Source organism: Arachis ipaensis, chromosome B8, assembly GCF_059453495.1.
Source record: "Arachis ipaensis isolate K30076 ecotype BB chromosome B8, ASM5945349v1, whole genome shotgun sequence".
Taxonomy (NCBI): domain Eukaryota; kingdom Viridiplantae; phylum Streptophyta; class Magnoliopsida; order Fabales; family Fabaceae; genus Arachis; species Arachis ipaensis.
The window spans coordinates 41,106,857-41,178,945 of record NC_142443.1 but is presented as its reverse complement, the minus strand read 5'-3'; the positions used below and the strand labels follow the sequence as shown (position 1 = coordinate 41,178,945).

Below are 72,089 nucleotides of genomic sequence, written 5' to 3'. Positions count from 1 at the left end.
ATCTTGCATTTTTCGAAAAAATTCATGCATTCATAGTGTTCTTTATGATCTTCAAGTTGTTCTTGGTAAGTCTTCTTGTTTGATCTGTGCATTTGCATGTTTTGTGTCTTTTCTTGTTTTTCATATGCATTCTTGAATTCTTAGTGCCTAAGCATTAAAGATTTCTAAGTTTGGTGTCTTGCATGTTTTCCTTGCATTAAAAAATTTCTCAAAAATGTGTTCTTGATGTTCATCATGATCTTCATAGTGTTCTTGGTGTTCATCTTGACATTCATAGCATTCTTGCATGCATTCATTGTTTTGATCCATAACTTTCATGCATTGCATAATTTTTCTTGTTTTTCTCTCTCATCAAAAAAATTCAAAAATCAAAAAATATCTTTCCCTTTTTCTCTCTTAAAATTTCGAAAATTAGATTTGACTTTTTCAAAAATTTTTAAAATCTAGTTGTTTTTATGAGTCAAATCAAATTTTCAATTTAAAAATCTTATCTTTTTCAAAATCTTTTTCAAAAATCAAATCTTTTTCATTTTTTTTTTAGTTATTTTCGAAATTATAAAAATAATTTTCAAAAATCTTTTTCTTAATTTTATCTCATAATTTTCGAAAATAACATCATCAATTAATGTTTTGATTCAAAAATTTCAAGTTTGTTACTTGCTTGTTAAGAAAGATTCAAACTTTGAGTTCTAGAATCATATCTTGTGATTTCTTGTGAATCAAGTCATTAATTATGATTTTAAAAATCAAATCTTTTTCAAAACTAATTTCAATCATATCTTTTCAAAAATATCTTCTTATCTTATCTTTTTCAAAAATTTGATTTCAAAATATCTTTTCTAACTTCCTATCTTCTTATCCTTTCAAAATTGATTTTCAAAATTTGTTTCAACTACCTAACTAACTTTTTGTTTGTTTCCTATCTTTTTCAAAACTACCTAACTAACTCTCTCTCTCTAATTTTCGAAAATATCTCCCCTCTTTTTCAAAATTTCTTTTAATTAACTAATTATTTTAATTTTTTATTTTAATTTTTGAAAATTACTAACCTTTTTCAAAAACTATTTTCGAAAATCACTAACTCTTTTTAAAAATAATTTTCGAAAATTCTCTTCCTCTCTCATCTTAGTCTATTTATTTATTCATCTACTAACATCTCTTCCTCACATCACTCACCAAATTCGAACCCCCTCTTCTATCTGTGTTCGAATTTTTTTTCTTCTGTTCTTTTTCTACTAACAATAAGGAACCTCTTTACTGTGAAATAGAGGATTCCCCTTCTTTTCTTTTTCTCTTCTCTTTCTTATGAGCAGGGACAAAGAAAAAGGCATTCTTGTTGAAGCTGATCCAGAACCTGAAAGGACTCTGAAGAGAAAACTAAGAGAAGCTAAATTACAACAATCCAGAGACAACCTTATTGAAAATTTCGAACAAGTAAAGTAGATGGCAGCCGAACCCAACAACAATAATGCAAGGAGAATGCTTGGTGACTTTACTGCACCTAATTCCAATTTACATGGAAGAAGCATCTCCATTCCTACCATTGGAGCAAACAATTTTGAGCTGAAACCTCAGCTAGTTTCTCTGATGCAGCAGAACTACAAGTTTCATGGACTTCCATCTGAAGATCCTTTTCAGTTCTTAACTGAATTCTTGCAGATCTATGATACTGTTAAGACTAATGGAGTAGATCCTGAAGTCTACAGGCTCATGCTTTTCCCTTTTGCTGTAAGAGACAGAGCTAGAATATGGTTGGACTCTCAACCCAAAAACAGCCTGAACTCTTGGGATAAGCTGGTCACAGCTTTCTTAGCCAAGTTCTTTCCTCCTCAAAAGCTGAGCAAGCTTAGAGCTGATGTTCAAACCTTCAGACAGAAAGAAGGTGAATCCCTCTATGAAGCTTGGGAAAGATACAAGCAGCTGACCAAAAAGTGTCCTTCTGACATGCTTTCAGAATGGACCATCCTGGATATATTCTATGATGGTTTATCTGAGCTATCAAAGATGTCATTGGATACTTCTGCAGGTGGATCCATTCACCTAAAGAAAACGCCTGCAGAAGCTCAAGAACTCATTGACATGGTTACTAATAACCAGTTCATGTACGCTTCTGAGAGGAACCCTGTGAGTACTGGGACGCCTATGAAGAAGGGAGTTCTTGAAATTGATACTCTGAATGCCATATTGGCTCAGAACAAAATATTGACTCAGCAAGTCAATATGATTTCTCAGAGTCTGAATGGAATGCAAGCTGCATCCAACAGTACTCAAGAGGCATCTTCTGAAGAAGAAGCTTATGATCCTGAGAACCCTGCAATAGCAGAGTTAAATTACATGGGTGAACCATATGGAAACACCTACAATCTATCATGGAGAAATCACCCAAATCTCTCATGGAAGGATCAAAAGCCTCAACAAGGCTTTAATAATGGTGGAAGAAACAGGTTTAGCAATAGCAAGCCTTTTCCATCATCCACTCAGCAATAGACAGAGAATTCTGAGCAGAATCCATCTAGCTTAGCAAATTTAGTCTCTGATCTATCTAAGGCCACTGTGAGTTTCATGAATGAAACAAGGTCCTCCATTAGAAATTTGGAAGCACAAGTGGGCCAGCTGAGTAAAAGGATCACTGAAATTCCTCTTAGTACTCTCCCAAGCAATACAGAAGAGAATCCAAAAGGAGAGTGCAAGGCCATTGAATTGATCACCATGGCCGAACCTGTAAGGGAAGGAGAGGACGTGAATCCCAAGGAGGAAGACCCCCTGGGACGTCCAGTGATCAATAAGGAGCTTCCCTCTGAGGAACCAAAGGACTCTGAGGCTCATCTAGAGACCATAGAGATTCCATTGAACCTCCTTATGCCATTCATGAGCTCTGATGAGTATTCCTCTTCTGAAGAGAATGAGGATGTTACTGAAGAGCAAGCTGCCAAGTTCCTTGGTGCAATCATGAAGCTAAATGCCAAATTATTTGGTATTGAGACTTGGGAAGATAAACCTCCCTTGTTCACCAATGAACTAAGTGATCTGGATCAACTGACATTGCCTCAGAAGAGACAGGATCCTGGAAAGTTCATAATACCTTGTACCATAGGCACCATGATCTTTAAGGCTCTGTGTGACCTTGGTTCAGGAATAAACCTCATGCCCCTCTCTGTAATAGAGAAACTGGGAATCTATGGGGTGCAAGCTGCTAAAATCTCATTAGAGATGGCAGACAATTCAAGAAAACAGGCTTATGGACAAGTAGAGGACGTGTTAGTAAAGGTTGAAAGCCTTTACATCCCTGCTGATTTCATAGTCCTGGATACTGGAAAGGAAGAGGATGAATCCATCATCCTAGGAAGACCTTTCCTAGCCACAGCAAAAACTGTGATTGATGTGGACAGAGGAGAATTGATCCTTCAATTAAATAAGGACAACCTTGTGTTTACAACTCAAGGATCTCTCCCTGCATCCATGGAGAGGAAGTAGAAAAAGCTTCTCTCAAAGCAGAGTCAACCAAAGCCCCCACAGTCAAAATCTAAGTTTGGTGTTGGGAGGCCACAACCAAACTCTAAGTTTGGTGTCAAACCCCCATATCCAAACTCTAAGTTTGGTGTTGGGAGGTCTCAACAAAGCTCTACACATCTGTGAGGCTCCATGAGAGCCCACTGTCAAGCTATTGACATTAAAGAAGCGCTTGTTGGGAGGCAACCCAATGTTTATTTCTCTAATTTTATTTTTGTTTTTCATGTTTTCTTAGGTTCATGATCATGTGGAGTCACAAAATAAACGAAAAATTTAGAAACAGAATCAAAAACAGCGGAAGAAAAATCACACCCTGGAGGAAGCACCTGTCTGGCGTTCAACGCCAGAACAGAGCATGGTTCTGGCGCTGAACGCCCAAAATGGGCAGCATCTGGGCGCTGAACGCTAGAATTGCACCCTGGAGAAGAGCTGGCGCTGAACACCCAGAACAAGCATGGTTCTGGCGTTCAACGCCAGAAATGGGCAACAAATGGGCGTTGAACGCCCAAAATGGGCACCAACCTGGTGCTGAACGCCCAGAGTTGTGTGCAAGGGCATTTTTCATGCCTAAATTGGTGCAGGGATGTAAATGCCTTGACACCTCAAGATCTGTGGACCTCACAGGATCATCTCAGGATCTGTGGACCCCACAGGATCCCCACCTTCCTTCCTCATAATCCTAGTTTTTTTTTTCCACATCTTCTTCTTCATCTATTCCTTCTTCTTTTGCTCGAGGGCGAGCAACATTCTAAGTTTGGTGTGGTAAAATAATTATGTAAAGGATCTATAGCTCAGTGGTAGAACATGTGGCTGCAAATCAAGAGATCCCTGAGATACCTCAGGGGATGCACTTCCCTCCACATAGTTATTGGAAGCAACTGAGGATAGAAATACCAAAAATCACTAGGAATCAAGCCACAAAGGCAAGGAAGAGACATAGAAGAGCTCAAGAACATCATTGGTTCCTCAAGAAGGAAATGCCATCATCACTAAGGTGGACTCATTCCTTGTTCTTACTTTCTCTGTTTTTCGTTTTCTATGTTAAGTGTTTATCCATGTTTGTGTCTTCATTACATGATCATTATTTGTTAGTAACCATGTCTTAAAAGTTATGAATGTCCTATGAATCCATCACCTCTCTTAAATAAAAAAATGTTTTAATTCAAAAGAACAAGAAGTACATGAGTTTCGAATTTATCCTTGAACTTAGTTTAATTATATTGATGTGGTGACAATGCTTCTTGTTTTCTGAATGTATGCTTGAACAGTGCATATGTCTTTTGAAGTTGTTGTTTAAGAATGTTAAATATGTTGGCTCTTGAAAGAATGATGACAAGGAGACATGTTATTTGATAATCTGAAAAATCATAAAAATGATTCTTGAAGCAAGAAAAAGCAGCAAAGAACAAAGCTTGCAGAAGAAAAAAAATAGGCGAAAAAAATAGAAAGAAAAAGAAAAAGCAAGCAGAAAAAGCCAAAAGCTCTTAAAACCAAGAGGCAAGAGCAAAAAGCCAATAACCCTTAAAACCAAAAGGCAAGGGTAAATAAAAAGGATCCCAAGGCTTTGAGCATCAGTGGATAGGAGGGCCTAAAGGAATAAAATCCTGGCCTAAGCGGCTAAACCAAGCTGTCCCTAACCATGTGCTTGTGGCGTGAAGGTGTCAAGTGAAAACTTGAGACTGAGAGGTTAAAGTCAAGGTCCAAAGCAAAAAATGAGTGTGCTTAAGAACCCTGGACACCTCTAATTGGGGACTTTAGCAAAGCTGAGTCACAATCTGAAAAGGTTCACCCAATTATGTGTCTGTGGCATTTATGTATCCGGTGGTAATACTGGAAAACAAAGTGCTTAGGGCCACGGCCAAGACTCATAAAGAAGCTGTGTTCAAGAATCATCATACTGAACTAGGAGAATCAATAACACTATCTGAACTCTGAGTTCCTATAGATGCCAATCATTCTAAACCTCAATGGATAAAGTGAGATGCCAAAACTATTCAAGAGGCAAAAAGCTATAAGTCCCGCTCATTTGATTGGAGCTATGTTTCATTGATAGTTTGGAATTTATAGTATATTCTCTTCTTTTTATCCTATTTGATTTTCAGTTGCTTGGGGACAAGCAACAATTTAAGTTTGGTGTTGTGATGAGCGGATAATTTATACACTTTTTGGCATTATTTTTAGTATATTTTTAGTAGAATCTAGTTACTTTTAGGGATGTTTTCATTAGTTTTTATGTTAAATTCATATTTCCGGACTTTACTATGAGTTTGTGTGTTTTTCTGTGATTTCAGGTATTTTCTGGCTGAAATTGAGGGACTTGAGCAAAAATCAGATTCAGAGGTTGAAGAAGGACTGCTGATGCTGTTGGATTCTGACCTCCCTGCACTCAAAATATATTTTCTAGAGCTACAGAACTCAACATGGCGCGCTTCTAATTGCATTGGAAAGTAGACATCCAGGGCTTTTCAGCAATATATAATAGTCCATACTTTGCGCAAGTTTAGATGACGCAAACTGGCGTTCAACGCCAGCTCTCTGCCCAATTCTGGCGTCCAGCGCCAGAAACAAGTTGCAAAGTGGAGTTCAACGCCCAAACTGGCACAAAAGCTGGCGTTCAACTCCAAGAATGACCTCTCCACGTGTAGACTTCAAGCTCAGCCCAAGCACACACCAAGTGGGCCCCGGAAGTGGATTTATGCATCAATTACTTACTTCTGTAAACCCTAGTAGCTAGTTTATTATAAATAGGACCTTTTACTATTGTATTAGACATCCTGGATTGTATTCTAATCCTGTGATCACGTTTTAGGGGGCTGGCCATTCGGCCATGCCTGGACCTTTCACTTATGTATTTTTAACGGTAGAGTTTCTACACTCCATAGATTAAGGTGTGGAGCTCTGCTGTTCCTCAAAGATTAATGCAAAGTACTACTGTTTTCTATTCAATTCATCTTATTTTGCTTCTAAGATATTCATTCGCACTTCAACCTGAATGTGATGAACGTGACAGTCATCATCATTCCTTATGAACGCGTGCCTGACAACCACTTCCGTTCTACCTTAGATTGAATGAGTGTCTCTTAGATCTCTTAATCGGAATCTTCGTGGTGTAAGCTAGAATGATGGCGGCATTCAAGAGAATCCGGAAAGTCTAAACCTTGTCTGTGGTATTCCGAGTAGGATTCAATGATTAAATGACTGTGACGATCTTCAAACTCGCGAGTGCTGGGCGTAGTGACAGACGCAAAAGGAGGGTGAATCCTATTCCAGCATGATCGGGAACCTCAGATGATTAGTCGTGCCGTGACAGGGCATCTTGGACCATTTTCACAAGAGGAGGGGATGTAGCCACTAACAACGGTGATGCCCTTGCATAAAGCCAGCCATGGAAAGGAGTTAGACTGATTGGATGAAGACAGCAGAAAAGCAGAGATTCAGAGGAACGAAAGCATCTCTACACGCTTATCTGAAATTCTCACCAGTGATTTACATAAGTATTTCTATCCTTCTTTTATTACTACATTTCGAAAACTTCATAACTATTTTATATCCGCCTGACTGAGATTTACAAGGTGACCATAGCTTGCTTCATACCAACAATCTCCGTGGGATTCGACCCTTACTCACGTAAGGTATTACTTGGACGACCCAGTGCACTTGCTGGTTAGTTGTATCGAAGTTGTGACAAATTATGAATTGAGATTAGAGCACCAAGTTTTTGGAGCCATTACCAGAGATCACAATTTCGTGCACCAGGGGCCTCCTGCTGTGGTGTGGCGTGCTCTGTGCCTGCCTGCTGATGAGTCTCCGCCTGGGAATGAGGCTCCTCCTCGTGCTCATCCTCCTCCTCCTCTGATGGCTCTGATGGTGTGTCGGGCTCGGAGGGGATGTCGGCGCCCTGTCTGATCATCAGCTTCAGATGGGAATAGTGTCGCCTGCTGCGGCGCTCCAATCTCTCATACCGGCACCTGTTACGGCGCTCCATCTGATCAAGCTGGCGGAATAGACGGTGCACGAGGCGATAAACCGGCTCAGAGGTGGGTAGAGGTGCAGTGGTGGCAGCAGGGGCAGCTGTGGCAGCTGTAGATGAAGAGGGTCCAGCAGACGGAGGGGCTGTCTCATCAGTAGCAGTGACAGGTGGTGGTCTGTAGCCCAAAGCAAGGAAGTTCCTGCTGTGAGGAATGATCTTCCTGCAATCCGCCGCTGGTGGTCTCTCATCGGCATCCTCCCATGGCACGTCAGCTCGATGGCCTAGCTGTGTAATCAGATACGGAAAAGGGAGGGTGCCGCAGACGTGGACCCTGGCCATATAGTGCCGAATGAAACGTGGCAGATAAAGGTCCTTACCCTCCAGCACACACCAAAGGAGGGTGATCATGGTAGCTGGGATCTCCGTCTCGTGAGTACTCGGCATCACAAAATTACTCAAGATCTGATGCAATAGTCGAGCCTCATCATTCAAGTACACTCTCTTGATCCCTCTAGGCATAGTGGTATTCTGACCCATCTTTCAAGGAATAGCAGGGTCGAGAGCTATCCGTGCCTTCACGGTGTCCCAGTCAAACTGCATCTGGCCCATGTCCTCCTCAGCCTGTGCAAAACCATCTGGCTGATCGGACTTGGCTGGGAGCTGGAGAATGGTCTCTATGGCCTCCTCAGTGACCAGAATTTTGCTTTCCCCTCAGGTTCACTGCATCTAGGGTAGTAAGGTAGTAGTTGCAATAGAATTCCCGGACCCAAGATGCATTGACCTCAGTAGTGTATTGCTGGAGGGCTTCTGGAATCTTCAAGGTACGTTCCAGGTATAGATTTCTGGGATTTGCAAAAGTCGGGTACTTCAGCTCACAGTACCGGTTTGCAAATTTTATAGGATCAGTCGAAGGGAGCAGCTGGTCAGCTTTTTCCTGCTGTGTAAAGTTCTTCTCCCGCCATGAGGAATCGTGCATTAGAGCAATGATGGACTGGGAGGAATCTCCTCTCTTGCGCTTGCCAGTAGCCTTGCCTTTGCCTTTCCTCTGTGAGGCAGACATCCTGAAAAACAGAAAACCAGGAATGGATAAAAAAATAGGAAAGCAAATAGGCAATTAAACAAAGGAAACTCAAAGCGGTAAGGGAGAAATAGAATAAGGAAAATGAGCAATTGAAATGTGATTGAATTAATGTTAAATGGAAAGAAAAAATCAATATGCCATAGTGAGAAAGTTAGAGGAAGTAAAAGTAATCAGAAAAGAGATCAAGAGGGTTAGTATGGTAAAAAGAAATTAGTAAATTAAAATTAGTGAGTTAGGAAAGTAAGTGGCATAGAAAAAATTCCATATAACAAGGATTCACAGGTAAAAATAGAAGTACTCATAATCGAATAAAGAAAACAGGGTGATGCTGATTCGAATAGAAATAAAGAAATCAGAAATTGGAATCAGTGAATCACAAATGCAGGTTATGAACGAGGAAATCAAAGAGGATAAGAAAGTCTGCCATAGCATTCATGCAATGGTTTGGGTAAAGCAGAGTAAAACAGATTTCAGAAATGCCAAACCAAAACATGAATGAAAACAATTTAAAAAAAAAATTGGGCAGCATTCCGGCTAAAATTGGATTGTCCCGGAAAATAAACAGCAATCATATCAGTTCATATGAATTAAAAAAAATCAAGCTGCATGTACATAGATATAAAATAAACATAAAAACTCAATGTAAACAGCAGCAACATACAAGAAAGCAGCATATGAAACATGATTATAGCAGCAACATATTTGCACATAGGATAAAACAGAAGTAAGAACAGTGCAAGTAAACAGACCTAGATCCACTAACCACAGCCTAAGCTACCTAACAACCTAAAAATCCACTACAACATGCAAGTCTAGCTATCCTAATCATGAACATAAACGGAATAAAAAATACAGAAAAGTGACGAACGGATAAAAAGGATTGCGTGTTGTGGAACCTGGTAAGCGGAAGGGGTGGAACAGGGAAGAAGGTGGCTGCGGCGGCGTCCGGCGCGGTGGTGGTGCACGGCGTCGCGGTGGCGGCTGAGGGGGCAGTGGTGGAGGGAGGTATTAGGGTTAGTGAGAGAGGAAGAGGATAGGGGAAGGGAGGGCGGTGGTTGTTGCTGGCTGAAGGGGGTGGGTGGCGGAGAGGGGGTTACGGCTGGATGGCCGGCGGTGGTTGGGCGGTGCTCGCGGAGGTGGCTGTGGTGGAGAGGGGAGGAGAGAGGAAGAAGGAAGAAGAGAGAAGGGGAGGGGGTGGTACGGCGGTGACGTCTGGGCGGCGGCGGCGTCGGGGTGGTGGCGTGGTGGCTGGCCGGCGGTGGCTGGGGGAGGAAGAACAGAGAGAGAGAAGAGGGTTGGGGGTGAAGGGGGGCTGCGCGACTGATAGGGTTCGTGGGCTGGGGGTTATATTTTCGAATCCACGCAGCCGCGTGGGGCACGCGGTCGCGTGGTTGGAGTGAAAATGGGGGGAACGCGATCGCGTGGGTCGCGCGATCGCATGAGAGGGGGGAAAGAGGGGTGACGCGATCGCGTGGGTCGCACGATCGCGTCGCTGGAATTCGTGCTAAACGCACGACTCCAGCGCCGTTTCAGCGCAACTCTCTGTCTCCTTTTGGGGTGATATGCAATCCATGCGACGCGATCGCGTCGCTCACACGGTCGTGTGGGATTGGTATTGGGTAAGTGACGCGATCGCATGAGGCATGCGATCACGTGGGCTAATTTGTGCGAAACGCACAAGAGCCGCACGATTCCAGCCCAACTTTCTGTTCGTTGGATCCTTACGCCGGTATATATATCACGCGGCCGCGTGGGTGACGCGGTCGCATGGGTGGTGTTTTTTGCAATATGACGCGATCGCATGAGGTATGCGGTCGCGTCGTGCAACCTTTTTCTTTAAACTGAAAAATGCAGGATGCAGTGATTAACATGAATGCTATGCATGATTCCAGGTTTAATGTTAAAATAAAATAAAAAAAGGTAAATTGAAAATAATAAACAAGAAATAGATTGAGAAAGAAGCGACCATACCATGGTGGGTTGTCTCCCACCTAGCACTTTTAGTTAAAGTCCTTAAGTTGGACATTGGAAGAGTATCCTGTTATGGTGGCTTATGTTTAAATTCGTCCAAAAATTTCCACCAGTGCTTGGAATGCCAATAGCCTCCGGGGTCCCAAACTAGGCATGTAAAGCTTCTGAGCAACTTCAAACAGATATTCAGCCTCCCGGAATGACGAATGTCAGAATATAATCCATGATCCCAAGCTTTGTTTTTAGATCCGCCTCCGTTTTGATTTGTAAGTTTCCATTCGGGCAGGTTAAAAAGTAGAATCTCACCATGGTGACCAAACATTTTCCGTGATCCATGCAATTGAGCATGATACCAATCCGTGTACTTCGAGGTGAAGCGTGGAACCTTATTGAACCTGGTGCACCAGCTCTGAGTACGAGCCAATTCCCTCTTACTCGTAAAGCCGCAGAGAGCTCTAAGTTGGCCATCTGTTTCGAGCAAACCATATTCAAGTGAATAAGTAAAATTATAAGTTAAGGATTGTACCCACTTGAAGCTTGTATTAGGTGGTAATGGCCTTGGGATAGGTGTTTTTGGTGGTTCTGCAAGTTCCGTTTCCTTGTGCTCTTCTGTGAATTCTTCCACTTCTTTGCAAAGATCTTCAATTGTATCTGTGTCCTGGTCAAAGTCTTCGGTGTCTTCCTCATCACTTGAGTCGTAGATTGGAGGTTGAGAGAAATCTACCTCCGCATCATCTCCATATTCACTTGGGGAAGATTCTTCGATTTCAGAGAATTCACTTGCGGACACAAGTTCATCACTAGGAAAACTAGACTTGTGACTATCATCATCAAGGAAAATTGCTTCTTGGATTATTCTGTCTGATTCTTCGTAAACGATTTGCCTTGGAGATTGTACGGTATCCTCCTTAGCATTAACTGTAGCATCTTGGACGGAGTTTTCCTCAATTCTGGATTCCCAAGGAAGTTCAGCATCTCCTAGATCTTCAACCAACTCTTCTTCTTGAACAATGACAGCTTCTTCCACTTGTTCTAGTACGAATTCATTCTTTGTCTTGTCCACTGGAGTCTCTAGTATTTCTTTCATGCTACGCTCTTCATCGGGCTGTCCACATGGAGCTGTGGTTGATCCTTGTATATTTGAGCGCCTAGTGGCCCATTGAATTAGTGCTTGCTCCAGTTGTTGAATGGTTGTTTGAAATTTAATTACTGTTTCTTTTAGGCAATCCTTTGCTTCGCGGTTTGCCGGACTTGGACATGATACAAAGGAAAATGGTGATGATTGGGAACGATTGGATTGGTATTGGGGTAAGGAAGGATCATATGATGGCGAATGGTGAAGAGAACCTTGTGAGTGTGGTGGTTCGAGGTTATGTTGAAAGGATGGTTCATATGCACGGGGTGGGGCTTGTTGGTAGTTACAAGGTTGTCCACCATGTCTTTCAGCTGGGTATGCACGGTAGAATGGTCTTTGTCCAGGATATCTCGGAGGGTGTTGCTGCCAAAAGGGTTGATTAGATCTTCTTGGTTCCATCCATCCTTGATTGGTCTGACCTTGATGCACATTCCTGCTGTAACTTCTATTTCCTTTAACAATATTAGAACCAAACTCAAAGCGAAGGGATGAGAGTTCATAGTAGCAAATAAAGATAAAAAGGAAAAACAAAAATAAATAAACAAGCAAAAGAAAAATATTTACAATAACCAATAATAAGGCACACGTTAGCAGTTCCCCGGCAACGGCGCCATTTTGATGAGAGAACTTTTGCATGGTCTAGAAATTTGCGGATAAATCCTCATTGCAAGTATAGTTTCTAAACCTTCAAAGTCCTTTCATACAAACGTTTTGGTTGTCACAAGTAACAAACCCCTTTTTAAAATTGATAACCGAGTATTTAAACCTCGGGTCGTCTTCTCAAGGAACTGCGGGGAAGTATGTTCTTATTATTGGTTATAAAGGTTGTAATCGAGGTTTAGAAGGTGAGAGGCAAGTAATTTAAATGACGAGTGAATTAAATGGCAATTAAAAATAAATAATAACTGTAAAACAACTTTTGGCAAGGTAAGAGAAGTTGGAGGTCCAACGTAGTTATCTCTCTCAACTATAATGAAGGTTGAATCTAGACTCCACTTGGTCAACCTTTACTAGGGCAAAGGAAAGTCAATGGACTAATTAATCTGGCCTTTGAATCCTATTTATTTCCTAAGAAAAGGTTGGGATTATTTAAGTTCAGCTCAATTAGCAAGATAACGATTATCAATTATGTTGAGTTTAATAACTGTTGAGTTACTGAATCCTTAACCAGAACCAAAAGGGGAAAAAGTAAAATTGATAGAATAATAAAAATATCCTTGGATGGGAAGCAATGGTAACTTAAATCAAAGAGAACAATCATAAACTGAAAATTCCTCAATTATCATTAATTCAAAGAACAATCTGTGACATGGAATAATTCATAAATCAAATTATAATAATCAATTCAAATGTTGAAATAAATAAAACTAAAAATAAAAGAACATTAAACCTGGGATCCAGAGTTACTCTTAAAACAAGAAGAAATCCTAAATCCTAAAAGAGAGAGAGAGAAGATCTCCCTCTTAACTAAATCTAAATCATTGAAAAGTAAAATATGCGAGCTCTCCTTTGAATGGATGCATTCCCACACTTTATAACCTCTGGTCTATGCTGTCTGTACTTGGATTTGGGCCAAAAAGGGCTTCAGAATTCGCTGGGGGCGCATTTTGTAAATTCTGATACGTGGCCCCTGTCACGCGTCTGCATGGGTCACGCGGTCGCGTCATTTGGAGACTTTCCTTGCCACGCGGTCGCATCAGTCATGCGACCACGTCATATGCGTTCTGCTTAAGGCGCGCGGTCGCGTCAGTCATGCGGCCGCGTCGCTGCTGATTCGTGCTTGGCACGCGATCGCGTCATCCATGCGATCGCGTGGATACCAGTTTCCTTAAAGCTCCGTTTTGCTTCCTCCTTCCATTTTAGTATGTTTCCTTTTTCATCCTTTAAGTCATTCTGCCTTAGAAAATCTGAATCTACTCAACACACTAATCACGGCATTGAATGGAAATAAAGGTAATTAAATTAATTGATTTTAAAGCTTAGGAAACATGTTTTTCACAATATGACATAATAAGGAAGAGAAAGTAAAACCATGCAATTAATGTGAATAAGTAGGTGAAGAGTTGAATAAATCACTCTAATTAAGCACAAAAGAATTCATGAAATATGGGTTTATCATTCATCAAGGACTTCAGTAAGGTAGCACTACCTTTATCCAGACTGCTGTAGAAGGATGTTGAATTTGAGCTGAGTGAAAATTGTATAGAAGCGTTTGATAAGCTGAAGATCGCCTTGACTCAAGCTCCAATCGTGAGAGGACCAGACTGGAGCCAGCCTTTTGAGATTATGTGTGATGCCTCCAACCATGCTGTAGGAGCGGCGCTGGCCCAGCGCACAGGTAATGATCCTTTTGTAATTGCATATGCTTCAAAGACCTTAGACGCTGCACAGTCTAATTACACTACCACTGAAAAAGAGCTTCTAGCTATTGTTTTTACTCTGGATAAATTCCGAGCCTACTTACTTGGTACTAAGGTGGCAGTGTACTCAGACCATGCAGCTCTAAAGTATTTATTAGCTAAAAAAGAGTCCAAACCAAGGCTAATACATTGGATACTACTACTGCAAGAATTTGATTTAGAAATTAAGGATAGGAGTGGTTCCCAGAATTTAGTGGCAGACCACTTGAGTCACCTTGAGCACATAAAGGGTGACTCCACTCCTATCAATGATGCTTTTCTATTTGATAGCTTGCATGCAGTATCTGAAGTAGTCCCTTGGTATGCGCCTATAGCTAATTACCTAGTTAGTCATACCTTCCCTCCCAATTTTACTAAACATCAAAGGGACAAGCTGAAAAGCGAGTCCAAATATTATATATGGGATTACCCATATTTGTGGAGGTATGGTACTGACTAGATAATTAGAAGGTGTGTGCCTCAATCAGAATTCCAGTCTATTTTAGAGGCCTGCCACTCCTTTGAGAGTGGTGGCCATTTTGATCCTCAAATGACAGCTAGAAACATTTTAGACTGTGGATTCTGGTGGCCTACTCTTTTCAAAGATGCTACTACCTTCTGTAAATCTTGTCCCCCATGCCAAAGGTTTAGGAATATATCCAAGAGGGATGAGATGCCCCAGCAAATTATGCTATTCTGTGAAATTTTTTATGTTTGGGACATTGACTTCATGGGTCCGTTTCCAAACTCTAGCGGTTTCTTATATATATTGTTAGCTGTAGATTATGTTTCTAAATGGGTGGAAGCAATTTCTGCCTGTACTGATGATGCTAATATTGTTGTGTCTTTTGTTAGAAATCATATTATCTGTCGCTTTGGATCACCACGAGCAATCGTGAGTGATCAAGGCACCCATTTTTGCAACAGGAGATTGACCACTCTACTGAAGAAGCATGGCGTTATTCACAAGGTAGCAACAGCCTACCATCCCCAGACTAATGGAAAAGCAGAGGTGTTTAACAGAGAGATAAAGTTTATCCTGGAGAAGATAGTCAAGCCTCATAGGAAGGTCTGGAGCACCAGGCTACAAGATGCGCTTTGGGCATATCGGACAGCATACAAGACACCTATAGGGATGAGCCCCTTCCGCCTAGTTTATGGAAAAACCTGTCACCTCCCAGTAGACATAGAACATAAAGCATTCTGGGCGGTAAGAGAGATCAACATGGGATTTGAGAAGGCTGGTGCTGAAAGGAAGATGCAACTAGCAGAACTGGAGACCCTTCGGCTGGAAGCATATGACAACTCCAGGCTATATAAGGAGAAGGTGAAGGCTGTGCATGACAAGCATATCAAGAGAAGAGAGTTCAGACCTGGGGAGTTAGTTCTCCTTTACAACTCCAGACTGAGGCTCATGCCAGGCAAGCTGAGATGCAGATGGGAAGGTCCCTACAGAGTAGAGAAGGCAGAGCCATACGGAGTCTTTCACCTGAGTCATCCTTCAAGCTCCAAATTCATCAAGTTCAATGGACATCGCTTAAAGCTATATCATGGTGAGAAGATGAAGAAAAACAAGAAGATGGAGATCTTCCTCTTGGAGGATCCACCAACAGCAGAGGACTGAGCTAGTGAACCGTCCAACTTAAGGATGTTAAAGAAAAGTGCTAGGTGGGAGACAACCCATCATGGTACGACCTTTCAGTTTTCTTCTTAACTTTATTTTATTTTGTTTCTCTCAGTATCCATTCATCATCTCTGCATAAATTAGCTGCATACTACATTCTGCATAAAAAAACGCACACGACGCGCAAGCGTCACTGGCGCGTACGCTTCATATGTGTGTGCGTGACAAATAAGGGTTGAACAGAGAGTCGCGCGGGAGTGGCGCAGGAAGGGTGCCTTGCGCACAAACTTACGCGTACGCATCCCTGACGCGTGCGCGCCATTTGAAATTTTGGCACTCCACGCGTACGCGTCCAGCACGCGCACACGTTGATGATGAAATCGGCGTAAATGAGCATTTGGGCAGTGAGTTGTGATGGTGTGGGGCTGGAACTATGCTGGGAGCACAAGATATCATGCGTACGCGTTGTTTTCCCATTCAGGCCATCCACGTGTGCGCGTCCCTGATGCGCACGCGTCGTTTGAAGTTTTGGCAAATGTGCGTATTGGACAGAGAGTTGTGTGTGTGCGAGGCTGCCTCCGCGCCATTTGCACAAGTCATGTCACGCGTACGCATCTCTTGAAAATAATGCGATCCACACATACGCGTGATGCACGCGTACGCGTCGCATGTGACGCACAACTAAAACACCTCAGCGCCTGATTTCACACCTTCCACCCTTCAAATCCTAATCTTTTCAATCCTAATAATTTCTTCTTTCTTCTTTCTTTCTTCTTCCCTATTCTTTCTTACTTTCTATTACTTTCTCCCTTCCTTCTTCATCTTCTTCATCAAGGTTCTTTTCTTCTTCCCCTTTTACTCTTTTATTATTACTTTAATTTATGTTTCCCTCTTCTTTTTCTTTTACTTTCATTATCTATGGTTTCTTTTTTTTTCTTCCTTCTTGCATTTTTTTGTTAGTGTTGGAATTTTATTTGGGTCTTACCTTACTATAATAAAGCTTGTGAATATTATGAAGAGTGATTTGACAATTGATATTTTTATTTGGCTCTCTTATACATTTGGATTACATTATTTTCATTCTTATTATACCTTTCACATCATGTGTTTGTGAAAAAGCTTTTATGGTACTTTGAATCCTAATTTCTTTTACTCTTTTACTTGAATGCCTCTTTTTCACAACACTTGTACTCTACATGTGTTTGATATTATCTTTCACAATTGTCATCATTACAAATGCTCTGTTATTTGGCACATTTATTACCTGATGCTTGAGCTATGCTTCTCATGCCTGTTATTTGCATGTTTTTACCCTCTTGCATCTGATTATTATGAATTGCCTTTTTGATCTTTATTGATGTCTTACATACATGTTGTAGCTACCATGTAGTTGGGCTATCATCTTTCCTTTGGCATTCATTATCACTTGAAATTTTTTCCCTTCCGGTCTTAGTTATCTATATTTCACACTCTTCTTTTTCTTTCTTCTTTAGACATAGGTACCAAGAAAGGGAAAGAGAAGGCCACTAACAAGACACTAGCAAGGAAAGAAACTAAGAGAACACTGGCAAAAGCACTTCCATCTACCAGTGTAAAGCCACCAACAAAGCGGATAAAGAGGATCATTAAGGTTGATGAATCCGAGAAAGCCTTTCCCGCCCAAGACTCCACGCAGTTCACTAACCGTTATTGCGGACAAATTTTCTCCATCCTTGCTGAGAGAAACTACAACAATGAGCATCTACTCATTGTCCCAACACACGTTGTTGATTTTGTGGAGCCCCACATAGAGAGAAGACAGTGGAGATTTTATAGGAGATAGCCATAAGAGGCCAACTTATCATGGGTTGTTGAGTTCTACTCAAACTTCTACTCGCCTACTCTGTAGACTGTCTTCGTCCGTCAGCAGCAGGTCCCTGTCTCCAAGAGTGCCATACAGAGAGCATTGGACCTTTCACCTAGTCCAGAGGGATGGGACGCCTATCAAGAGGCCTCTTTCAAGCGCCAGACATACCAGTTCGACTGGAATAGCATCCTTGGTGTCATAGCACAACCTGGCAGCAAGTGGATCTACGGACAGCATAGGACTCGACCTAAGAGTATCTCAGCCCAGTCACTCACCCTGGAGGCTCGCGTGTGGGTACAAATCATGTCCCACTATGTCTTTCTGAGCACTCACGAGTCGACCTTCACAGCAGACATGGCTGTCCTCATCTGGTGCATCCTGACAGAGCAACCCCTCAACCTGCCTCGACACATCCAGGCTGCCATGGGACACGTACAGATAGCGGGTAACCTGCCTTTCCCCACCTTGGTTTCAGATTTAGTCTCTGCAGCAGGTGTGTCCTCTCAGGCAGGCGACACGAAGGTCATGATCCCTAGAGCTGACCAGTATGTCCTGAATGGAAAGTACATCAGGCCGTCAGTTCCCTCTACAAGCCGGCCTGCAGATCCATCTTTCGATCCTCCTCCCTCCTCCACTCCACCATCTTCTACACCCCAAGCACCATCTACCCATCAGATGCTCCTTCAGATCCTTGAGAGGCTTGACCGACAAGACCGGTGAATGGAGCAAATGGAGCGCTGTAACAAGCGCCGATACGACTACCTGAAGGAACTCATACTTGGTACACACCCACCTCCAGAACCAATGGACACCCTAGACTCCCCCTTCATCCAATAGCATAGGTAGCCAAGGCAAACCAGACACTGGAGGCGACGCTTCAAGCCCTCCCTTGCTCCTTACTGATGGCACGGAGGACCGTGCCAAGCCTTAAGTGTGGGGAGGTCAGTCCTTGACTTCCGGAGGTAACTTCTCTCTCTTAACACCAACATATTTAGTTTTTCTTTGTTAGATAGGATAGATTGCATGGTAGTCATTGTTTGCATGTATGTTTTGCTTGGTTAAAGTAATGAGTTTCCTTTCAATACCCTGTTTTATGATATTTCACTAATTTAAATTGAAAATTTCTGTTAAACTTGTCTGAGGATTATAATTTGGAACATAAATTATAGCAAAGAACACACAACCTGTGAAACTTGAGCTTAATTGCATGGTTACACTATTTAACCATAATATTTTTTTCTTTCTTGTGTGTTTTCTTCTCTATGATTGCAATCTATGCTTTGTTCCATTCTATATGTCCATTGTTTAGTGTATTTACATGCTTGCATATGACTGAGGCCATCATTTGTTGTAGCTCACTTATCCCAAATAGCCTACCTTTTCAATCACCTTTATTAGCCACCTTGAGCCTTTTAATCCCCATTTATTCTATATTTTACCAATCACTAGCCTTAAGCGAAAAAATAATTAATTATCCCAAATGAATCTTTGGTTAGCTTAAGTTAGATTGTGTATTAATTAAGTGTGGAAAAACTGTGGGAACTTGGGTTGATGAAAGTATACAATGTTGCATTGACAAAATATTGGGAATTTGGGTACCTACTCATGTGAGACTAGAAAAATTAAAAACTCATGTGCATTGATATGTTATATTTGCTTTCGAAAAAAAAGAGAGAGAAAAACCAAAAATATTTGATTAATTAAGTAAATAAGTGAATAAGGGGACAAAATTACCCCAATTGTTAAGTTTAATAAAAGATCAATGCATATGTGATAAAGTTAAAGAAAAATTTGGTACATGAGTATGTGAATTATACAAAAGTGAGAATTTTGGGTAGCTAAGCATGAATTTAGAATTACATAGAGTGTGTGTATGTTAGGTGAGAGCTTAGGTTAGTCAAAGATTCATATTATAGCTCACTTGGCCATACATATATCCTCACCTTTACCTTAGCCCCATTACAACCTTGAAAAGACCTCATGATGTTTGCATTGGTATACTAAATATTTGTTGATTAGTTAGATAAAGAACAAAGGTTAGAAAGCATGACTAGAGAAGAGTAGAACGATTAACCCCAGACACTTGAGAGTTAGAGTGATATACACTACCAGTGAGGGTTCAGTGCTTGATTTTATGTTCCCTGCTTTCATGAACTGTCTTCTCACAAGTTTACTTGTCTTTACTGAATGATTTGAAATAGTAGAATCTGAATTATGTTTGTCTTGGAGAACTTATTTACTTTTAACCAAGTAGACGGAATCATCTCAGCATATAGTTGCATTCATATATAGGTTGCATTTCATGAGTCTTACTTTTTCCTATTCATTCCCTTTGTATCCTTGAGCTTAGCATGAGGACATGCTAATATTTAAGTGTGGGGAGCTTGATAAACTACTATTTTATGGTTTATCTTGTGCTAATTTGAGTGGTTTTTATCAACTCTCTACTCACTTATTCATATGATTTGCATGATTTTACAATTCCTTCCTAATTATGTTCTATGATTGAAAACTTGCTTCCTAAGCCTTTAAATTGTGTATTTTTAATGTCCTTTCATACCATTTGATGCCGTGATCTGTGTGTTTAGTATTTTCAGGCTTTACAAGATAGGAATGGCTTAGAGGATGGAAAGGAAGCTTGCAAAAATGGAAGGAACACAAAAAACAAAGGAGACAACCAGCGAGAAGCGACGCGCACGCATGGCTCATGCGTGCGCGCGATTTGGAGAAATTTACAGTGACGCGTGCTCGTACCTGACGCGTACGCGTGGATTGGAGTTTGCACGGTGGCGCGTGCGCGTGCCTGACGTGTACGCATGACACGCGAAGTTGACAAGCAACGCGTATGCGGGACTGACGCATACGCGTTCCATGCGCGATCCGCAGAAATCGTAGAAAATGCTGGGGGCAATTTTGGGCTGAGTTTGGACCCAGTTTTCGGCCCAGAAACACATATTAGAGCCAGGGGACAACAGAGACTGAACACACATTCACATTATGCATTCCTCTAGGGTTTCTTTACATTCATAGTTTTAGAGTTTATTGCTTTTGGCTTTGGATATTGAGAAGAGTCAGTACCTCCGTGAAAATTCATTATTCTAGTTTGTTTTCTTATTCCTTTACTCTTTTATTGCCCATTAACCCTGTTTGGATAAGTATGTTTATGAATTTGGGATTTATTAATGCAAAGTACTATTTTTATTATTAATTAATTTTCTGTTCCTATTTTATTTAATTTATCATGTCTTCTTCTTATAATTCTATGAAATTTATATTCATGTCAATAGAGTAAACTCCCAACTTGACTTGGGAGTTGATTAAAAGGAGACCCTTGAGTTGGAATACTCAAGTGTTAATTTTAATTGGAAGTTGTTAGCTGGCTCTTTAGTCTCTGACTCTAATCCTTCCTTGGGAGAGGATTAGGACTTGAGATATAGTTGGTTAGTTAGTTACTTGACTTTCCTTTATTCAGTAAGGGATGACTAAGTAGAACAACAACCTTTTACTATTACACTTGGAAAAATCCAACAAGGATAGAACTTCCAATTAATCTTCTCCCGGTCAAGGCTTTTATTTTAATTACATAAAACCTCTTGTTAATTTTCATTGCTTTAATTTATAATTATTTATTTTTCTATTCTCCAACTCTAAAATTTCTCAGAAAACTCCTAACCAATTATAAGTAACACACCTCCCTGCAATTCCTTGAGAGACGACCCGAGGTTTAAATACTTCGATTTATTTTTATTTTTATTGGATTTGCTTTAGTGACAAACAAGTTTTTGTACGAAATGATTCTTTGTTAGTTTAGAAACTATACTTGCAACGAGAATTTATTGTGAATTCTTTACTAGCAAAAATCCGTTCATCAGTAACCAATACCTATGTTAAATAAGACAGAATAATGCTATCAAACAGTCCAACACAAAAAAATTACAAATTAATTCATACTTATTAAAATAATATCTTTTGTAATAAAAAGTGTCATTTACTTTCATTGGATATCTACAATAAATTTTTTCCACCCACTTTTTGTGTTACTGATCGGTAGTATGCAAAACAAAATTACTCAGCGTCACTAGACATCTCACATCCAATGGCATGTCAATAAATATCGATTGAGCAAAATTTAACATAACAGATATATTATAATCTAATAAAATTTTTCCATTTGAATGAATTGCTAATAACGGTGTCCAAAACATTTTAAAATTAAAAAAGTAAGAGAAATAAGTGAAAAAGGTAAAAAAAAGTAAGAGATAAGATTTGGTACGAGTGAATTTTCACCGCACACTCGTATTTATAGAGTCTGGGTGAGGTGCAATTCACCGCATCACTAGGAAAATTGTTTGAGTTTATTGCAGTTTGCCTAATGTCTAGGCAAACTGCAATAAATAATGTCTAATTGTTTTTATTTTGGGAAATAATGTATTTTTTCAATTAATTATAGAAAAAATCTTATATTTTAACTTCATATTGTATTTTAAAATAAATGAATTATGTGCTTTTATCTATTAAGTTAAATAGTATTGGTATTGTTTTATATTTATTTTTTTAGAATTTTTTAAAATTATTTTCCATTAATATCCTTAGATATCCAGCTCATAGTGTCTCTCCCTCAAAACCTATCACCTGCTCTCTACCCCACTCCCCCAGGATTTTTTTTAAAATAAATAAAAAAATATTTTATTTAGCGAAATATATATTTTGTAGCATTTTTACCAAAATCTATCACATCTCTTATCTCGTTTACACTACGAGATAAGGTGCAAGAGGGTAGCCGTGTAAATTTTGTTTACAGTATAAATGAGATACGTACAATATTATTTCGTTTACACTATAAACGAGATAAAAAGAGATATATGCCAGTGTAAATGAGATATGTTATGACAAATTTTTAGCAGCTATAAAAGAATGTGTAACCCTTTGTATTCTCCACAAATATTTCGTAGTAGTGGATATGTGGTTGTAAGTGTGCATCCCAATTGCCATATGAGAAACAATGATACTGGTGTGATTTTCTAGAGCGACAATCCCATTCTGTTGCATACCCAGCGAGTAAGTTCTTTGTCAGAAATGAAGAGTCTGATATTGGGTAGCATTGGTGATAGCAAGAGAAAAGAGAATGAAAGGGTAAGGTATCGGTTGCTAGCACCGATGGAAAATGGAGTTTTTCAGTTTCGTCTGTTTTGGATCCATGGCGAAATAAGTGATGGAGCTTTTTGTGGAGGTAGGTGATGCCGGTGGCAGTGAATCTGTACAGTAGGATTTGTGCAAGACAACCCCCCTCTCGCACCACCACCGCTACACGTTGCTAGTTCGGTGGAAGATATAGATGTTGAAGATGAGGACTCCGACAAGGAGTATGTTGTGGATAGTAATGACAATGGTTCTTCTGAAGATGATGATGAGGAGGAGTTTGTACAGAGACACCGGTGAAGCCACCATTTCGGTATCTTCTGCCCACCCCGCACCCGATTCCAGTCTTATCAGATGTATCCAATCACTATCATACATTGGATCTGGACGCGATGCACGAGTAAACTCTATTTTTCGATACAGGTGAAGATGATTACAACTTAGGCAGTGGTGTGGAGTTTCGGGTTGGCCACATGTTCAAAAGTAGAGATGCAGTAATGCAGGGTGTCAAGAATTACAGCATTCACAAAAGTGCAGAGTGCCGAGTTGTGGAGTCAAATCGATTAAAGTACCATGTGCATTGCCGACAATATGCAGCAGGCTATCCTTGGAGTCTCCGTATTGCCTTCCATCAGAATCTCAGTTATTGGTGAGTTCAAGTTTATGCGTGGTGTATTTTCTTATTTATGATTATTAAATTTGGATTAAATGCCAACCATGTATGTGTAATTTTGTTTGGGAGGTGTGTAGGGTTGGAGGAGCGCACACGTGTTTAACACTTACCATGTCCCAAGACCACCGAGAGTTGGACAACAGTATCATCTGCAGTGTCATCTTGCCGTTGATACAATCCAGCCAATTCGTCAGCATCCCTGTTCTACAAGGTGCAGTTAGGCAAAGCTATCACTTCAAATTCTCATACAGAAAAGTCTGGATGGTGAAGCAAAAAGCTATTGCATAGATATATGGTGATTGAAAAGAGTCAAACAATAACGTGTCGAGATTATTGCAAGCATTACAGAGTTGTTATCCCGGAACAATATGTGAGTTCAGGGTTGTACCGTACTATGATGAGCACCTTATGGTGCTTGACTGTAGCATGTTTGATAAAGTATTCTGGGCCTTCCCTACCTGTGTGGAGGCTTTCAAGTATTGCAAGCCATTCGTCTCTGTCGATGGCACCCATCTATATGGCAAATATAGTGGTGTTTTGCTTATTGTAGTGGCACAAAATGGTAATAGTAATATCCTTCCTGTAGCCTTTATAATTGTTGAGTCTGAGACCACAGGGTCTTGGTCTTTCTTCCTCACCAATCTAAGACGACATGTGACCCCACAGGATGGCCTGTTTATTATTTCTTATAGATCCCAGGCTGTCAAGGCTGCACTGAGAGCCGAGCGTAGTGGTTAGCAACCTTCTAAAGTGTTTCATGCTTATTGTGTCAGGCTCATGGTAGTGAACTTCATGTCGCGTTTCAAGTCTGCCAAGGGAAAGTGATAGATAAATACTGCTTATAGTCCAAGAAAGGCTGTGTACGAGTGGTACATGGATGCCTTGAGAGGTTTGTCGCGAGAGATGGCGGACTAGACTAGTAGGTTCAACAAAGAGATCTGGCTACAATACTGCAACGGTGGTCACCAATTTGGGCACATGACAACGAACCTCTCCGAGTACATGAATGCAGTACTTAAGGGTACACGTTATTTACCAATTTCAGCCATTGTGCATTGCACCTACAAGAGGCTGCAGCTGTTGTTCATCAGGAAGGGAAGGGAGGCACAATCACAACTGGGGGCGGGGAATCAAATTTCCCAATGGCTGATAGCTGCTATTGAGAAGAACAAATAGGGGATCTTGAAGATGCGCGTTACTCACTGCGACAGACGGGCTTCAATATTTGTGGTTGAGGAGTTAGAGCCTTTCGAGGGTTGGTCGCAAGGTTTGTTCTGTGTTCGATTGACGGCAGGCACGTGTGACTGTGGCCTTTTCCAGTCACTCCATTTTCCATGTCGTCATGCGCTTTACCTGTGCCCCTGCAAGTGTCAAATGGGGTCCTTATGTGCACTCGGTGTACAGGCAGGACGCTGTGTTCAAGGTGTATAAGATGAAATTTCCACCGATACTAGACGAGAAGTTTTGGCTGGAGTGGTATAGGACACGACTGTGTCCTAATCTAGCCATGCGCATTAAGTCTACTGACAGACCTGTATCCACCAGGTTCTGTAATTAGATAGATGAGGGAGAGTGCCAAGAGAAGAGATGTGTTCTATGTAGGCAAACCGGGCATACCCAAAAAGACTGTCCAAACTAACCTACAAACGAGGCTTAGCTTAGTGTCGTATCTTTGTTCGTCTTTATTTTCTATTGTTGTTTATGTAGTTCCCTTAATTGTACATGAATGTAACGTGATGTATCTTTAGTATGGTCACTTTTGTGCATGGATGCTGTTTTCTTTGTTTACATTGTTTATATTATACTTGGATGTAAGACATCTGTCATTAGTTCGGTCAATTTATATAGGTGAATGCTGCTTTCTTTGTTTACGTCGTTTGCATTGAACTTGAATTATAAAACCGAAATTCCAAGAAGGTAAGACAATTACATAAACATGCATACAAATAACAAACATAGTATGTCACGAACTAAAGACCAGAGACAGCACTGTTTACATAACACATGCATACAAACATAAATACAACACTAATAAACTATGAGATAACAAAATACAACATTGATAACACATCGGTGGTGATCCCCTGGATAATGCAGGCGCTGTCTGGTGCCACAAGGAAGAGGTTGTGCCTATTATTGTAGGTGAGGCCTACAAGGACGTGGGTCTAGAGGAGGCTGCGGGTGCTAAGAAACTATAGTCCACCGATGGCGGTGTTGCATACTGGGCACCGGGTCGACATATGTGCTGTATGAAGTGCCAGACCATAGTGATGTGTACGGCAACCAAATTGTAGTAGACATAGGAGTAGATGAAGGCTAATGTCCATGCCCTATGCTCTGCTCCTTTCCTGTGCGGAACTGATCCACGATGTGCTACATCGTGGGATAGTTGGCGGTATGAATCTGGAATGCCTCCTCAAACTAGATCTCCTCCACCATTGATGCCTCGTGACGACTGCTAGATGCCCTGACGTCATGCCATCCAGGGGGTAGTATCCCAATCGTCTTGAGCATCATGTGCACCTGACCCTGATGGTGGAGGTGGTGGTGAGGAGGAGGGGGCAGTGGTGACGGAGGAGGCGATGAGTCATCCTGGTTGTTTGGGATATCATCGTGCTCTTCCTGTCGGTGATACTCAGCCTCCTCCTCAGACTCCACATCCAAGTGCTCCCTATGAGGCTTGACCATGTCCCTCTATGCCCCCTCCGCGCTCTCTGGCACCCATCTCTCTCCTAGTAGGCCTTCGGGTGTCCTCCCGAACCTCCCTAGCATGCCAACAACGATCAGACTTTCTGGGGAAGGTGAAGGAAGTCCCTCGGCTGGCTGGTAGTAGGCTAGACGTCACCTGGTAAGTCCAACAACCTGGGGTCATCAAGCACTTGCTGTCCGGACAGGTGTTTAACGCGGTAGGCCTGCCGGTACCAATCCTAATACTCCTGTGTATGCCGAAAATCTGTGAATGACTAAATGGAGATCAGATGCCCTCCTCAAACCAAGCCCTAAAATAATTATACCACTCCCACAGCCTGGTAGGCCACCACATGTCCTCGCCCCCGTCCTGTGGTGGTCAGGAACCTGTCGACGTTAACTAGGGCCCCTGGCACTAGCTGCTCACCTCTAAACTGGATATTTAACCCGGTCTACGTGGTGAAACTCAACTATGTTGAAGCAGACGAGGGGAACAATAGACATCCATGTCCCTGCTCTGCCTTATCCTTCAGCCACAGCGGGCAGAGATCTTGCAGTGCAAGGTCGTCATACAGCGTCCACAAGAACTGCAACGTAATATGTAAGATAATCATCAATAATAGGTGTTAACACAGGATAGTAATTCATATATTGGTAACTGAAGAAAATAAGCTCACTTACCTCATCCAACCGTAACGGATCCAACTCCTGATGCTAGCATAGGACTTTCTACTCGTGTTGGTCCCTGCTCTATTGCACCATACCTATCAACCTGTGGACATTCGTAAGTAACAAAGACTCGAGTTATTGCATATCATATCAAATTACATAAACGAAGATGAAAAAAACTATAAATAATAGTTACCTCGCAGCCATGGGATAAGTATAAACCCGTCGCTCGGGTAGACACTGATGGAGAAATCACTGGTATATCCAAGAGGCTAGCAGAAGAATGCATCCTGCAATATTTGTTGTAGCTATTTATTAAGGGAGAAAGACCTTTTTCCTTTGTGCACCCTGATGTTGAACTGCAGGAGGCCTGGCACCATATAGTCGCTCCACCAACTCACAGGTCTTAGTCACGTATCATAAGGGGAAATCACGGAAGCACCCACCAACTGACTCTCCATACATGCGTAACCCGAGGTAGTACGTAACATCCTAGAGGGTGATGGTGCACTCATCTTGTAAGACCCAAAATTTTTGAAAAGTCTTATTATGAACTAATTTCAAATCATATTTTTATCTACAGTTTTAATTTTAGAAAGTATTTTATTAAAAATAATTAAAGCAAGTTTTAATTAATTGAATTTGAAATGAATTAAGATTCTTATTATAATTTTATAATTTGAGTTATTTTCTATATTTAAAATTATAGTTAGTAGTTATAAATTAATAAAGATTTTATATGATCTGATTTAAATAATTGAGATTTGAAGTTTAATGCTTTTATTTTTATGAATAAAGAGAATTAATCATGTTATCTCAAATTATTGAATTAGAGTATACTTGAAAATAATTTGCAAGTAGATGATAAAATGGTATTTCAAAATTAATTATTTTATATTTAATTTTTAATTTGAATGATTTTTTTTTGGTGACTTAAAAGAAAAATAAACAAAAACTAAGAAAGAAAAAAAAACAAGAAACTGCTTAAGAAAGGCAGTCCCGCTGAATACTACTCTCAAACTCCTTCCAAGGCAATGGAAGCTCCACTTGGGGAGAAATAGTCCTCATTGCAGTCTTTGCCATGATGTCTGCTACTGTATTTGCATCTCTCAAGATCAACCGAAGATCAGCACGCCATTTCCAAGACATGATATCTCGGATTTTTAACACCAAAGGATCAGTAAACCCAGAGCAATCTTGTAAATTATTGACAATAGTAAAAGCCTTCACACAGTCTGTCTCACATATAATGTCTCTTTGTCCCGAGTCCCATGCTAAAAGAAAGCCTCTCCAAATAGCAAACAACTCTCCTTGCAAAATGCTACGACTCTCAATTGTTCCCAGACAGCCTCGTTGCCACCTTCCCTTCCAATCTCTGCTAACACAAGCAAAACCAACTCGAGCACCACTGCCAGGATAGCTAGCATCACAATTAATCTTAAAGGTACCCACTGAGGGGGGAATCCAAGAGCCACTAATGGTTGAGGGGATAGATAGTCGTTGCAACTCAAAAATATTTCGGAGCTCCTTTTCTAAGGACAAAGCCATACCAATCACCTTATCTGTGGTCCAATGCTCGTGAGGATGAAAGATCTCGTTGTTTCTCGAACACCAAATCCACCAGAGACCAGAAAAGAATCTAAAGGGGCGCTGTTTGCTATTATGTAAGAACCAACTCATCAAATCCACTGGTTGATCGGAGATCCCTAAAGCGTGCCAAACAAGTTGGGCTTTTGGACAATCCCGAATACAATGTAAAACCGACTCCTGATTTGAGAAACATCGTGGACAGCTATCCGTGTGCGAAATGCCCCTTCTAAAACGAAATGCAGCAGTAGGAAGAGCCTCCCGAAGACATAGCCAGGCCAAAAATTTGTGCTTTTCCGGAACATGTTGACGCCAAAGCCAAAGCCAATTACCCCTATCCTCCCAACTAAACATCTTCTTACTGAGCCATAAATAACCACTATGAGCATCATAAACCTTTGAGGCCGCACCAGTCCAACACCAACCGACCTCTGAACCAGCTTGAACATCTGGGTTGTAAGAATTAATGTTGCTCTACAGAGACTGATTCAGAGGAGAATAGATATTCTCAAGGTTCCACTGTCCAGATGACCAAAGGTCCAAGATCCTGAGATCCGAATTAGAAATGTGAACATAATCCATCTCCTGACACAGTCGCCCCTCTCTTCTCCATTTAGAAAACCAAAAGTTCTATTCCAAATCCCCAATGCACCAACTAAAACCTTCCTTTAGGATATCCCAAGCTCGACATATACTCTTCCAAACATAAGATCCACTTCCTCGAGACCGACTAAAACAATCATCCTTAGAAGAATGGTATTTCTCCGTCAACAGTTGAACCCATAGCTTGTTGGGATGGTGAAAAAGTTGCCAAACTAATTATTTTATTACTCTACCCAGTTATTTTAATTTGAATGATTACTCTACCCAGTTATTTTATTAATATTTTTACTCTATACAAACCCTAATTTTAACACAACTCTAACCCTAACTATCCTTCCCAGCCACCACCCACAAATCCCTCACACACAAAATCCCTCACCCCCTTCGAAACCCACTCCTAGTAAAAGAAACAAAGAAAGAAATGGAAAAGAGGGAACGGGGAGAGCAGAGGGGAAGGGAGATCGGTGAGGAAAAAAGAGAAGAGGAAGGAGTTACGCCACCACCGCCGGCCGTGGGTTCGCCATTCATGCTCCGTCGAATCACCGCCCAGCCGCGTCCAACTCACCACCAGTCGCCGATATCGTGTGTTGCCGTTGAAGGAGGAGCGCGAACCAGAGCCATGGAAGGGAGAAGCAGGGCGCGCGTAGAGGAGTAGAAGCCGCCACTGTCGTCGTATCCTGTCGTCGCCGTCACTACTGAGGTCGTCGTCGTCGCCAGTAAAGCCGAAGAGAGAGAGAGTTCGCGAAGAGTGAGAGAGAGACGAATGGGAGATTGACGTGCGTGAGAGTAGGCGAGCCATCGCTATCACCGTCGCATTTGGAGTCGCCGCCATGCCCAGCCGCCGTTGCGTGCTCCGTCGCTGCTGCTGGAGGTGGGTGGCCGAGCCTCTGCCGCTAGAAAACGCCGCTGCCGCTACCGAGAAACACTGCCGGTAAGGGTTTTAAGTTTAGTTTCTGTTCTTTTGGATTCTGGAAGATTTTTGACGTTGCGTGGTCGTTACAGTTGAGCTACCGGAGCTTATGGCTACTATCGGAGCTGTTGCCAGGTCAGTTTGGGATTGCGACTGCTCTGTTCTGCTGTTACCGTAAGTATATTTTATTTCGAACCCTCGGCATTAGTATTCTGTTATAAATTATTAAGAATTTCGCGATGTTAATATCCCAGGGTTGAGTTTCGGAAATTGTATAATTAAAACAAAAGTTGCTGCGATGTTGTCTTGATTCGTTTCTCATGATAAGTCGTCGTTGTTGTGAACTTTGATTGTCGCTGTTGATATTGCTTGGGAATCAATGAGGTTGCTGCCGCGAGTTAAGAATAGAAAGATGACTCTTGACGCGTTAACCTTTAAGGGGTTCGACTTTGAGGTAGGGGTTTGTGTTAACAAGAAAATATTTTGGAGTTTGAATACCTGATAAGTTTAGTAGATTAATGCAAATGGATAAATGCTTGTGATATAAATGATTTTCTGATGAGATTGATATGTTGTATTTGTTATTGAATTGATTGATTCTTGAATTTATCGTAAAAATTGATTGAATGCACCGATTTTGGATTTTAGATAGAAATTGATAATAAATGGTTTTAAATAACAGATTTGGAATTGTTAAATTGAAAGGCTGGTTTTGGTTTTGTTGAGGATTGAAAAGAGGGGACCCGTGATGGGTGGCAAACTCTGGTTTTTAGGGGAGATGTTGCCGAAATTTTTCTAAGAATTTGGAGTTGATTCGGTTATGATTTCAAAATCGAGTTTGATTTGAATTATTTGCCAAGAGAGACAAGTTTTAAATGTTTTAAAGGATTTGAAAGAGAATCGAATTTTTATGCTTAAGCTGATTTATGATTTTAACTTATTTGATTTTAATAATACCGAAAAAGAGATTTTATTAACTAGTCAAAGACTTTAAAACAACAATTTGAATATAAATTCAAGGGTCTGGGATTAGGAGTGTGAGTCTGAAGATTATGCTTGAGATTGAGAGTGATTGTGATGATGAATGGTAATTAAATATGATGATGAAGGATGATGATGAGCGAGTTTAAATACTATTGAATATGAGATTGAGGATGATATTGAATACGAGATTGAGAATGAGATCGATGATGAGATTAATGATGAGGTTGATTATGATTATGATTTTGATTGTGATACACCTGCCCGGGTAGTAGGCAGTGGCGATGTCCACTTGCTCCAGGTATGAGATAGGGAAGAAAAATTATGAAAAATGAATTTGATTATGGAGTTTTGAATGAATGTATGTTTGTGATACCTAGGTAGTAGCAAGGATTGTGGTTCGTCCCGCTTGTTCCAGATTAATGTTTGAGATTTGATAACGATGATGCTTGATTTAAACTGAATGAATGTATGTTTGAGACTCTGGGCAGTAGCAAGGATGGTGGTTCGTCCCACTTGTTCTAGGTTAGTGATTGTGACGCCTGGATAGTAGCAGTAGTAGTGGTTATTCCACTTGCTCCAGGTTGAGCTTTTAAACACCCGCCTAGGTAGTAGCCGCAGTAGCGATTATTCCACTGGCTCTGGGTTGAGCGGGTAGTAGCAAGGGAATTGTAGCTCAAACCCACTTGCTCCACAATGGGTGTTTCAGTCCATGGTTAGCTAGCAGGACGTGTCGGGTTGGCTATATAACTGAAAGATGATATCATCAACCATATGATAGGCATACATCATTTGCATATGTTGGACTTGTTTAGGATTGCTTATTTGTATTGGTTTGCCTAATTGTATATGTCATTCTATGTAATTATGTGCTATTTGCCTTACTTGAATTTACTTGTGTATTACTTGTCTGCATTGCTTGTGTTTGTACAACCGAGAGATCCCTTATGCTGGAGGTGGTGATGCTGAGGGTTGTACTTGATGTTAATGATGGAATGTTGCTGAAAACTGAGTTTTTAATAATGAATTGTTGAATTATATGCTGATAGACTGTGGTAATGGAAAGAGATTGGCTGAGTGGAGTATTGGACAAAAGCTTGAGAATGTATGTTGTAGTTATACCCGGTTTCGGGGTAAGTTATTGGGTAGAAAGTCCTTTAGAAACGCTTGTGGTCCTTTTAAATTTTAAACTATTCACCGTACTATTTTGTAAACTAAAGAAGTTTCCTTACGGCTTTTCAAACTAATACTTTCTGTAAAGCATTTTTTTAAGGGTTATTTCAAGGATAAACTATCTTTTTAATGAAACTAATTCTTTTTTTCAAGTATCTCTTTTCTTTGATAGTATTTTTGCCCCTACTGAGAACCTGCGAGGACGATGTTCTCACTCCCCTACAGATTTCTTTTTCAGTGACAGGTTCAGGAAGCTTTAACGTGAAGCCGCGATTGAACTACCAGCTTATTATGTGTGATTGTATTTTATGAATTTGGTTTAGTTTATTATATTTTTCCCTCGATGACTATTGTTTTGGTTTTTAGAGAGGTAGGACTTGTATTTTTTAGGAGTTTTGATTAAGTCTATGTATTTATAATTATGTGGATATAAGTATGTGATTATGTGGTTTAAAGTAAAGACTTTCCTTTTTTGTAATTAAAATCCGATTTGTATTCGTGAAGGCTCAATATTAAATAAATATAGTATTAAATTAAAGGAACGGAGTTTGGTAACGCTTGGACTTTTAGTACGATAATGAGGTGCTAAAAGTTAGGGTGTTATACACCCTATGACAGATGGAAAGTATGCGTCTCAGGACGCCAATGTTCCACGAATGCCGTGATCAGGGAGTTGTCAAATACGAAGTCCTTGAAAGTCACCGTGTCGCTGAAGCCAGCCTCCCTCAAATAGGAGGTTAATGGTGTCCAATAGGACAAGTATGTGATTCACTCGTTTAGGGAGAAGGTGAGGCCTCTAATAAAAAATAAAAAACTGAATAAGAAATCTATAAAGCTATCAAAATCAATAAACATTCATGAGACAAATTAATTTAGCTGATAATTAGAAACAAATTTAATGAATAAGTTGAAACATTTACTTAATAAATTAACTTAAATAAGAACATTTACCAAATTAATTTAAATAAAGAATTGTATTAAATAATTAATAACTAAATTAATAGATATATAGTTAATTAATAACTAAATTAATAAATAAGTAAAAATAAATTTAACAAATAAATAGAAATATTTACTTAATAAATTAACTTAAGTAAAAATATTTATTTAATTAATTAATAACTAAATTAGTAAACATGTAGATAATAAATAATTTAAATAAAAAGATTGACTTAAATAATTAATAATTAAATAGTTAATTAATAAATAAATTATTAAACATCTAATTAATAAATTAACTTAAATAATGATATTTACTTATGTAATTAATAACTTAATCTCACAGCAAACAAAATGAATAACATTTACTAAATAACGCTTTCTAATAATACATTCATCTACCTAACATGTGTTGTACACTAGTTTTATAGGTAGTGTTTGGTTAGTGTCTTTTAGACTTAATACACAAATACATAGGAATTCTGCTAGGGAGACAATGAGAAATTTTGACAATGTGTACAATGGGCTAGTTATTTAGTCCAATTAGAATAAATAATGAAAACTATTCTCATTTAGTTATTTCACATCAAATTTCAAATTTTTAAAAAATCCAGTTAGTTATTTCAAAAAAATAACCATCGCAAATCCTAATTTACTAAAGCATTTCACTTCAATACCATCTTCTTTCTCAACCGGCTGCCACCCCCACCTTCATCAATAATCATCCCACTTCATTCTTAGTAAAAATAACCATCCACTTAAGGATAAAAATAATCATCCTCATACCTAATAAATTGAACATTCAACATATTTTAATTATATATAATTAAACCCAATCCAATAAAAATAATCATCCACATAGAAATTAAAATAATCATCCGCATACCTACTAAAATGACCATCCTAAACTGGCCATTGAAGTAGAAGAAGGAAATGAATGAACAAAAGAAGCAACCATGATCAAACTGGCTGCGGGGGAGGCTGCACGGCCGGCGGTGGGTGGGCAGCGTGAAAGAGGCTGTCCAGAGTTGGTGTGGCGCAATCGGACGTTCGCAAAGAGGTTGGGCAGCGGAGGGTGGATGTATGAAAACGTCACACTAGTATGTCCCCTATGTGACACGAATGAAGACGTCGGAGGGTGAAACGTCGCCGGCTGGGGGGAGGGGCTTTTCCGACGGGACTGGATCCTCTCAATTTTTTTTAACAATTGAGGGAGTAAAGTGTGATCTCCCACCATGAATTTTATAAGTGGGATCAAAAATAAATATGAGAGAGAAAACAATGAAGGGTTAGAGATCACACTTTACACTCTCAATTTTTTTTAACAATTGAGAGGATCCATTCTCCTTTTTCGACTGGCACGTTCAGGGTTATGCGAACGACGCAACCTTCACGACGGTGCTGCTCGGTCGTCCGCGGTGCGCGCGGTGGCGTCCCTCGAAGCTATGGACGACAGCGGCTGTTGTGGGTGGTGGCGTGGCACCGTTGAGAGAAGATGAGACTGGGCAAGAAGCAATTTAGTTCAAACGGGGGAGAGGGATGCAGTTTTGTGTTGTTCACTGTCAAATCCTTATTTGGGTTGTATTTCAAATTGGAAATAAATAATAATTAATTAATTTAATTATTATTTGATTTTAATTACAAAAATATTTCTATTGTACACTAATTAGATTGGCTCCCAATACTTTCTCAATACATAATTATACACAGACACAAAGATACACAAACTTTTTTTTATTATGTTTGGTAATGTTACACAAGACACAATAGTATAAACAAAATATCAATTTTACTTTTCAAATTGTAATCACTACTTCACCACCATAATCACCAGTTCATTACCACTCTCATTCCTTTCCACCATTACCATCACTGATTTTCAATCTCATCCTAAAATACTATTATCAATGATTTTAATTCAATTATCAATTCAACAATTAATTTTTAAGAAAAAAACTAAAATCAATAATCAATTAATCAATTTTTTTCTAAAAAGGAAAAAAAAAGATAAAACAGAAATCAAAGAGATTGAAATGCTGAGAAGGAGGCGATGAAGGTTTGGCCTGCTGTGAAACACGATGGAGAAGAATGCGGAGACGACTTAGATGAGACAGATCTAAAGAAGGAGAGGCCGATAAAGACAGAGGCAGAGACGAGACAAATGACAACGACAGTAAAACTGGGGAGAGAGAGGCACGACACGAAGGACGAAGACAAAAGGAGGCAAAACGTGAAGGAGGAAGAGTACGTGATGAAGACAGATAGACACACAGTAGAAGAGAGGATGGCGAGGCACACAAAGGAGGAAGTCCATGGCAGTAATGTCGATGGTGGAGGGACTTACACCAGCTGAGGGAGGTATACGAGGGTGAAAATAAGAGGAACAGGAGAATGGAGAAGGAAAGAGGGGTAAGAGGGATTAGGTTTAGGTTGAGCACAAAGGTGGAATTTTGAAAAATAATCAGGATAAACGAGTAAAATTTTTTGTCTTATAGGTTGTGTCTCATGTGTCATAACTTTAAAGGGATACACAAAATACATGTATATTATGTACTCCTGTGTTCATCCACATTTTGTGTCTCAATAAACAAACGATGTATAGTGCAAAAAGTAATTTTAAGTGTGCTTTTTGTTTGGTATATAGGGCGCATGTACGGGATGAGAAGGTAGTGGTGTGGGAAGAGTTGAGTTATATTGTGGGGTTGTGTCAGATTTTCTTTGGAACATTTGCAGTGATTTAGAATATTTGGTTGGAACGTAATGACAGAATTTTCAACATTAAAGAGACAGGTGTTGAGAGCATTTAAAGAAAGGCGTTTTTGAGTTACAAAGAGTGGAGTGGTATTGATCCTTTTGGTTGTTGATGACAATGCTAGAGATGATATTAGATTGATTTTTTATTGTGTTGTCTTTGTTCTTTTTGTTTAATTTCGTCACTCCACTTTAGTGTGTTGAGCTTTTTTTGTTTCAAAAAAAAAAAAACAAACAAACAATGTACATGTGTCACTATGTCCATGTCTCTATTAAACATGGACACTATCCAAACACTGGCTAATAGTACCCTAAGTATGGCTACATATATATGCTCTAACATAAATAGAAATAAAAAACACTAACCTCGAAGTCGGTTGTCCTCACGATGTGTCATGTCCTGTCCAGTCGGTTGATGTTCGAATCATGTGCATCTGCATCGAGTAAGTCAATAATATGATTAGAAGAAGGTAAAAATTGAAAAAAAGTTGAAAAAATAGGTGAAAAATAAATCCAAACGGGTTTAGTTTTATCTCATTTACAGTGTAAACGAAATAAGATTGCACATAACTTGTTTACACTGTAAATGAAATAAGGTCGTTACACAGCACGTGTATAAACGTGATACGGCCACGTCGTTTTGTACCTTATCTCGTTTACGTGCAATCTTATTTCGTTTACAACGGTAAACGAGACAAAAAAAGGTGATAAATTTTGATAAAAATACTACAAAATGTATATTTTAGTATATAAAATATTTTCTTATTTATTTAAAAAAAATCCCACTCCCCCGTCATTTTTGGTTGGTGAATGGTTTTATCCATTTTTATATTTAAATAACATTTTTATATTACAAAATATGAAAAGTATACAGGTAAGTTACTTCGGAACACAATTAGAGGGGAAAATGGTATCATTTATTAGGTATCACTCAGATGACAAGTGTGATTTTTCATTTTCTTTGAGCAGATTCATCAGATGCAAGTTTGGAATTGTTTAAGAATAATGATATGGCCTTCTAAATGTTTCTCTAAACATCTATCTAATTGAAAATTTCGGAAAACATATAGGTGTTTTGTAATAAAATGATGTTATAGACGGGACTTAATTCCTATTGAAATTTGAATCCAATTATATGATTTGGAAAGAATATAAAAACAGATTGAAGTCCTTATTTAGGCAATTTTATCCTTCATTCGTTAAATAATATATATGTTAATTATACGCTCAATTATTGATCAAACATCATAGCTAATCCAAATTACGCAGAAGTGTTCTACGATATAAACGGTGTAAAATGACATTAAAGACAACTTTGAATATGCACCAAACACAAATATTCATTTTTATGTCTACATTAGTTTATTCAATAGAAGGTTACATAAAAAGGTCAAGCTGAAGACAAATCCAGCTGTCAAGTGAAGGAAAGAGCAATCGGTAATAACATGCACCATGTTTTCAATTCAAGAAAGTAGTCTCTGACTAGCAATTAGGTCATAACTTGGCGACTATTGTTAATAAGTCGATAATGATATACCCACTTAAAACATTCTCCAAAAGATCTTCCTAATGTTTAAGAAAGAGAAAAGAATTGAATGTTCGGAATTTAGGATATATAAGAGTGTAAACCCTTATTAAACTACTCGTTAGAGATGGATTCTGAGAAGGCTACAAGACTACAATAGAGAAATGAGCATGACTAAATTGAAGGCAGCAGAACATATACAAGGAATTCTGAGACTATGATACCTACATTCTTTATCTATTGAATTTGAGAATGTCAATGTTCCTTTTCGTCCTCCCATAAGAAAGACTTTAATTTCTTTCCTTTGCATTCCTTTTTCTCATTGGGGCCTGGGACAAGGAAGTAGGTTCCAGGGATATGCCAAGTTCTGAGGTCATGTACAAAAACCACAGAATCTAAACTCAGGTACTCTGAAATAGAGAGTTTGAGGAAGCACCAGCTAGTTCCTTCAGAAATGCAACAACGTCATCTGAAGAGCCAAGTGTATACCGAGCATTCGTTTGCGTTCGTCCAACGGCGCAAGAGAAGTAATTCTCCTTCTTCAGGTCAAGCACATTCCAAGAGATCTTTTCAGGAGCCGGCCGGCGTGGTGCACGGCAGACATGGTTGGTTGGTTTCTTCTCAGAATTTGGAGCAGGCCGTTGTGCCTTATTTTGAGATGACTTTGTTCCATTTTTGTTAGCAGGGATCTTCAAAGATGTCATCTTCTCACCTGGAAACTTGATTCCATCTGTTACCTTGCTTCGTGAATGAGCCGCACCGGAAGAAGGAAGCTCGGGCTCAAAAAACGCATATATGTCTTCATCCTGCTGCAATCAGTAATGTTAAGTTCAGTTCCTACCATTGTGTTCACCACTCAGTTTAAGAGCAAGTTTATTCATCAAAATTAAAGTAAGAGAGATTGAATATATAGGATTATTGACGGATCAGACTTATTTTTCCCAGCTCCCAAACAAATGTGTAGTGACTTTTATAATGTTTGGATTTACAGTAGTAAAGAATTTATCTGCGGTTTCTTTCAAATGGTCATCAGTTAATTGTAAAGTACGAAAAATGGATCACAACAACAGGGTTTGAAACACATTTTAAACCAAAAATACATAATGAAAATCACCTAGAGTTTGTAAGATTTTCTTTGCATATGAGTAAACAACATTAAACATACATGCATATGCTGATAGAAGTAAACAAATAATTGTACTTAATAATGAAAATCAAACCCACCTTTGCAAGAAAATGTCCTATACAGAGGACATAATCAATCGGTGTTGTCATGGATTTGCTGTGGACTATCTCACCCAGGATGCGGTCAATAGCTGCTCCCTGATTAATCAGGTAATAGGTACAGAGCTTTGAGATTAATCATCTTGAGAATTTTAAGGTGAAAACATAACAGAGAAGTCAATTAACAGAAAGAAGAATTCACCTTTGTAACTCCAGCAGCTCGCACCTCAACAGATCTGCTACCTTGAACAACTTCAACTGACGCATTAGAAATTGGGCCTGTCCAAAGATGCTGCAGCATGTCCCTTGCTTGAACTCTTCCAAACTCAACATCTATGATGGTTGTGAGGAGTTAGCAAGTGAAAAAAAAAAGAGGCAGAACAGAACATAAAAGGTCCCCTCAAACACAACTAAAAACAACCTGCATGTTTGTAATTCCATACAAGTGAAGCTTCCCTTTCTTCGAAACACGACCGCGGTGTTCTCTCCCTGAAGTACAAAAAAACATGCTGGAAACACAGGATCACCAGAGTAAGTCAATATCATGAAGAGGCACACTCCAAAGAATTGAAGCTTCAAAATGAGAACCTTCAAACTGTCAACCCATTCCATATTCAGCTGTTCTGGCATTGTTGTCATCCATTCTCCCTTTGAAGGGTTTAGAAACATCCCATTCTCTGCTGCCAGCCACATGTCATACTCTTTGAAGTTCTGTAACAACAATAAGTTAAAACTTGATCGAGTATTTTGCAAAGGGCGTAATGTGACGAGAATTACTTGATCTAGAACTGCTCGACCACTTCCACTTAGCACAACAATTGTGGTCTTTGGGTCACTGCAAAGTTCTTTCAAGGGTTGTTTCAGTTCTGGATGAACAGTGAGCTCCATTTCTTTAAACTGGTCACCTCTTTTCTCAACAGGTTCAGTTAAAGTTCCATTAAACCCCTACAGTCGGTATGACCATGTCAAGATAACATGCTTAAATACAAAATGAATGAAACTTTTCATGATTTATTATTAATAAAAAATTGTGTACATTCCTCAAATGAGAAAATTTATCGAAGCACAGCACACTTGGCCAGAGACCATTTAATCAAATTCTAGTCTTGACTGGATGGTTTATTTCCTCAACTTGCCTCTTCATTTCTTTACAACCTTTAGTCTTTGTTCGAGAGTTAAAAGTTTGGAGGGGATGGGAGGATTTGGAGGACTTGTTGCTTTCTCTTCCCCTCCGACTCCCTCCGAAACTTAACTCACAAACAACCCCTAGAAGATTTGGATGGCTATTGTTTTGACTTATTGAGGTGCTAAAACAGTTATCCTTTATCCACCAAGCATCTTGCTGGTTTTCCTATTTGGTTTTAATTTTTAAACTGCTGAAATATTTCTGTTTTGAAATCACAATTTTTTCCTTTTCAGCAAATTATTCTCACTTCGAGTTATAACGCTTCAGATCTATTCTCCATTGCAACTTTCCTAGTTTTCAAGAGAAAAAATAAATGTATTGATAGTTTGCAATCAAGTGCTTTTCTGTCTTTGTAAAATAGCAACAAGGAAACATTCAAACAAGAATTAAAATGGTTGGTTTTAAACCAGAAGATCTAAAAGGGTTCCTGAAAGATCAGTATTCAAATAAGTCACAAGCTTCATAAGACAACATACCAAAATGAGCAATCGGTTACTTGACTGCAGATAACGTTCGATTGCAGTCTTGGTTGGGAGTCGGGGTGGAGCTTGTTTTGTCCTTAGCTGTGCCTCAACAACAGTATCATTCAATTCACTGCAGATATTAAAAGATGAGGTGCATTATGGTACTCTTGATCTAACATAAAATCCCAAGCATAACATCTATTCTTTGCTAAATTATTTTAGTTCAGAATTTAAAAGCAGACATCTATGGTATGAAAAGTAATGGTTGAAAAGAAAGTATAATCCAATCAGCAGAGTTTTATAACTTTCCCCGAGTAACAGAGGCTTTTGAACAAAACCAAAGATAGGATATTATTGTTGTTGTTATTATTGCACAAGAGTCTAAAATGCAGGCTAAATTTTGAACAAATATGCATAAAACAACAGACTCCGATAAGAAACTTCACCCTCATTATAAATTGCAAACTTCCAACATATAATAAGGATAAAAAGATATTTAGAATGCAATGTACCTGACAAAAGTTTCTGCCCATTCCTGAGCAGTGTGCTGTGTTACATGCTCAAAGTTATGTTTGTGTCTGTTCTGTCTTTCCACTGGTTCCATATTTAAAGCCTTGTCAATTGCAGCGGCAACTTCTGTGATGTTCCAGGGGTTGACCAGAATTGCCCCAGCACCAAGAGACTGCGCAGCACCAGCAAACTGGAAGAATTCCAGCAGTCAGTTACTAGATCAACAGTGTACATACATGTTTAAAAAATCTGAACCTTATCCACTACACATATACATCTAAATAAGAGCACCAAATATGCAAAAGTAAACTTTTAAATGCCAAGATGAGAGGCATCAATATCCTTCTACAAACAGAGATTAAACAAATAGTCTACAAGTTTTTCAAGAAGCAAAGATGAAACTTAGTATATCGTTCATCCAAATTGCAGACAATTGCAAATTGCAAGAGATTTGGCATTTGGGAGCAAATGGTGTTCGGTAACATGGCCCTGCCTCTCATTAAGCAAGGCCATTTGAGAGCTTTTTCAAAAGATGCAGGGAAAAGTAACTACTGATTGAAAATTGAAAGTATTTCATAGAAGGAAATTAAATAAGAGAAAATTTTAAAGATCATTTGAAGTTGTAATGGTGACTAAAAAGTGGCCTTGGAAAGATATGAAATGGACACAGCATGTAGCTTGAAAATTTTTTTCAGGGTAATATTATCATCTCTGCTCCCTAGTTAAAAGATTATCTGCAACAGCCTAAAAGCCAACTGAAACCAATGTTTGATAACCCAAAATGTAAGAGTACAGAAGCCTAGATGTTTCCATTTTCTCACATTAGAATCTATTCTCCGCCAAAAAGTAATTCAACTTTAAAATATCCCGGAAAGAAGAAGTATAATAAAATATAAATACATTAAGTTTCTGTAATTACTTCGCTAAGAATGAGAACTCCTTTTTTTTTAGCTTGGCAAGCGACAAATTCATAACTGACAAGATTCATTCCATCCCTCAATGATGTGACAAGTGCAACATCTGGGAAAGAAACAGAGAGAGTATGAACATGCTATTTAGCAGAAAAAATTACTGCAATAAATGGAATATCGGCAAAAAAAATAAAAAATAAAAGGTAAATATGCAAACCACATTTTGGATTTGGAGGCAAGTGTGCCTTCTCAAACTATAACTTTATTAGAGCATTTTCTCACCACATAAACACATATTTAAAGAGAGAAACAGGTGTACACAATTCTCATGAAGAGCTTGAAAGGAATTGCAGATGGCAATTAAATGATATCAACTCATGTCAAAAAGGGCACTGAAATTTCCATTTATAGTGTACCTAAACACATGACCATTTCTTGAGGCTAACTATTTCCACCTAACAACTTGACATTAAATTGTTCACAGGAAATCTTCAGAATAAAAAAAATCTAAAAAATCACATAGATTGTACCTGTAACAGCATACAAAGCACATAATGCATAGAAGTCAAGAGATCGATCCTGCAGGCATAGAAAATTCATTAAATCAGCTATAGCAACGTAATTAATATTAAACATACGATGTATGTCAATAATCAGAATACACATGTAAGAATGATTGATGTTATTTAGGTATGATATGTGGACATTAAAAGTTCATCGCAATTAATACAGCCCTATCCTTGGCCATTGTTAGCTTCATAAGCAAACTTCGTAAGGCACACGATAATCAGTACAAAATTTAAATTAACCAAGGCCAATTTTTTTTCAATGATGAGAAAATCATAACTTTTAGTATTGTTGCCAATAGTTAGTTGTTTACCCAATTGGACTTATCATGTTTTAATTGGTTGGTAGCTGAAACTCTGTTATACACAGCACTTCCAGATCTCTAAAAGCAGGCCATTCCTCTAATTTGCAAGGCTATGAATAAGAACCAGAACAGTACTGTATCTGAGAAAAATCTAGCATATGGAGCTACTAACAATATATATATAGACACACACACATAATTGTTAAATAACAAAAAGTGTAACCAATTTGAATGCTTTAAAGTTAAAAGGAGTTTGATATGTGTGGTTCATTCTGGGCAGTTACTGGTAACAGCTAAAGAAAATGGAGAAAAAGGCAGTACCTATTCAGAGTGCATGATAAGTAACATTTCCAACATACTACTTAACTATTCTTACATGGAGAAAGAGTCCAGAAACAAAATAAAGAACCAGCTTAATGTTATAACATCAAGAAGAAAATCTCAATAATTATTGACATTTCTATCGCCTACTAATCAATCAGTCTATGAGTAAGATATAGTTTGAACATTTTCATTGATTGACAAGTAAATTTTTATGCATAATACTGTTTCATATGAGCAGGTGCATTAAATGAACCAACAAAGGTGCCCAACCTCCCATATTTTACCCTTTAATTCGACAAACAAGTTAACATTAATTATAAATTCATCGATCCTAATAAAAGGTGTAAAATGAACACATCACATGGCAGAAACTAAGAAAATTATATGCAATCAGTACTGATGAATTACATACTCCAGTGAGATTTTAGGAAGATTCACCGAAAAGATAATCCTGGTTGATATGTGATGACTCTATCAGCATTAATATAATTTTCAACAGATGAATATTAAAGGAACACACCAGGTGATGTATAGGAACAGCAGTCAATGATCCGAATCTTCCATTGATGCGACCAACAATTTCATGAACCTGGCTTGTAAGCTTTTGATCTGGTAATACGAAAGAAATAAAAGAATGAGTGCATGTTTCACATTTCTGTTTATTTAGATAATAAGAAATACAGATTTAGGTTTTAGGAGAGCTATTACTTAATGTAAAATTGAAAGTGAGAGAGCAGTAGAAACCATGCCTAGCAATGAAAACATGAAGTAGATAAAATGGAAAGCTAATGACATGGCACACTTGTTGCATGTTGCATGTATAGTTTTTTTTTCTTTCCTTTTCTTTTATTTATTTCGATCTCTAGACCCTTAAATGTTGAATATATATTTGTCAATATAATACTGTAGGCTATAGCAATAGTGCACACAAAAATTAGATCAACCTTTCAGATATAGGAAAATGATCTTCAACCTATCAAAACAACAGGCTTACTCTAACATAGACTAACACAGTTGAAAAAAGGAATAATTATGCAGCATACACTCAGGAACATCTGTTCTTGTTGGGACAGCAATTTGAAGCAGAACAACTTTTTCACGCCAGTCAGGATTCTCTTCTAAAAATTTTTCAAATGCCAGAATTTTTTGAGGGATTCCTTTGATCATATCAAGGCGATCAACACCTAACATTACCTGTCAAGGCATAAAGTGGTAAAGTGATAATTAGATTAGATCAAAATTAAAGAAGCACGACGCTACAAGATAAAGAAGAATATCTGGCTGGCATCCCATAGCAAAACAAATGCAACTTATAGTGAAAGCAACTCTGTAACAATAGCACTCCAGTAGTCCTTTACTAATGCCTAATTACTAGAAGAATGCACCATAAGTTGAAATTTCATAGTTAAATCACAATCATGACAGATAGTTGCCAGATTGACATCGATAGCTTCCTCTGTGACAAACTGGCAGAAGGATCTGATTAAGAAATGATAAATATTATCAGCAGACAATTCCAACCCTCTTATAGTTTATATACTTTTTTAAAAGAAATTTTTCTTTGGAAAAAGAAAGACAAGAATGAAAGTCTGTTATAGGCGTGGTTATCCCCATAAATCATTATTCCTTTAGATAAATATATTATCAATAGAAGAATCCTGCCAAAGGTGCTTAGTCAAATGAGGACAACGGAGAAGACTAACAGCAGTGATAAATATGGAAAAATGGTTAGTTGTCAGATTAAAAATGGCAGAGAAAGCTGATATGATCATAGGAACCTAGGGGAATTCAGCCAATCATAGTAGTCTCTAGTTGTAAACTTACTACAAAAGTTTCTGCAGTACTTGGAAAGAACAAAGGCGAGTTAGGGTTATATGACGTAACTATGTAAGGGTGGTGTTTTCATCCATTTCAGGAAAGAATTAAGGTTCACGCTTGCGAGTACTGAGCTCTCTAAACTTGCTCAGAAACTACTGTTAGTTCCTGCATATCTTACAGATTTCAGTCATTCATTCTATTCCTTCTATTTCTATTTGTTGTTTCCATTAAAAGGCGCATAAAAGTGTAGCAGAGTTCATTAAACAAGACGTTGATCTAATTTTTTGTTTTTTTCTGAAATTTTGTTCTTACATAGAGTACAATGACATTTAATCCCGCAGATAACCCCACCTTGTAGCACGAGGACAAGATAAACTACTTGTCCTCAAAATCCAAGAAACTCGATTTCATAATAGGCAATTTCACATAAATAATCCAATACATTTAAAACTTAAAAGTGTCAAGGAACTAATACGACTCTAAGATCCTCAATTTATAGAATGATGTAATATGTATGAAATGTAAATCCAAACAATCTGAGTTAAAAGCGCCAACAAGAATAATAAATTATATATAATATGATATAAACAGTAAAAGCAGCTGATTCACAAAGTAAAAGATGTACCTTTCTGTGTTTAAATCTTTCTTCTAAGTCTTTGATGTGCTTCTGGACTTCAGGAAGTTCAAGTGCTCGTTTAAATCGGTGAGAGTCTATACCAATTGGGAACTGACATCCAAGGAAAACAGAAGTAAAAAAGAGTTCAAGGTTTATAGTAATCATATTTAAGAATAGTTTCATGTGTTGAAATGTCAACAAGTAATTTTGACTGAAAATTTAAAGCGTGTGAATATAGACAAATTCTGTGAGCACATACTGCAGCAACTCGAGTCAGCTTCCCTTGATACTCAACCCCTTCAGGAGTGCCCTCAAGTCCAAGGATGCGTGTACATGCACTAACGAAATGCCGTGCATAATCATAGGTGTGAAAGCTGTCAGCAAAAGTTATACTTATCCAGGTCAGAAGCAATAACAATCTCAAAAAATGAAAGGACAACATTTAGCATGAAGTAGGGGAATCACATAGCACAGAACCTAAAAGAAACTGGAAGAGAAAGAATGTCAAACGGAACAAGAGAAGAGCAGCATACCACCATTTAACCACAAGATCTGTCAATCTTTTTACACTGAAAGGTTTTGGGCCACTCTGGCCATTTATATGACCACAGCAATGAAACAATTAACACTGATTGCATTTTTGGTAGAATTTGTTTACATAAGCTTCTTGAATGTTACTAAAATTTTGTAGTTATAAGTACTTTGGTAGATTGAGTAAAAACAAAGAAAGCATACTACTCCTTATATTCTTTACAAATTTATTGGATAAACAAATGTGTTTTGGGGATTGCAATACGCCCTGTCTTTAGTACAGAAAACTTGATTTCTTTCAAATAAAGTATTCTGTTTTCTGAAAGCAAGATCAATGCTCGCATTAAATTATTTACTGCCACTTGGTTTGGTCAAGTAGTGGTTTTGGCTATGGCCTAGAAGTGAATTCATCACTGGAATTCCAGACCCAGAAAACCTTAACTTTAACAAAGCCCACTAGGTGCGATCAGCTCGACAAAGTTTTATGTTGGCTGTGAAGGCCTAACACAACTTATGGAGGTCAAATATCTAAGTTTCATAGCACAATTTCCATTCCCAAACTGTCCCATGGTGACATGAGAGAATCTTTTTAATAACTAAGCATGTTTGTATCAAACATATTCAAAAGTAAAGCAAGGAAAATTAGATGACTGGTAAAAAATAAATAAATGAACAAACAAACAAAAAAAGGTGATCCCTAAATGGACTATTAAGTTGAGCTTACCCAACTAGGTCAGCTGCCAGAACTGCATGCAAGAGCTCCGATCGAGATGGCAGAGTCCTGTGAATTTCAGAAGATGGAAACGGGGTGTGTAGAAACCAGCCAACTTTCATGTTGCTATTATATTTCTTTAAGCATTGTGGAAGAAACATAAGATGGTAGTCATGGCACCAAACAACATCACCCTCTTCATAGTGCTCATTAACAACATCAGCAAACATTTGATTTGCTTTCTGATATGCTGTAAATTGAGACTGGAAACTACGCGTGGTGGCAAGGCGGTCTTCTTGTGGAAGTCCAAGGTAATGAAAAAGGGGCCACAAGATGTTATTGCAATAACCATTATAATATTGATGAACAATCTCTTCATCAAGAAACACTGGGATACATCTCTGCAACACAGGTCAGAAGCATGAGAAAGAATATATCATAAAACGTACTAAAGAAACAGGAGAATAAAATCCACAATTTCTTTTAAACATTGTGAATGAGAAGCTCATTACTTTTTCAGCCAAGGCTTTAGTAAGTGCCTTCTGTCCAATCTCATCAGGCACGTTGACTCCAGCCCAACCTATCCACCTTGCCTCAAATTCCTTCACACCTTTGTCAAAGATCATAGTCGTGTTAGATAAAACCATATTCTAAGCGGTAACAAACTTATTCAATCAAATAATATGAAAACTTAGGAGCCTCATGACCACATACCTAAGAGAGCGCTAACAAGGCCACCGGCACTTATCTCCAAAGACCATGAATCCTCACCTCTCCTAACAGCTGAGACTGGCAGCCTGTTGGCAACAACCAAAAGCCGTTGCCTGAAAGGTTTCCCATCATCCCTTTCACAAAGAGACTTTGATGCTGCTACCCCTTCTAGGGAACGTTCAACACAGTAATTATTTTCTTCTCCCAAGCGCAGGTCATGCTCAAAATATTCAGCAACGCCATTAACATTATAAATATTACTTTTTCTTAGCTCTCTTCCTCTGACGAGTCGTTCAACTCGACCTGGAAAATTATTAGAATTACCGTTACACTTGCTCCCAGGCATGTGTTCACTACTTTGGAATCCAACCATTGGCGTTCAAAATCAATGTCACGAGCAGTTGAACTGCCTCCCCTGCATTCCGTTTTCAAACAACATTAACACACTGTCAAAAACAAATTTAGTTTCAAGCAGAACAGAGTATAACGCTGTTAAAATAAACAGAGTATTCCAATACCAAAGAGGAGGAAAATTTTCCAATCAGTGAAAATCAGAAGGGAAATTAGTACCTACAAAATTACAAAAGGCAACAGGATTTGCCAATGAGTTGGAAAAAATCAGATTCATAAAGTTATACATCGGAATGGAATTATCAGCATCCCTGGGACTGGTATTTGAATGGAATATGAGCAAAGCTGAGAACAATGGGAACAGAGAAGGAAGTGGAAATCACGGGAAGTGTTTGACGAAAGAACACACATTGCGAAGAAAAGAAGAGGGTGTATTGAAATTAGTCAAGAAGTCAATAGAATAGAATAGAGAAGAGAAAAAAGAAAAGAAAAAAAAATATTACAGGAACAAGTTCACAGGCCAGCTCACAAGACACCTCCGAAATCAGCAGAAGCTGAAAGTGAAAGCAAGAGACAGTTGTGGTTCAACACGTCAATCTCCAGCTGGGTCAGGGTGAGAGGAGTAAATACAAGCGAAGAGGGTACCAAGAGAGAGTGGGAAATCTACAGAATCTGAATGGCAGGGAATTATCATGGTGAGAGAAGAAAAAAAAGTGGTAGCAGTGGAATCCTCGTGTAAGCTTCATAAGGCACATATGGCCTCACTGCCATGCAGGTGACACCCAAGAGTTTGTTGAAACCAGAAAGAAAAACATTTTACTTTAAAAATAAAAATTCATAAACAAAGGGTTGAAAATATTCCAGAACCAACCCAAGCCCCAAGGTCTCCAACTCCAACACATATAGCTTTGCTCTGCCTTTTTTCTCCATATCTGTTGCAAATAATTTATTCTTATTTTTAATATTAATACTATTCGCTTTGGTACAGATTAATATAAAATATGCACCATAAAAATATTTTTGTGAATTCACAACACAAAAGAATGATAATGTTCCATTCCATTGGAACCCTTTTCCTGCTTCTTTTAACCTTTCTATTGAAATCGCAAGAAAGACAGACCTTTAATAACGGGATTTGTATGACCAAGACAATCTTTTTTAAAATAGTTAGCCATGTTATTAAATTAGAAAATATTTAAGGATTAGTATTTTTATTAAAATTTGATCAGTATTTAATTAATAAAAAAATAAATAATTTTATATTATTAGTTATAATCTCACACAATTAAAAATACAATAACTACAAATTACAAAATCTGTTGATATTCTAACACTCTTCGCTAAATAAATAAGGTTTCAATTTTTTCATTTCAGGTATAAGACTTCAAAATTTTTATAAATATAAATGAACTTAGTTACGATTTATTTTAAAATAAATATTAAATGTCCTCCAACAATATGTGAAAAGTTTTTGTTGATATACTATGGAGTAAACTCCATATTCTAGTTTAATTTATTCCATTCAATAGAATACTCAAATTAAATTTTTTTTTTCTTGAACGTAAAAAGAAAATATTGCCAAATAACCAGTAGTATTTGCAAACAAGCATAGGCCTAGCCGCTAGGATTATTTTCTTACATTAAAGGTGACCGTTACATAATAATTAATAATTATCTGAAAAATAGTTTTGGCCTCATGATATGAGATGTATTCTTAAAAGTTAAAACTTAGAAGAATAACTCTAAATTTCAAGCCACATTTTGATACGAATTACTTTTTTCTCCAAAGTTATGTCCATTCCATTACGTTCAGTCAATAATATTATTATTATTATATATAAACACTAACTATTTATGGTTGTTATTCGGCTTCAAAAGCCTCTTCTCCACTCACTTGATTCTCATTCCGCCTGTGCTACTACTGGTTTTGCAGTGTTTATGCAGATTCCTATGGGGTTTGGGAGGTCTATGTAGCCAGCAATTTGTATAGAAAATATTCTCTTGCTTTACAACTTACGGCATCTATGGCATCTATCTTTGCACCTAAATGTGCTTTTGGAATACGTGATAGCCTCATAGTCATAGGGCATTGTTCTTCTTGCTTCAAAAATTGAATTTGATAATTAACTATACAATGATCGTGGTCGGAAGCCAGTTAAAAGCTTACGATTACATTTAGGTAGATCGATTTTTTAAATTTGTTAGGAAAATAAATGGACAACTTAATTATTAGATCGGGAAAAAACACCGCAAAAAGTTATTCGCCTAAGTGTTCAATCAAAACTTGGATTATTTATAGTTGTGTTCACCCCAAAAATAACTTTTGTTACGCCACCTTGACGAGGACCCATGGATAGTGCAAAAGCATTGAAAGAAAGAAGCAGGAGTGGTGGTAGTGATGTCAACGAGAATTTGACGTGTATATCAGTCGTGAATCGTGATATCCGAAGATAGGGGTAAAAATATCTTTGGGATATAGATGGGATAAAATCTTTGTTTAAAATTTCAGAATGGAACTGGGACTATAATGTTTGTTTTAATTTTAAAATTTTATTGTATATTTTATTTAAAAATTTGAAAATTACTAACTTTATAATATATTTATTATTATTATTATTAAGATAATATATAATTAAATGCATAAATATAAAATATCTTTATACCGAAAAGGATCCAACTTTAGGAGATTGTCTGATTGTGTGTGGTGGGAGTCAGCTTTTGGGGCAAAGCAAGGCGATACGCCATATCCCAAGGATGTGAGGTTCAGGTCCCCAGCTCCTTGAATCTACTATCTTCTCGTTCTTGTTGTTGCTTTTAGCTAGTGTTGTTGCTTTCTGCAATATTCTATGCTTCTTTGATGTTGTTTGGAGGATATATTTGGATCGGTAAAAGGAGATAGAATATAAGAGAATGGAGCTGGAATAAGTTATTTTTTCTCACCACAGAATCTTTAATATCAACATTTTCTTTTTTGTGTAAACATTTCGATACATGAAAATGATTTGAAATTTTAAAAATTTTCTATGTCCAAAGCTCCAAGCTGAGAATCAGATACTCGACCAGTCGTTATGGACATCAAATCAAAGTTAAAAGGCAAAAGATAATAATAATAATAATAATAATAATAATAATAATAATAATAATAATAATAATAAATAAATAAATAAATAAATATCAAATTTCAACAGCATGGTTTAGAGAGATAATAATCAAAATCGTTTTTAAAAAATTATTATTTTTTAAATATTTTAACTTGGTCACATTAATCTTTTCATTACTTTTGCTGTTGCATCAAAGTTTATTAATATGGTAAGTTAAGTAATACTATAGTACACATATGACCATTTTAATTGGTTTAAGTTTATAAAATTAAATGAAATCAATTCTAAATTGAGGTATTTTAATACATCAAAGTCTCCATCAATTTAAAATTAATTTGATATTATTTCATAAATTTATCATATTAGCATTAATTAGAACCGTCATATGTGTGTTGTGGTAAATGTGTCGTATATTCATGGTTTAAAATTTGGTAATACTATTACTAGAGAGATAATATCTAAAGTTATTTTATATAACAACATATATAATTTCATATATATAACATCCGTAATTATATATTTATTATATCTAAAATTGCACAATTATTCTAACAATAATAAATAAATACTAAATAAGATAGTTTTAGACTATTTAAGCTATTTTTTATTGTCTCTCGTATGTTATTGATAAAAATTGTATATAACTATTTTTTATTATCTTTGGCTACCTACATCTCACACCACTATAAATAAAAAAAAATATTAGAGGGTCATTAGAATTTATTATTTTTAATCATCAGTTAGCCATCAATGTTTAAAAATATGGGATAAAATATATTGTTGAATTATTAGATTAAAGAACTAGAGTAAAAAAATTGAATTGATGACTAAATAATAGCCAAAAATAATAAATTTTGATAGATTCCTAGTATTTTTCATAAATGAATTGAGATGTGAGGTCCTCATTCACAGGAATGTTTGAAATATCAGAAGAGAAAGTATAGAGGAACAACACTTTTTCTAAACAACGTAATTAACAGATTAAAAAAAGAAACCTAATTTTAATTTTAAAAATCAAATTTTGAATTAATTAGATTTAATCATAATTTTGAATCTCTTTTTTATTTTTGTCGCAACCATTCTCTCGCAATCCTGTGCCATCGTTGTTGCTGCTGTATCTAGGGACGGACATATCGGGGGCGAGTGGAGGCTTCGGCCCCAACTTTTTTAAAAAAAGATTAATATAATAAGTTATTAAGTATGATTTAATTTTTTTAAAATTTATTTAGTATTTAGTCTAATATAAATAAAAGTCCAGCCTAACCTAAATATTAATGATTTTTAATATCTAAAAAAGTAAGTAACAATATTAAAAAAATCTGACTAATATTTTTTAATTAAATAAAATTTTTCAAATCCCATAAAGTGGGTTTTTTTTCTTGTGAGCGTCTTTCTTGATTCATTTGGTATTAATTCTCTCTCTTTCAACTATTACAACAGAGAGATCTTTTTTAGCGATGAATATTGTGAAGAATAACTCATAAACAAAATGAAAAGTTAATTTCTTGCTAATTGTCTTTTAATTATATTGAAAAGAAAATTGCTGAAAAATTTGATACAGATTATATTATCAATAAATTTTATGATACGAAAAATCGACCACTTCGTTAATAAAAAGTACATAGATATTTTTTGTACTTTAAAATATGTTCTCTATCGATATATTTTTGTAATACATTTTACATTATATAATTTTTTTGTATAATTTTTTAATATTATACATGTTATTGACCCCTCCAGAATAATATTTCTGGATCCGTCCTTGGCTGTATCGTGACCTTGGTGCCCCGCAGCTATTGTCTCGTTACTTGTTTCTTATCAACTAAGTCGGATGTTCATTTTACTATGTATGAAATGGTTTTTTTTCATTTTAAAGTGGAGATTTATTTGGGTATATCATTGGTATTTTACTTGATTTATTTGATTCTACCTGCACATGCTCCGCGAGATGTTTATTTTACTATGTATGTGAATGCTTTTTTCACTAAGATGTGGATATTTATTTGGGTCATTTAGGTGAATGAAGACGAGGACGAAGTAGAGACGCATTGCGTCGTTACGGTGCGAATGTATGACAAGCGGCCTTCTTCCTCGGCAGAAATGTGCGTCGCATGGAAGCAGTAGGGCGGTGCAGCTGTGCGCAGCACAATGGGGGCAACGGACAGCCTTTTCGCTCATTGGGAACAGGGGCGAAGCTAGCGATGGCACTTTGCAGGTTTCAGGGGAGATGGAGATGCGACGGTAGGATATCAGAAAATTAATATTACTTTTTTTATTTGTTCTAAAACAAAAAAAAAATGAATTTCACGTTTTCGATTGGGCTATTTATTTATTAAAAATAAGAGGAAAAATTGATACTCTAGTTTTTGCTTTAGTAAAATTATTTCTTAATAATAAAATTGAAGATTTGATGTCACTCTTTTTTTTTTGTTTCCCACGGTATCTCCCAACCCGACAAGTCAAGGACTAATCCGTCGCGGTACTGAGCTCCATTTAAGGGTTTGCCGCTGGCCAATGGGTTGCTGCATACACAAGGCAGGATTCGAACCCCCGACACTTGCTTAAGCGGACTAGTGAGCTAACCACTAGACCAACCCAACTTGGTTACTTACATTCTCTTTTAAATCATAATTTACAAAAGAAAAAAAAAACATATAACAAATAGAGTAAAAGAAGAATGGTATAAAGATCTTTTGGTGGAGGTGGAGGTGGATGGTGTCGTGGCTGTTTGGATTATTTATAGAAGAATAATTGTTTTCTTTTTTTTTTTCTTTTAATATTTTTTGAAAAAGCTTAATATAGAGAGAACTTTTTTAAAAATGTTAACTTTTTACTTTATTATTTTACATGTTTTCTTAATATTCAAGCTTTGTTTTTTTATAATTTGTAAATGTCTCCACACACCGAGTTGAGACAATATATTACATCACCAACTTATAAAATTCATAATATAGCATAAAAGCCACTTAGTCAATCACTCAATCATGTGCTTATAATTATATGACTTTTGAAATATTAAGTGATTATATTAAATATTTTTTAATTACTTGACAATATTTAATTGGATGTCTTTTAGCAACAAACAAGCTCCACACATATGAAAGTCATATTTATTTTCCTCAAGCCACCAAACCTTTCTCGCAGCAATAGTAAAAAAACAAACAAGCGAACAAAAAGGAAAAGGAAAAAAGAATAACAAGAAGAAAAAAACTAATAAATATCGGAGGATGTTCCTATCAACTATCAAGATCCATAAAACATCTTTTTTTAAAGATATTTTTTAATAATTAAAATTTAATATATATAATCATTTAAATTATGTTATTTTTATCAAAATTAGATTAGATAAATTAATTTGACTAAAAAATAGTGAATCAAATTTTAAATTGATCTAAATTAATATTATTTTTTATAAAAAAATGACTACAATATTCCTATTATATAAAATAACTAAAATATTCTTATTATATATATTAATTTTTTTAGTCATTTTCTTCTCTATCGTTATAGAGTTAGAATTTAAAGTTTTTAAAATATATATATAAAATAAGAAAATTTTAATTATGTTTTATAATAGAAATATTATAGTAATTTTTTATAAAAAATATTAATTTATACCGATTCAAAATTAATTTATTAATTTTTTTTGTTAAACTGATTTATCTGATTTAATTTTAATAAAAATAATATAATTTAATTGATTATATGTATTAAATTTTAATTTTTTAAAATTATTTAAAAAAATATATTTTTGACATCTTTATCTAAATGACTCCCAAAAAATTAGTGAGAGAAAAGATTTATAAAGGCAAAAAATACGAAAACCATGATAATGAAGCATAAAGCATGTGACTAAATGAATGAAGTCCACGTAAAAGCGACAAAATTAGTACTAATTAACATAAAAAGGCTTTTGCATCCTTGTTATTTGTTTTCCACTCCTTATAAATTGCGAGGGAATTTTTTCCATGCGTAATGGAGAGTCTTAATTTATTTTTTGTTATATTTTAAATTTCTAAATGAGTAAAAATTAAAAAATATATTTTTAAAAATATAAAAACTTAAAATGATTTTATTTATAAAATAATTAAAAAAATTAAAATTAAAATATTTTTTCTTTTACATTATTGCTGGACCCAGACAGATACGTGAGATTCAACTTTTCAAAGCTGGGACCCATGAAAGATACACAATAACCAGGGAGTTTCATCAAAACCATAAATTTGTCATACATGCAGCTAACTAGGGTCGGTGCCAGTGTCACAATGTTCACGGGCCCCATCCCTAAAGACATGTACACAGCATGACCGATAAATATATTAAGGTTTAACTTACCATGTGATCTTTAAGAACCTATGTTAAAAGTGGTGTTTTTTTCAGACAAATATACTAAACATGGAATACAAAATTAATTGACGATGAAAAGATGGAATTTACCACATTTAAGCTTTTCTTCTTCCCAATGTTTGGGATGGCCATTTCTCCAGCGGGAGTGGATATCTAAAATTTACCCGTTGAAGATCAGTCTGGTAAGCATTTTGTTGCAGGTGACAAGTACCGGATATCCGTATAATAAACGGAATGAAAACAAAGACAGAAGTACTCGTTGCATATGTATCGGTTTAATGTTCGTGAATATGAAATTATAAAAATAGTTTCATATATATATTATAAGTACTCGTTGCGTATGTATCGGTTTAATGTTAGTGAATATGAAATTATAAAAATAATCGTGAATATGAAATTATAAAAATAATTTCATATATATATTATAAGTACTCGTTGCGTATGTATCGGTTTAATGTCCGTAAATATGAAATTACAAAAATAATTATATATATATATATATTATGTCAAAATATTTCCATTCTCTCAAATTAGATCTCATCAGCCTCTCTTATTCAGTTACTTCACACACTCTCTCAAAATCTCACTAGTCTCTCCTTCCTCCTTTTCACTACCTCACCAGGTCCTCTTTGGTAGGCCCTTGCGTCGTTGTTGTTGCCGCGGCTCAATTTTTTTTATTGCTGCGTCACTCACTGCAGCTTCGTCATTGCCTCCACTTCCGTTCCGCGACGAGCCTCGTATCTGCAATGTCGACTTCAATTCTGCTCCAGCAACTAACGCCTATGCTCCACGATGGCAACGGCACTTTTGCTCCACGACGAAGCCTCAAATCCACAACCTCGACCACAACTGTGCTCCAGCAAGACTTTGCTCAACGATGCCTCTCTCCACGACGACTCTGCGCCACCTCTACTAACAACGACAACTCTTTTTCGTAGCGACCTTGCAATAAGTTGGATATTTTTGTTAATGGATGAAATTGATTTTAATATATATTTTGATTTTTAATTCATCTATAAAATTGTTATGAAATTAAATTTAGAGTTTGAATTTTGTTAATGTGAAATTAAACTTAGGTTTAGAGTTTAAATTTTATTACTTTGAAATTGAGATATTAGGTTATAATACTGAGTTTATTGTAAAATTGTAAATATTTGTTATAATACTGAATTTGTTATCATGCTAACTTTGTTATATTACTGACTTTATTATAACATTGAGTTTGTTGTGAATTTGTTACAATACTGTTTGATGCCAAATTAAAATAATATACATAATTATGAGTTATTGGTTTTGTATTATAATTTATAATTTTTTTATTTGTTATTTTTTTTAAGCCCGTACATATTTGTAGATATTGAAATATCCAACGAATATGAAATTTCTATTACCCGTCGTGATAGGAGATAGGGACAGAGAGTATTTCTGGAGTACATATTTCTGTTCCCATAAAAACTCGTTGCCAGCCCTAGGATGACATTAGTTTTGAAGAGAGTGCCATCCCTCCACAACATTCCACTCGAACTAAAGAAAACCTACGAGGTGTGTGTTTATGGGTGTTCATGTTTCTTTTGTTTTTGCCTTTTTGGTGTGAGGGGGATTATCGATATTAAGACAGTGTTGACGGTACCAGTGTAGTAATCCAGCTTACCCAGTCGAAAATATCTCATGATAAATCCCCATGCAACAGTGGACAGCATGTCTCACTTTCAAGTTTCAAACGGGGTCAACAATATACGGGCATACGGCTATCTATATCCACAATTATAGAAAGCATGTGTCCAGGCCTGAACTATAAATGAAATACATCGTACGGGATAAAGCATTCCATTTTTGGTAAAGACAGTATAAACCATTTAACAAGCATACTTAGCCGAAGAAAAGGAATGTCACACGATGAAAAATAAAATCCCACTACTGTCCTATTTCGATACAGGTTTTGTGGAGATTTATCCACCAAGCATGAAAAAGCGGTTTTCTTGGGAAAATTTTACAACCATGCTCCCTCAGTCCCTCTCACCAATAATAAGTAAGAATGACGTCAACATATAAATGAATAACAGAACAAGAGTGAGCTGGCAAAATTAAGAGGGGCTGCGGCTGCGGCTGCTTCCTTGGGAAAGATATGTGATTGACTTTTAGGAGAAACATGGTGAGAATTGTTAATTAATATATTTAATCCAAGCATCTGTCGCAGCACCAGTGCAGGACAGTTTTTTGCACAATAATCAAAGTCAGAAAGTTTCGCATACGACGGCCAAAAAGAAGGGTGGAAAAAATAGAGTTCCGCTCTCCTTTATTTAGTTTTCATCCGGATATACATGCATTATAATCTGGACTAAATTATGGAAAAAAAATTTAGAAAAGGTCAGGACCATCAGGTATTATATAATATTTTTTATAAAACATTTACATTTCTCTTGTATATATACTATATAATGAATACCAATTTTGATGAGTATGTAGTTGATAATTTGTCAAAGAAAATCTTTTTAATTTCTTTTTAATTTTTAAATATATTTTTGAATTTTTTGTTTTTTAATAATTTGAAAAATATTTGTATTTAAATTTTATTTATTTAAATATAAAAAAATAATTAAAACAATAATTATTGAATTAAGACTCTTAATCATCGTTTATTGTTAAAATATAGTTTTTTTTATCAATATTTTAGTCCTTTACTTCATAAATAACTCGAAGAAGCACTTCAGAGTTTTCTTTTTATGTGAGGAGATTAATGAGGTAAAATATGAGTAGTTTTTATTATTTTTTTGTGAGATTATTTATTTATATTTTTATTTATGACATTAAAAGATAATAGAAAAGAATAAATTTATAAAAATAAATTCAAAAAAATATTGTTTTTAATAAAAAAAATACGTTAAAATTTTGAAATATAATTTGGATAATTTTTTTATTAGAAAAAATAATTTAGATACATTGATATATTATAATTTATATATAATATAAAAAAGGGTATTAATGTAATTTCATTTGGTTATGATTTATTTTTTTTATTTTTTTATCTAAATACAAGAAAAATTTTCTTCTATTTTCTTTCCATTTATTTTCTCTTCATCCAAACAACATAAAAGAAAATCAACTTTTTTTTATTTTATTTTCTTCTATTTTCTTTCTTTTCATTTTCTTTCTTCTCATTTTCCATCTTCCATCCAAACAAAATATTAAAGTAATTTTCCGATTTTTCAATTAATTTATTTGACAAGCGGATTTTTCCCATCCCTCAAAACTCAAAACATTGACAGAGTAGTCGTTATAGAATTTTCATAATGTTAAAATTAAAATAATTTTTTATTATTAAATAATATTTTTAAAAAAAATATTACTTAAAAAACTATTATCAAAATATAAAAAAATATGACTTTAATTTTAATAAATTTTACATAATTATCATAATTATCGTAGTATATTTATATTAAAATTTACATTTTCATAATTTCGCCAATCCATAGGAGAAATTGTCTCATAAATGGTCTCGCCCTCGTGAATTTAAAACAAAACGCAAAAGTTTATCTCTGCATGTATTGATTGTATTCTATCCACCAAATATCAATTATTAAGTAAAATGTTATTCGTCCACCAAATCAGTTATTAAAATCAGTCATGGATGTATTTATATATAAATATATGTGGTTGCATTTATATTTTAATTATATTAGTGATTTAATTTATTTTTAATATGTATTTATATTTTAATTATATTAGTGACTGATTTTGGTATACAATAGTATAGTCGATTACTAAAATTAAAAAAAAAATCAAAAGACGGACTAAAAGGGGTCCTAAAAAGGCAGAGTTCATTTCACAATATGTAGAAAGAGCTATGACCACTATCAAATACACTAAGCTCTGGAATTATGTTAGAATTGAATAAATTTAACTAAAATCTTAAAAATGAGCTCACTTAATGAATTGAGGACCAAATTTCTGTCAACAAGTCTTACATATCTAGGTCATGCAAAACACTAACAAAACCGTTGAGACTAGAAATGAGGAGCATAATCTTCTTAATTAACTCTGGTTATCAGATAATTAGGCTAATAGTAAATTATGGGAATGGCTATCTCATCCTCGCCATATTCCCAGGAGGACTATGCTGAATGCTAATTCTGATTACTATACTTCATCCTATAATTAATGACAAGGTTGAAGTTGACATACCGTACTAAACTATTAATTATTATGTTCTAGAAAGGCGTCCCCATTACGCTTAGATGGGTAAAATAAGCATTGTCACATGGAAATTGATCCGGACATTTTGTGGAACCCTAAGAAAAGCTCACTACATCTAGCAAATCTATCGTATAGAGAGGAACAGAAGAAACTTTGAGAAAACAGTTTCAGGGTCCATTATTCCGGGTATCCACAAACTCAACCACATGGGTACCTGAGTGAGTCACATGTGCTGCTTTGATCCACATAGAGAGAGATGAGAACCATCTTTAACTGAAAAGCCTATCTTTAGAAGAAGCCATGGCCCCAATTCAATTCTACCGCTTCTTTCCCTGGCCTTTACATATATTATAACAATACTAATAATAATATCATTATTTATGACGTTTTCTCTTTCCGAATTTCCATTCCACTCCACACACACACAAAGGACAGGGAGCGAACTATGAGCCAAAGGACTTTAGAAACCAATTTCACAGGTTGAATTAAAGTTCAAAGTTGCCAAAGGGCATCCCCACGGAACGAATGAGGGGATTTTCGTAGAGCTCTTTCAGAGAAACAAAACTAACAAACACCTAGCAGGGGGACCACTAACCCGCAAAACGGTTGCATCACTAGTAGCAAGAGAAATTCTTAAGATATTCCAACCGAGCAAGTAAAAAGGTCATGCACTCGTACACCACCTAAATATGCCATGCCATTTTCTCCTACTTTAACTATAATTTCTTTTTTTTTTTTTTTTTTTATGGCCAAGAGATGATGCGAGACAGCACGAGCTCCTTTCTTCTTTTTTCTAATCCAGAAGCACTTCAGCAACTTGCATTCTGCTTATGTCCATTGACTCCATTAAAATATCTTGAAAAATCTCTGACAAACAATTCAGTGCGTTTTGACCATAACTTCCTCCTGAATTCCAAATTTCCACAGTAGAAAGGCTGCTAAAATTACGCGCCAATAGTGTTTCTAATCGGTTGGATTTTTTCTTCGGACATAGACATAGTACCTAAATATAACTACTACAGTACTAATGATAAATCTTTAAAATATAAAAAAAAGGAGGAAAAAAAATCAAATCAAATAACTAAAAATTTGGCACGCATGGGAAAACGAGAGCCATTCGAGCCGAACTGAAAAGAGCAACTTAACGAGATCGTTTAATAGAGAATTTTTCTCAGCAACTAAACAGAGAACTTATTATCGTTCTTATTGATTCAACACCTATCACACCAAATCAAATTAAACAAAAAGAAAAGCAATAAAAAAACAAGACAATCACCCAAATTCAAATGCTCAAAAACAGGCGAGCAAAATCAATCAATAGCGGTTCATCCTCAGATCTAAACACTCCGATTCAAGCAACTAGTCGCTACTAATTAATAACATCACATACCAACACAGAAAAATTACAGCTACGCTATTTGAGTGAGAAACCAAATTGAGTGAGAAAGCTAACCTGAAGGGCGTGAAGTTTCGTGAAGTGTGAAGGACGTGAAGTTCGTGAAGTGCGAGTGGTGTTGTTCTCTCTGGTTCAAATTTGAGCGCATGCGAGAGAGAGAGAGAGAGAGAGAGAGAGTTTGTTGTGTTGGTTCTGAATGAAGAATGAGAGCGAGAGAGAAACCGAATGGGTTTAAATAGGAGGAGAAAGAAAGAGGGCGCATAATATTTTTGGCGGGGCACAGAGGGCCTGGCTGGCTGAGAGAGAGATGAGAGGAGGGGAGGGGGGGGGGGGGCGGACAGAGTTGAGTTGCTTTGCTCCTCCCAATCACTTTGGAGGGAATTTGTTCCAATTTTTTTATTGCCACTTCTTTTTAATTAATTAATTTTGAATTTTCCTTTTAAATATTTTTAAGTAGTAACAATTTTAAACATTTGCCGATTAAGAATATGGCTAAGTTCTGGAACTTTGTCCGTCCACCCTTGATTTATGTGGTTACAACTTACAACATTTAGATCTATAAGAAAATTTATATGTATATTTTTTAGTAAAATTCCATCTGACACTTCACAAAAAGACAACTCACCCAATTACAATTTAACTTTTAGTTATCATATTTTTAGACAAGCAGTAGGCCTTTTTGCTAATTTTATTGTGGTATCTTAACGATAAAATTCTAGGTGGCATGTTAGATACTAATATGTTGCTCAACTATTGATTCAGACAAATAGCTCTTTCACTAAAACAATGTTAGTTCTTCTTTTTTAATTTTTCTCTTCCTCATCTTTTTTTTTCCCCCTTCTTTTTTATTGGTAGATACAGAAAAAATTAAACAGAAATAATAATCTTCTCATCTTTGGATATCTCCATCTTAAATAGAACAGAAGAAACCGACAACCCTACTAGGTAAGATTTTGCTAACGTACTAGGTAAGATTATTCTAAATTTCTATTAAGATTTTGCTATTAAGAGATCATAGAAAAATTAATAGAAAGGTCTGTTTATCTGATGAAAATAATAATTAGGAAGTCAAATTATCATTTTCTAATCGACAAAAAATTAGTTGTTCTTTCATAAAATAAATCAAAGTTGGGATGATGTTTTTCTCTGTTTCTTCACATATTTTTTACTTTAAGTAAAAGTAAGGGATTAAAAAAAGATAAAATATTTTTTATACTACAAAACATGTGTATAAAATAACAAAAATATTATATATATTAGTTAATATATATTATTTTATATATTTTTAAAATATATTTTATATTTTAATATAAATTTTATACTACTGTCAATTGATGATTTAATAATTAATTTTTAATATACACAAAATACGATATAATTATAATTATGCAAATATCATTTTTCATTTCTAAATAGTATTAAAATGATGGGTAACACTCGATGGATAGATATTTTACTTCTCATCAGAGACAATAGGTAAATTGTCTGAATAGCCTTGAACATTCAAACTCATAATTTGGAGTGATAGGAATTGGGATTTGCCTTCATGCACTTTTTCTTAGCTTTTCTTTTTCTTTTTTCCCAACAAAAGAAAAAGGATAGATAAGTATTAAAAGTTGAGCTTTTGATAAACTCTAAATCTTCTTAACCATTAGTCTTATATATAAACATTATAAGAATTTAAAATTATATAGTTTCTTATGTTATTATACGATCAAAATTTGCTATTCCCACCTTTGATATGAAGATTATTTTTCGTTTTATATAAAGTTTATTTTATTATGAGAATATTCATTACCGCTACCAAATTATAAAGAAATAACATTGAAAATCTGGTATTCGTTTATGTTAATGTCTATTTTGCCATACTAGATTTACGTTTATGTGGTAAAAGAAAATTATATTAAAAATTTTTATCAACTGATTATAATTAACTAAGATATATTGGCTTTTCTAGTTGGACAGTTATATAAACACCTTATGTTTGTGCGAACAAATATGGTAACCGTAAATTTTTTGTGACAGAAATATGGTAACTGTAAGTTATATCACTACTACAAGTCTACAATGCTATTGTTGAAAAAATTATTTATGTGCATGCAATCCTAGCTTTCAATGATTAAAAATATTACTACAATGCAATTTAATGATTTATAGAAACACCTTATCTTCCTACAATAATGTATGGAAGATAATAAAAAATTAATTTAATAGTTTAAATTAATTTATTTAATATTTATTAATTTTTATTAAAATAATTATATAATTTTAAATATAATAAATATATAATTATAAATACTATGTATATAAAATTATAAATATTATATTATATAAAATAATTTTAGATATTATTTTTTAGTATTATCGATATTTAAGCACAAATATGGTAATTGTAAATTATTTCCACTGCTACAAGGCAACAATGCTATCGTTAAAAAATTATTTAATGTGATGCTAGTAACTAGAAATTCAATTATTCTTCACATAAAAGTTATTTTTTTATACAAGTTTATACAAGTTATTTATATTCACGCGTGTATGTTCTTTTTTGTGTCGTTACTATACGTTTTTCTTCTTCTTTGTTATTTTTCTCTTTCGTTATCTTCGTCACCAACACCACCACCTCCTCCTCCTCCTCTTCCTCCTTCTTTTCTCATTAGAATTTCTTCTCCTCCTTCTCCTCCATCATCAGTTATTTCGTTGTTGAAGATAATAAATAATTCAAGTCCGTATTGTCAATTGAACAAGAACAAAATTGATTATTGTTTTGAATCCAATCAAGTGGCTAAGGTGTGGTTCGATTCTACTTAATTTTTTCGTTAGTAGTTTATGATTCTGTAGGTGAATAATATTTCATCATTGATGGTTTGAATTGAATGTAATGTAAAAGTTCTGCATTAAAGAAAATATTTTTCTGTATTTGCAGCAAATTTGGGTGTAACACAAAGATATTCGAGTGTATCGTTTAAGAATTTGCGGTGTATGTGTGCTGATAAATTCTGCATAATTCAAAACTTTTCTTCTCCCTCCTCATCATCTTCTGCTGCTTCTTCTTCTTCTTTTTCATCATCATCTTCTTTTTTTTTCTTATTCATATTTTTTTCTTGTTTTATCTTCTCAAGTTTCTTTTTATTTTACTCATTTAACAAGAATAAAAACAAAAAAATCAAACAAAGAAGAAGAATAAACACATAATACTGCAAAATTACTTGGAAGAGGATGAACTTACATTTATTCAACTAAAAAAAGAAAGAAATAAGGAAAAAAAAGAAAAAAATACAGTATTAGAGAAAATATTTTTCTGTATTTGTAGCAAATTTTGGTGTAACATGAAGATATTTGGGTGTAACACGAAGATATTTGAGTGTATTATTTAAGAATTTTTGGTGTATATGTGCTGATAAGTTCTGCATAATTTAAAATTATTTCTCTTCCTCCTCCTCATCTTCTGCTGCTTCTTCTTTTTTTCATCATCATCACTATCTTTTTCTTCTTCTTTTCTTAATCATCTTTTCTTTTTTATTTTACATTCTTAAGTTTTTTCTTATTTTACTCTTTCAATAAGAATAAAAATTAAAAGACTCAAACAAAGAAGAAGAAAAAATACATAATACTGCAAAATTACTTGGAAGAGGATGAACTTACATTCATTCAACTAAAAGAAAGAAAGAAATAAAGAAAAAAAAAAGAAGAAAGAAAAATGTAGCATTAGAGGAAATATTTTTTTGTATTTGCAGCAAATTTGGGTGTAACACGAAGATATTCGAGTGTATTATTTAAGAATTTTCGGTGTATGTGTGCTGATAAGTTCTGCATAATTCAAAACCCTTTCTTTTCCTCCTCCTCATCATCTATTGCTACTTTTTCTTCATCTTCTTTTTTCATATTCTCATAATTCTTATTGGGAGGAAAAAATTAAACAAAGAAGAAAAAAAAATACATAATGTTGCAAAATCAATAGAAAGAGGAGGAGGAAAAAAATGCAGCAACAACAACAGTAATAAAAAAGCGACGATAAAGATGAAACACGCAACGAAAAAGAAGGAGAAATGCAAAGAAGAAGGAGAAGAAGAAGAAAGAGGAGGAGGAGGAGGAACGCGGGATACAAAGAAGAACAACGTGATTTCACGCGCGCGTTATGTAAGTGACTTGTATAACTTGTATGCAAAAAAGACTTATATGTGTAGCAGTAGTCGTTGAAAATTTTTAGAATTTCTTAATTCTAAAACCATTTATATTAAATTATTAAGAAAAAAAAAATATTTGAGTACAAAAGCATATTTAAATTTGTGAGCATGATTAGAAAAGTTTGGTTTTTTTATCTTTGTCATTCAAAGTCTTCTGTATCTCTAATAAGACTAAATCGCAACTCTTCTGATGGGAAAAGAGCTACGAATGTGGCTATGATGTGTTGGAGACCAAAACTCTGAAGTCACTATTTATATTTGAGTGTGGCATCCATTAAACCCTAAAATCCAAATACAATAGTATCTTTGGTTTTATTCTCATTTATTTCTAAATCAAAAGTAATAATGACTTATTCCATTAACATTTATAACAATAAATGAGATCACCGTTATATAAATTATTTAATGTGAAATAGCTTAATTTGTTTATATAATTAATATATATTTATTGCCCATAATTAGATTAGGAAATAATAATTTTCTAACAATCTCTCACTTAGACTATCCATATATATTTTCCTGAAATAATCACATCTTATAAACTTTATGTATGCATCTGAATGCTATTTTCCTGATTATTTTAACAATCTGGTCCATCTCATATATTAGTTATAGAATTACCGCAACTTTTATCACATTAGTGTCGCGACGAAACCACGATGATCACCATACTAATATACTCAATGACATAGATCAAATTTGGATAAGAAAGTTCAGAAATTACAAGCAAAAATGATCTCATACATGTCTATTTCCAATTGGTCCATCTTTAATAAACTCTATGAGATCATGAGTCAGAGTGAAAACAAAATTGAATACTTTATTTCTGCAGAAATATTTATATCATAAATTTGTCTAAACCACTTAAGCATCTAAATGCACACTCTCACTGAAACAACATTATAAAATGATATGACACCTGTTCTAAGGGTTACCTGAAACGGTAATTTAGACCTGAACGTGAGGTCCAGACTTCTTTTGAGGCTGCGTCTAACTTATGCCGATGCCAAGATGCCGCCGTCTGAGTTCCTCGTGAGGAGGTGGGGGTGGTACCTGCATGAGACTCCGATGCTTAAGTTACCGAGAGCTTTAAGCAGGTTTTTAGTAGATTGGGTTTTGAATATACCTGAGACTCTGTCAGTGTATTTATAGTAAAAAGATAACCACTTTTAGAGTAGTTCAACCTTTGATGGTAGATGACTGTTCCCTTTATCTTGGAAATTAGTTGAGATCTCCCTTCTAGATAAAGTAGAGGGATAGTAAAAGATATTTCAGGAGGTAGTTGCTTCTTCAGATAAGTAGGATTGAACCATCCTTGCTGTGACCGATCTCTATAAAGTCGGGTAAGTAGATGAGGCCACCTTTTTGGGTGGGCTTTTATTCTTATTGGGCCGGACTTTATATTTTTGGGTCAGGATATGAACAGTGTCTCTACTTGAGTCTGAACTTTTATGAGGTCGGACTCGAGCATTTGTGGCTTTAGTTTCCTTCGTCGGGTATACCGCCTTCAAGAGGTCGGGTACTCGACGTATTTTGAAAGTTTTTGAAATATTGTGCCGCTTAATGACATGACGTGCGTTATGTTGCAGTTTTCTTGGAATCCGTGCATGTCATTAATGAGGGGTGCAGAATGTCACTTTTGCCCCTAGTGTCTTATAAATACTTCATTCTTCCCTCTTTCTTTCCTTTTCCACTTCTGAAACGTTAGCATCCTTTCCTCTTTCACTTCCTTCTTTCTTGCACTTTGTTCCAGCATTAAAGATTTCTCCATCTTGAAACTTTTAGAGGATTTTGTTTGCACTTTGGGAAAGGATCGTTAAGGTTTTTTTAGTTTGTATCGCCCTTTTGTTTTCACGCTCCTTCAAGGTTGGTGCTTTTATTCCCCTTTTGTTGTTTTCTCTATATTCTGGGTAGTATTCGTGTTTGAATGAATGGTAGTTTTAAAATGTTGCTTGTGATTGCAACTTTGACTTTGGGATTTTGCGTTCTAAAAGTCCGATTTTGGTTGTTGAAAGATTTTTACTATTGTTGTGGTTCTGAATGTGGGTTCTATGTTGCCCCCAAATGATGCCATTTTTGTATAGGATATAGCCTCATTTCTATATATGAGAGATATCGCATAACTGTTTGTGCTCTGGGAGGGTTTTGCAACGTTGACGTGACCTCTTTTGAATTTGCGAATGCTTGTGTTACTTTTGCTTTACGTTCGGGATGTTAGTGTCGATCTTTAAAATTAAACCAACCTTCTAATTGCTTGCCTTATTTTGTGTGATTTGTATTGATAGATTTTTGTTTTATTGTATTATAAGTGTAGCTTGTATGTCTCGTTCAGTAGTTCACAGCACGTCGTCTAAGGTTCTGTCCGACTTGAAATGGGTAGATTTAACTATTCTTACCCCTGTCCCTATGATTGGTAACGAATATGCCGAAACCTTTTGTAGATATCATAGATTATATTTAAATCGAGAGGATGAGAGAAACTATGAGATTGTGGTTGCTAACCCTGAGGAGAGGGTCTGCTTTTCCTGACTTGAGAGGTCGGAATGGCATTTCATATATATGTCTATGATTATTTTTTTACGAAGTTAGGGGTTACCTTTTCCTTTTTCTGAGTTTGAGTCCGAGGTCCTTAAATTTTGCAATGTTGCCCCTACCCAATGGCATCCCAATTCTTGAAGCTTTTTGAAAATATACCAACTTCTTTGTTAGAAACTAGATGTCCGACCTTCTCTTAAAGTCTTCTTTTTACCTCTTCGTGCTCACCAAATCTTTTAGCTCTAAAAAACAAAAGTTTGCTCTCTTTCTATGCTATTCAGGGTAGGAAAGTTGTCGCTATTTTTTATGAGTCCTTCCACGACTTTAAAAATTATTTCTTTAAGGTCCGAGTTTTAGAGGGTGTCCGACCTTTTTTTCTGAATGATGAGGATGAGCCCCTTTTTCCTTTGTATTGGGAAGAAAATCTTTTGATAGTGAAATATAACTCAGATGACTTAGACAAGGTAGAAGATGGTATGGCTGGGGTGTTTCAGGAGTTCTGGGGCCAAGCTCCTTATCTGGATATAAAAAGGTATTTAGGGAACCTGAGCCAGCTTTAGTTCGAGCTAGGTAGTTTTCTCTTATTTTTATAGATTTTGCTTGTAAAATTGTGTTGATGATTAATGTGCTCTTATTTGGGTGTTGCAAAAAGGATGGCTCCTAAGTCGACTTCCATGAAGACGCTCCCGGCTACTAGGAAAAATGTTGCATGGAGCATACAGTTGAAAGAAGTTGGCGAAACCGCCAACCTGTCCTCACCCTCGAAATCGGACTCGGGAACGTCAGCCTCTCTAAAGGTTATTCCCGACCCGACCACTCGTCCGACTCCTCCTCCTCCCAGCTCGGCTAAACCAGTAGCTCGTCCTCCACCTTCTACCTCTGAATCGAATCCCAAAAAACACAAGGCCTATGAGTCGGGGAGTATATATGAGCAGGATTTTGACGGCTTTGCTTGAAGTGAAAAGCACATCCTTCCACATAGCTATATCAACATGGATGATGTAGCCATCAGAAGCCACCTTCAGCTCCTGGTCCGAGGTGGAGTTCGGACGGTTGGCATTTGTGCGTCCTTGGCCAGGGAGTTGGAGAAGACTCCCCTTAATGCCGCTCAGAGCTCCTTGACGGCCTTGCAGCCTGAGGTGGCCTCCTTGAGGGAGTCCAAGAAGGAGTTGGAGGAAGAGAGGGGCTCGCTACTCTCCGACCTTGATAAAGCTCGATCTAAAGTGAAACAGGCGGACTCTACTTTGGCCATGTCAGAGGGTTTGAAGAAGAAAGGCGAAGAGAGTTATATCTGGGTTTTTGGAGAAAAGCTTGACTTGGTGGATGAGGTTACTAAAGCGCGGGAAAAGTACGCAGAGCTTGAGGAGTCTGTGGCTGAAGATATGGACGAGATGGTTGCAAACCTTAAGGCTTAGTTTCGAGTTGTTGCTCCAGAGGCAAACCTCTTCCTCATGAGCTCGGATAATATAGTGGTGGATAGAAAAATTATTCCTGCTCCAGATGATGATGAGGAGGATACCCTTATGCCCGATCCTAAGACCTGGGGCATAGCTCGGGTAGACTTCTCAAGTTCCTGATCCTCAATCGAGTGGGGAGCTCCTTCCTTCTCCAACTCGTCCAATTCCCGTGGTGCCGATGTCTAAATATGTCCCGACGTCTTCTGATCAAGCCGAGGATGTTGTCACAGGAAAGAAGCTCAATCCTTTGTGATTACTTTTGGCTTTCATAGTTTGAATGGCTTGACTTGTGGGTCTTTAACCTTTGTAATAGTTAGCTTTAAACATTTTCTGTTTCCGGCCTAGTTGTAGTTTGAACAACTTTTATATTCTGTTATGAACCTTCCTCCATTATTTTAGTAGTGAGTTTTTGGTATGAATGATTGTGTCATCTGAAATATATCTTAGTACAGCTGTTTAGTTGAAAAAAATTTCACTATTTTGACAACTTCTGATGTTATTTTTTGCTAAGTTAAAAAAGATATCGGCAAGGTAGATCAGTCCTTTCTGGACTTTTGTATACAAGTATTGTTTTTCTCTTTGTGAGTTCCGACTTCGTGTAATCGGAATTTTGCCAAGTTACTTTTACATTTTGTTTTTGGTCCGACTTATTTTTTAGGTCAGTTTACGAACTGCTTACATAACTTCTTACATTAATTTTTATTTCGTTGCTTCATCTTACCGACCTTGTCGGTCAATGATTTTCACAATTTTTCGAGCTTAAAATAATGCATTTGAAAATGAAAAATCTGATAGAAAAATACTTTATCATTAATAAGAGAGAAAGGGTTTACATGAATGTGTTTGCTACTAAAGATTTTCTTATAATCTCTAGCCCTTACTGTGATCTCTCGTTAAAACTCCCTTCAGAATTTTTTTTAGGAGAAAAGCATGAAGTCGGAAAAAAGAGTACAACACTAGGGAAGCAAGGTACGCTTCTCTAACTACAATACCTTTTTAAGTTACATGCATGCCACGATCTGAGAGCTCGTTTCCTTTTATGTCGGACACCTTATAGTAACCATTTTCTAAGACCTCAGTGACCTTGTAAGGCCCTTTTCAGTTTGCTGCCAGCTTTCTTTCACCCGACTTCTGAACTTCGATGCCATTTTGGATCAGTATAAGGTCGTTTGTGGTAAAGCTTCTCTTGATTACTTTCTAGTTGTACCTTAAGGCCATCCTTTGCTTCAATGCTTCTTCTTTGATTCGAGCTTGTTCTTGAACTTCTGGGAGGAGATTGAATTCTTCCTTTTGTGCTCGAACATTGATCACTTCATCATAGAATCTAATTCTTGGAGATTCTTCAGCAATCTCTACAGGAATCATAACTTCTATCCTATAAGCATGGCAGAAAGGTGTCTCCCCTGTTGTTGAATGGGGAGTTATTTGATATGCCCGCAAAACCTGAGGAAGCTCGTCTACCCATGCTCCCTTTACATCTTGTAGTCGGTGTTTTAACCCGGCCAATATTACTTTGTTTGCAGCTTCAACTTGTTCATTGGCCTAAGGGTGTTCTACTAATATAATTGGTACTTGATCTTAAGGCTAACCACTAAGTTCCTAAAGGTTGAGTCGGTGAATTAAGTTCCATTATCTGTCGTGATGGAGTGTGGAACTCCAAACCTTGTGAAAATGTTCTTATAAAGAAATTTTTGACTTCATTGAGCTGTGATGGTCGCTAATGGTTCCGCCTCAATCCACTTAATAAAATAATCAATTCTCACTATAAGATATTTTACTTATCCTGGAGCTTGTGGAAATGGTGTGAGGAGGTCAAGGCCCCATTTTGCGAATGGCCAAGGCGAGCTGACGCTGATAAGCTCCTCTAGGGGTGCCACATGGAAGTTAGTGTGCTTCTGACAAGGCGGGTATTTTTTGACGAACTCAGCCACTTCCTTTTGTAAAGTCGGCTAAAAGAAGCTAGCTTGAATCACTTTTTTGGCTAGTGATCGTGCTTCTAAGTAGTTTCCACAAATGTCATTATGAACTTCTTCTAAGACCTCTTTGGTGTAAGAGGTCGAGGTGTAGATATCCCTCTTTTGTACAGGACGTTGTAGACCAGGGTGTAGGTTTGTGCTTTCCTTATGATTCTTCGTGCCTCCTTTTTATCTTCAGGAACAATATCAAATTTAAGATAGTCGACTATAGGAGTCATCCATTCTAAGCTTTGGTTGGATATGGTCATTATTTTCGAGTTGTTATCTCCCTTTGATATTGATGGTGTGTGAAGAGTTTCCTGGATGAGGATTCTATTGTTGCCCCCTGCCTTGATGCTGGCTAAGTTAGAGAGAGCATCTGCTCGGGCGTTGGATTCCCGAGTTATATGTCGGACCTCTCTTTTCGAAAACTGTGCTAATTGTTCTCGTACTTTTTCTAATTATTTCTTCATGTTGCGGTCTTTGGCTTAATAAGTGCCATTAACTTGGAAAGTTATCACTTGAGAGTCACTAAACACTATCTACCTTTCTGCCCCAACTTCTCTAGCTAGCTTCAATCCAGTAAGCAAGGCTTCATATTCTGCTTGGTTATTAGAAGTAGGAAACTCGAACCTTAGTGATAGTTTTATCCAAATTTTTTGCTCATTTTTCAAGATGACTCCTGCTCCACTTCCGGATTTTTTGGATAATCCATCTACATACAGGTTCCTGGTCATTGGATTTCCCTGGCATTCAGTGTATTTGACTACAAAGTCGGCCAGATACTGGGACTTGATTACTGTCCGAATTTCATATTTCAAATCAAACTCGGATAGTTCCACAGCCCATTGTAACATCCTTCCCACAATGTTCGTCTTTTTTAGAATGTGCTTCATGGGTTGATTAGTTCGGACTTTTATGGTGTGAGCCTGAAAGTAAGGTCAGAGCCTTCTGAAGGTGAAGATAAGAGCATATGCGAACTTTTCTATCTTTTGATAGTTTAGTTCTTCCCCTTGTAGGGCTTTGCTCACGAAGTAGATAGGTTGCTGTCCGTTCTCATTTTCTCGGACCAAGGCTGAGGCTATAGCTCGGTTTGCAACTGTAAGGTAGGGGATGCGTTCTTCTCCTGCGACAGGTCGGGTAAGTATCCAGGGTTGGCCTAGAAACATTTTAAAATTCTAAAAAGCTTGCTCGCATTCCTGGATCCATTCAAATTGATTTCTTTTTTTGAGTATCGAGTACAAAGGTAGAGACTTCAATACTGATCCTGCCAAGAATCTAGACAATGCTGCCAACCTTCCATTTAGTTGCTGGACTTCTTTGAGACAGGTCAGACTTTTCATCTCTAATATTGTTGTGCATTTGTCTGGGTTAGCCTCTATGCCTCTTTGAGTGAGAATAAAGCCTAAGAACTTTTTGGCCTCCACTACAAAAGTGCATTATGAAGGGTTCAATCTCATCCATTGCTTCCTTATTGTGGAGAATACCTCGGAGAGGTCGGACAAAAGGATAAG

General features: G+C 36.6%; 1 protein-coding gene, 1 long non-coding RNA gene, 1 other non-coding gene and 1 pseudogene across 18 annotated transcripts; 2 read left to right on the top strand and 2 right to left on the bottom strand.

Moving 5' to 3' along the window:
- Positions 1 to 1,842: 1,842 nt before the first annotated feature.
- LOC148547802 (small nucleolar RNA R71) lies at positions 1,843 to 1,950 on the bottom strand. The gene has a single exon (XR_015897724.1). It is a non-coding gene; the product is annotated as a small nucleolar RNA R71 (small nucleolar RNA).
- Positions 1,951 to 29,234: 27,284 nt separating this feature from the next.
- LOC107611895 (uncharacterized) lies at positions 29,235 to 32,455 on the top strand. 2 transcript variants are annotated; one of them, XR_001613506.3, is made up of 4 exons: positions 29,235 to 29,826; positions 29,898 to 29,979; positions 30,060 to 30,259; positions 32,185 to 32,455. It is a non-coding gene; the product is annotated as an uncharacterized LOC107611895 (long non-coding RNA). The 2 variants fall into 2 exon arrangements; XR_002352381.2 differs by lacking the exon at positions 30,060 to 30,259 and having other exon boundaries at positions 29,322 to 29,826.
- Positions 32,456 to 36,971: 4,516 nt separating this feature from the next.
- Positions 36,972 to 60,796, bottom strand: TPS1 (trehalose-6-phosphate synthase). 15 transcript variants are annotated; one of them, XM_016314682.3, is made up of 19 exons: positions 60,499 to 60,638; positions 50,067 to 50,237; positions 47,056 to 47,467; positions 46,854 to 46,951; positions 46,354 to 46,742; positions 45,358 to 45,472; positions 45,108 to 45,209; positions 43,708 to 43,858; positions 43,185 to 43,273; positions 42,000 to 42,048; positions 41,478 to 41,578; positions 40,561 to 40,748; positions 40,061 to 40,178; positions 39,176 to 39,343; positions 38,987 to 39,109; positions 38,820 to 38,907; positions 38,601 to 38,731; positions 38,399 to 38,497; positions 36,972 to 37,983 (listed from the first exon to the last, which is right to left on the bottom strand). In XM_016314682.3, the coding sequence occupies exons 3-19, from the start codon at positions 47,423 to 47,425 to the stop codon at positions 37,576 to 37,578; spliced, it is 2,787 nt and encodes a 928-aa protein (XP_016170168.1). In that variant the 5' UTR covers positions 47,426 to 47,467; positions 50,067 to 50,237; positions 60,499 to 60,638; the 3' UTR covers positions 36,972 to 37,575. The 15 variants fall into 15 exon arrangements, with proteins under 15 accessions (XP_016170168.1, XP_016170165.1, XP_088352386.1 ...); XM_016314679.3 differs by lacking the exons at positions 50,067 to 50,237; positions 60,499 to 60,638 and adding exons at positions 47,623 to 47,748; positions 47,907 to 48,285; XM_088496260.1 differs by lacking the exons at positions 50,067 to 50,237; positions 60,499 to 60,638 and adding exons at positions 47,623 to 47,748; positions 47,907 to 48,285 and having other exon boundaries at positions 36,972 to 37,980.
- Positions 60,797 to 67,786: 6,990 nt separating this feature from the next.
- Positions 67,787 to 68,740, top strand: LOC148547801 (uncharacterized; annotated as a pseudogene).
- The last annotated feature ends 3,349 nt before the right edge of the window (positions 68,741 to 72,089 follow it).

What these genes read in the sequence shown, in the direction of transcription:
- TPS1 (XM_088496253.1), bottom strand. Translation starts at nt 47,425, where the DNA reads ATGGTTGGATTCCAAAGTAGTGAACACATGCCTGGGAGCAAGTGTAAC. An exon ending in AGCTGACTCGAGTTGCTGCA is followed by an intron (nt 45,210 to 45,357) that starts GTATGTGCTCAC and finishes CTTGGATGTCAG; the next exon opens with TTCCCAATTGGTATAGACTC. An exon ending in GAGTTCTCATTCTTAGCGAA is followed by an intron (nt 40,749 to 41,477) that starts GTAATTACAGAA and finishes GAATTCTTCCAG; the next exon opens with TTTGCTGGTGCTGCGCAGTC.